The sequence below is a fragment of the Olea europaea genome, unplaced genomic scaffold (genome assembly GCF_002742605.1).
Source record: "Olea europaea var. sylvestris unplaced genomic scaffold, O_europaea_v1 scaffold1477, whole genome shotgun sequence".
Classification (NCBI taxonomy): Eukaryota; Viridiplantae; Streptophyta; class Magnoliopsida; order Lamiales; family Oleaceae; genus Olea; species Olea europaea.
In genome coordinates, this window is record NW_019232329.1 from 95734 (window position 1) to 167822 (window position 72089).

A 72089-nucleotide genomic window follows, 5' to 3' on the forward strand; every position below is an offset into this window, starting at 1 on the left:
AGGGAGTATAAAAGGAAGGAAGGACATAGAGGAAAAGACCGAATAAAAAAACTCTCGAACAGAGAACATGTAATTTTAAATTTCTTAACTTAGATTTAAACACTTCTTTCAGTAACTCGTGTGCTTGCGCCCCTTGGAGGCATTCTATTTTTAATTTCCAATTGTAAAGTCATCGCCAATAAAGAACACCCCTTTTTGGGATTTTGTCTCAAGAGGTTTGTCCCTTACACAATCGTCTGATCCCTTTTAATTGTTAACGACGAACCCGCACGAAACAATTTGGCACGCACAGTGGGACAGTGGTGTTTGGTGTTGAAAATACAAAAGGTGAAACAATATGCCTCAGAGATTCGATAAGGAAGCAGCAAGTCAGGGAGGAATCCAATCTGTGATCGAGCGATATGAGGAGCAGCATGCCTCTCCACGAACAGATGGACAGAATCAGAGCAGTAACAGTCGTTACGAACCAATGTCAGAGTTGAGTCCTCGAACCATGCGTGTATTACTTGGAAAACTCACACAAGATATCGTTGAATAGGTAAATCTTCGAAGTATTCATAATATGGAAATATTTACCAAAAATGGGAATGCACATTATGACAACATGGCCAAACAACTAAACACTTTGAACGAAACAATGAATAAGTTAGTAGACTAAATATGTCAACCGGTTATACCTCTTGCAAATCACTTTCAAATTAGAACAATTGTTGGACATAATCCCTCAGTCCTAAATCTGAATCAAGGGGTAGAACCAATTTTTGATCCCTCTACTTCAAACCAAGGGGGTGGTGCAGTGCCAAATCAGAACAATGGTAGTGGTACGCCTAACTTGGGGGGGTAATCCAAATGTAAGAGATAATGTCCTAAACAATGGACATAATACCCCCACGCGTTAATGAGGGAATAGATGTTCAGGCTAATGGTAATGGCCCTAATCATGGTAACTTTGTTGCCAATCAAGGACCAAACATCAGGCCTCATGCAAATCAACCGGTTAACCAACCTGTAGAAATTCCATATGACCCCAACGTCATGTTGAGGAATCAGATTATGGAAATCGTATAGGATCAGATGGCTTTTGGGGTGCGTCCTGTCATTAGGTCGACTTACACAAAGTCATATCCTGATTGGGTAGACCAAGCATATCTATGGCCTAGAGGGTATAAAGTACCAGAATTCTCACTGTTTACCGGTTTAGGAGAGGTGTCTATTCTAAAATATATAGGGCGATTCACATTGCAAAGTGGTGATGTAATTGATTACCATAAAATGAAGCTTTTCCCTAGTTCATTAACAGGAGTAGTTTTTTCCTGGTTCATCAACTTGCTAGCGAACTCTGTTCAAACATGGCAACAATTGGAACAATTATTCCACGCTCAGTTTTATAAAACTGAGTCTGAAGTCACTTTGGCTAATTTGGCGAATCTACGTCAAATGCCAAACGAATGGGCAGAAAGTTTTCTCCAAAGGTTTAAGACAGCAAAAAGTAAGTATTTTATACCTCTGCCCAAAAAAGAATTTATCAAAATCGCTCAAGGTTGTTTGAGCTTTGATTTAAAAAAGAAATTCCAGGACAAGGAATTTCCTGACCTTTTCCAGTTGAGTGCGAATGTGATTAGGTATGAACGACTGATAAGAGAGGAAGAGCAGATGAAAAATTCTAGTAAAGGGACTTATTACAAAGACCCAAATTTTGACGTTCATACCATCAGCGACGAGTCATACGATCAGGCTGAAATGTGTTTGGCCGAATTGGTCAAAGGAGATACGTATACTTGTCCTATAATGGTTAAGCCTAGACCATCGGGCAAAGATGAGCCCATAAAAGTTGGAAACATAAATGTTAGAATGTTCTCGTTCGATGTAACCAAAGCTGACCTTATATTTGATAAATTATATAGGGATAAGCAGATAAAGCTGAGCGATAAGCATAAATTGCCAAACCCTGAACAAATTAAGGGTAAAAAATATTGTAAGTGGCATAATGCATGGTCACATTTGACTAATAATTGCTTAGTTTTTCGCCATGTATTGCAGGATGCCATTGAATCAGGACGAATTACGTTCGATGATAAGAAGAAGATGGCAGTGGATGAAAATCCTTTTCCACAGTCACTTGGAGTGAACATGGTGACGTCTGGTTTCAAAAACAAGTTGCCAAAATTCAAGTTGGTCATAGATGATGGAGAAGAGGACCCTAGACCACATCCCAGTGTCTTTGAATGAATTAAGGGGAAAGAACCAAAAAAGGACGAAGACGTCCTGTGTGCAAGATGTAAAAGAGAAGTGAGTGGGAACATGGAGAAACCAGGGATATGGCAGCATCCCCATTGCCCTACTTTCTTCCCAAACACTCAGCCTGGTAGAGGACGAGGTACATCATTTTATAGAGGACCGCCTTTTGAGAGGTAGTTCAGGCCAGCAGATAATGGGAGAACATTCAGGCCGCAACCTCACAGGCCAAATGTATGGCATTCGTTCAAGTATAATGCAGGAAGGGCAATACCCTTCGATGAGATGACTAGAACCCAACAAAGGCGTTTCCAACGAAACTATGGACGAATGATGAGGCAGCAACAGGGAGTGCCACATCCTAAAGCGCCTAAACTACTCAAGATAGCCAATCAAAATGTTCTCAAGAATAGTGAAGAAATCGGTACAGATGAATCAATGAAAGAGCTGCCAGAAACTTCTTCTGGGAGATCAAAGTTTGAGCAGGACAGAAGGGATGGAGAAGTTCCAGATCAGCCCCTTACTATCCAGTTCGGTACGTTACCTCCTGTCGTGGCCAATAATTACTTACTGGCCAATGAATTCAAGAATAAAGAAAAAGAAGAAGAAGAAAGGGAGGACAACGAAAGAGAGGCTTGCGTGCTGGAATGTGAAGAAGGCCAGACTTCTAGAGAGGCCTACAACGATGAAGAAGACGATGGGATGACAGATATTGAAGAAGAAATTGACCTAGAAGCAGAAGGAAGAAGGAGAGGAGTATCACGCAATACTCTGTTGAAGCAACTACATCGGGAGGGAGTTCACGAAGTAGACTTGTTGGGAGAACCATCTGGGCGTCCTTTCGATTTCTACGTACTGTACGGGACACCCAAAAGGAAGAAGAGAGTGCCTCGCTCTGAAAAATATGGATCACCTCCAAGAATAATGCTCCCTCCCACAAGTTGGGTAACTGATGAGGAAGCATTAGAAAACAGTAAGAAGGAAATTCAGGAGACAGAGGCTCAGCGCGATATGCTGCACGTCAACTTATCACAGGGGGATAATTCGACAGAAAACAAGCAGGAAGTAGAAATAGAGGCTGTCGAAAAGGTTATTTTTAAACGGCCAGCCATGAAATTGACTAAACACTTGAGGCCGTTGTACGTTAAAGCTCTAGTTAACGACATTCCTGTGGCAAAATTGCTTGTCGACAATGGAGCAGCTATAAACACCATTCCATCTAGGATGATGAGGAAATTTGCAAAGACAGAGGGTGACATGATTCCAACAGAAGTTATCCTTACGAGTTTCAACGGAGGAGCAACTTCAGCTAAGGGAGTTATGCCATTGGACATAACTATAGGGACGACTACCAGGACCACAGTCTTTTTTGTAATAGATGGTCCTACTAGTTACAATGTGTTACTAGGAAGAGATTGGATACACGGAAGTCACTGTATACCCTCATCGCTCCATCAATGCCTGATTTTTTGGAATAACAAGGGCGAAGCAGAGATGGTACAGGCCGATCATAGGCCTTTTATCGCAAAAGCAAACTCGGTGGGAAAATTCATGTACAAAGGAACCTATGGACCCGTCAGGGTAGTACAAGATGGGGAAGAAACTCAAGTTGTCGCGCAAAGCGAAGAGCCATTTTCAGTGGACGCACTCACTGAAATATTAAGACAGATGAGGCCAAATAGAGTGGCCTTAGAAGAGCCAGTAATTGGCAAAAGAATAATTAAGGAGTCTTGAATGAGTTCTAAGCAACAAGAGCAAACGGCCGATATTCAGGCTTTCAAAGCCAAATTAATGGCTTTCAATAAGGAATGCAATGACAAAGCTAAAGAAGAGACAGCCCTGAAAGTGCTGAAAGACAAATTAGCAGTATTCGAGTTAGAACAAAGCATTGGCCGAAAAGTCAACAAGGTGGACTATTTAGAAGAAGAAGTACTTACAAGAGAACTGGACGACGAAGTGATGTGGATCATCAAACCTGGATACGTTCAAGCACAAGACCCTCTGATCAAAGTAAATATTGGCAATAAAGGAGAAGATCATCCAACATTTATCAGCCAGATGCTCGATCAAGAGATTAGTGATAAATTAATCGCTTTGTTAAAGAAGTATAAAGATTGTTTTGTTTGGGAATATGAACAAATGCTTGGTTTAGATAGAGACTTGGTGGAACATAGATTACCAACTAAGCCTAATTTTAAACCTCATAGGCAGCCTCCTAGACGTTTTGCTCCTAATGTACTCCCTGAGATTAAGAAAGAGATAGAGCGATTATTGAAAGCAGGCTTTATTAGAACAGTCAGGTATGTCAAATGGTTGTCCAATATCGTACCAGTATTAAAAAAGAATGATAAACTAAGGGTGTGCATAGACTTTAGGAATTTAAACATAACTACACCCAAAGATGAGTATCCAATGCCCATGGTGGATTCTTTAGTAGACTCAACTGCCGGACACGTCATGTATTCTTTCATGGATGGATATTCAGGATACATTCAAATTTATGTAGCTGAAGAAGACACACACAAAACTGCCTTTAGATGCCCTGGGTCTCTAGGATGTTTTGAATGGGTGGTCATGCCTTTCGGCCTAAAAAATGTATGAGCAACTTATCAAAGGGCAATGAATTTAATCTTTCATGATATGATAGACAAGTTTGTTGAAGTGTATGTAGATGACATAGTAGTCAAATCCATTAAAGAAGAGGACCATTTCGAACAGTTAAGATGTTCGTTTGAGTGAATGAAGCAATATAAGCTAAAGTTGAAACCCTTGAAATATGCATTTGGTGTTAATGCAGGGAATTTTCTTGGTTTCTTGGTACATAAAAGAGGGATTGAACTTGATAAAAATAAAGCGAAGGCCATTTTAGAGGCCAAACCACCTAACAACAAAAAAGAATTGCAAAGGTTTCTAGGCCAAGTAAACTTTTTAAGACGCTTTATTTCTAACTGTGCAGGGCGAACTAAAGTCTTTTCGTCGCTCTTAAAGTTGAAAAATCAGGACGAATTCGTCTGGAAAGAAGAATATCAAAAGGCTTTTGAAAGCCTGAAGACATATTTATCAAGTCCACCAGTGTTGGTGTCACCAATCCGAGGACGGTCAATGAAAGTGTATGTATCGGCTGAAAAAGAATCAATAGCTGGAATGGTCGCACAGGAAGACCAATTTGGTGAAGAAAGGGCAATTTACTACTTAAGTAGACGGTTTACAAAATGTGAATGTAATTACTCCACTATCGAAAAATTATGTCTTGCATTGTATTTCACATGTACAAAATTAAGGGCTTATTTACGGCCCGTAACCGTTTATTTAATTTCTAAAGTAAATTTAGTTAAGTATATGTTCTCGTGCTCTATTTTACACCAAAGGGTAGGCCTTTGGACATTAGCTTTATTAGAATTCGAGATACAATATCTACCTCAAAAGGCAGTCAAAAATCAAGCTTTGGCTAACTTTCTAGCCGATCATCCATGCTTTGACATGCCTGAAGAAATTGAATTAGAAATCAATTCGTTCGGGCTGAAACTTTGGGTGTTGTATTTCTATGGGTCAAAAACCTCTAAAGGTGCAGGAGTAGGAGTAGCATTGATTAATCCTTTAGGGATTTGCTACAAGTTCGCATTCACTTTAGACAGAATGTGCACCAACAATCAGGCCGAATATGAAGCCTTAATCGTAGGCCTAGAGCTAATGATAGATATGGGAGTAAAAAATGTGATCGTTAGGGGCGATTTTCAATTGGTAATTCACCAATTGATTGGTGATTTTAAATGCCAAAGTGATTCCATTATAAGTCAATATGAGATCGCCCAAGAATTGTTAGAAGAATTCGACCAAGTAAAACTTCAATGCGTTAATAGGATATACGACAACGTGGCAAATGAGTTAGCCCAAATGGCCTCAGGGTACTCAAAGGTTTTGAATTGGAAGTCTATTTGTGAGTATGGAACCATATTGCCCGTGACTCAAAGAAGGGCGAGAAAGATTGAACTTCGCTGCATACAAGATGGAGATGCAATGGATTGGAGAACAGAGATTAAAATGTTCTTTAAAGAACCTAATGGAGGGATTAGTAGGAAAATGAAGCTGTGTTTGCTGAACTATATACTAATAGATGAAGAATTGTTTAAGAAACGCTTTGATGGTATATTGTTAAAGTGTGTAAGTTTGCAAGAAGCCAGGACGATCATGGCTGAGGTGCACGAAGGGATATGTGGAGCTCATCAAGCTGGCCAAAGGATGAGATGGTTAATTATTAGGAGTGGATATTTTTGGCCAAAGATGGGAGAATTATGCGTTCAGTATGCAAAGAGTTGTTTAGCATGCCAAAAGCATGGTCCAATACAAAGGGCGCCAGCACGAGAGATGACACCTATTATTAAACCTTGGCCGTTCAAGGGTTGGGCGATAGACCTGATAGGAAAGATTTATCCCCCATCGTCCAAGCAACATACTTTTGTTATAGTTGCAACCGACTATTTTACCAAGGGGGTAGAGGCGGTACCTTTGAAAGAGATCACCCAAAAGATTGTCATAGAGTTTATCCGTGATCACATCATTTATAGGTTTGGAATTCCACAAACGTTGATGGTAGATCACGGAACATCTTTGAATGGGGATCAAGTGAACAAGTTTTTGAGCGAGTTTGGGGTTAAATTAGTAAACTCCACACCATATTACGCTCAATCCAACGGACAAGCAGAATCTTCTAATAAGATTCAAAAAAATATTATCAGAAAGATGATAGATGAGAATGTCTGAATAAGGCCTTATGGGCTTATAGAATATCACCTCGGTCAAGTATCAAAATTACTCCTTTCCAACTTACTTATGGACAAGAGGCCGTTTTGCCTATGGAAATCAACGTGTAATCGATTAGAGTATGCTTACAACACAAGTTAAATGACGATGAGTATACCGAATCACTAGTTCAAAATTTATTGGGGTTAGACGAATTAAAGTTGGACATCCTAGATAGATTACAAGTTCAAAAACAAAGAATGGCTAAGTTTTATAATAAAAAAGTCATAGCCAAGTCGTTCAGCTTGGGTGAACTAGTTTGGAAGACGATACTCTCTTTGGATAGCAAGGATCCAAAGTACGAGAAGTGGTCGCCCAATTGGAAATGATCATACAAAATAAACAGTGTGTTGCCCAATGGAGCGTATCATTTGGAAGATTTAGATGGCACCAAGCACGTGAGATTCATTAACGGCAAATATTTGAAAAAATATGTTCCTTCTTTATGGGAATGTGAACAGATAAAAGCATAATCAAAACATGTTGAACGACTAAGGATAACAAGGTCAGAGCGAAATACGTTCAAATAAAGTCCTTTATTATCAAACGTTCATTACAAAGATGCGAAAATACAAATAATGGATGCTTTACAAACTACAATTAAAAGTAAGCTAATCTTCCGGTCGATCGCCGAGTAAGAGGGTGGACTGGCCTCGCACTGCCTTCCTAAATGCATCGCTGCAATGGCGGGCAAAGAGGTTGAGAAGCACTCTCAGTAAGCAAGGTGGCCCGCAAGCATCCCAAAAATTACCTTCTATCATCGAACTCCTTGTAAAGGACAAAGAGACGATGGGAAGAACTTTTATGGGAAAAACTTTGCTGCTGGCCAAAAAATATTTCCTATACCTCCCATACCAAAGGTGACATCAAGGCAAATAGTAAAATGGGAGGACCAAACAATCCATTTTAATAGAAGACGAAGGTTTTGGATTGATTGTTAGAATGTCAAATAATGGCAGCAAATTGGTTTCGAAGAAGAAAATGAAAATGAAGATGGAAGATGGAAAGTGCGAAGCATACGTACATTTATAGGGGGTGGAGATGAAGAGACAGAATACGAGCAGCCACATTCTGCCTAGTAAATGGAATTAAGTAGCCCAAAGTCTTGGGAAAAGAGGTGGAAATATCAAGAGAAAATGTGCAAGATTTTTAGCACAAAACAGTTAAATGCTTGAAAAATTGGCAATTAAAAGACAAACGTCAAATAAATGTACAAGAAATTAACATATATGTTCATTAATGATGAACAAGGTTACAAAGGGAAAGTCAAATGCGAAATTGCAAAAAGAAAAGTTAAGGCGTCATATGTCTTAATTACAATCCACCCCATACTGAACGAATTCGTTCCCTAAGTTTCTCCCAATCCTCGTTCTGCCAAGAGGAAGTGATGTTCAATTCGGCCACGACATCATCATCAACTTCCAACTTCTTGTATTTCTCGACCAAAGACTTAGTTCGTTCAATTCCCTGGGAGGTGTTACGCTTTTTAGCAGCCATTCTCGCCTTGCAGTCGTCCATTTTGGCTTAAAGTTCCTTCATCTGAGCAGCCAAACTAACCATCAAAGAGTCTTCAATCAGGACTTCGGAAGAGATTTCTTTCAACTCGTCCTCATCCTTATTGATCTCCAGACGCAAAGACCCTTTTTCAAATACGGCGCAAAGATATTGAGTACTTTTGGCCTTCAGTTCAGTATTCTTGGCCAGCAAGGAGAGGACCTCGGAATGGATAACTTTCAACGTCGCTTTAAAATCGGCAGAAAGATTGAGCGACGGAAGTGTCAGTGCTTGATCCAACTTCGCATTCAAATGCTCAAGCTTATCCTTGTGTCTAGCAGCACCTTACCAATGTCCATATTCATGAAGGACATGTACTCAAATATCGACTGCTTGAGAAACTTCAAATCTTCCTCTGAAGAAGTAGCAGGACGACCAAATGGAGCAGAGCGAGATGTCTTGACTTGCCCCCAGGAAGCGAACAAGTCTTGGATGGAACGCACAATCTTGTCAGCATCCTGCAAAGAAAATTGCCAATATTGAAGATTCTCACTACAACGAACAAGATGGAAATAAAAGTGAAGCAAAGATTACCTCATCAATAATTGCGGAAGATGGCATATCCTCAGCCAAGTCTACCACCTGTGACTCCACCATTCGTGAGGACTTCCCCTTGTCTTAGCGAGAAGATGTTGCCACAATGGGCAAACTCATAGGAGCATCTGCAGAACTCAAAAGCAACGAATCAGAAACCAATAGCACAAGCAAAGGTAAAGCATCAAAAAACTAAATTACCTTCTGCTGCGATGTTTGGGGGGTCGACGCCCTGGGAAGAAGGTGGCTCATCCATTGGTTGTGATGAGGATTCTGGGATTGAAGATATCTCTTTAAGGGTAGTCCCTTCATCATCTGGTTTGGATGAAGCAGCCTCTGTGGAGGATGATGGAGTAGGAGCTGCCGTTACCAAAGCCTTTAAAGGAGAGGCTGAACTTTTCTGAGAAGTCCAAATAAATCATCAGCACACAGAAAAGTTTCAAGTATGGAAAAGTATGCTTGTGAGTAAACCAATTTAATTATTTTCCTCCTGATGATAAGAGGGGTATCATCATCATCATCAACATCATCCTCCAGAATGGGAGATGCTGAGGCTGACCGTTTACGGCTTGGGGCACTTTTGGCTGCAGTAGGCTTGGCAGGGAGAGAAGAAGATGGACGAGCAGACTGTTTAGCGCGACGAGGAGGAAAAGGACTCCGGATGGACAAAGGAGTGACTAAAACAGGAGGAGGGGAAGAAATGCTCGGCTGGTCCAGTGAATAAAAGGCACGATTGGCATTAGTCGCAAACAATCTGCACTTCACTGACGGCCAGAGCTGTTCAAAAAGGGGAAGGATGATATGGCTAAAATTGAAAGGGGCTAATGAAAAATAGCTTGTTAAAAGAAGATTGCGAGCATTTATAACCTCTGCCTCCGCCTTATTAATAATATGAAAGCGGTCAATCAAGTTCCTTGAATAGCAAGGAGGAACAAGCCAAGTTTGGCCGAAACCAAGTTGGCGAGCAAAAAATTGGGGAGTATATATTTCTACCCCTACCTTGGCATTGGTCCCAGTTAAAATATCATGAAATAACTCCCTTCCGATTAAAAATTGGATCCAAATGAGCAGAGAGGTGCTCGCGCTGTCTATAGTGGAGGACGGATGCACATAGTTTGGAGTCAAAAAGGGAGGAAAAGGAAAGAAGGAAGGGATTGAATCCAAAGAATAAAAGAATGAAAAAATGTCCCTTCTAGACATATTTACAGGAGCCAAGGGCTCAATGGCTAGCTATAGCAACTAGCAGAAGAACGAGAAATTGATGGAGCACCAAGCAATGGAAAATAGGATCTCAACCACATTTGAGTGAACCAAAGAGGTCCACTACCAGTGGGAGATGCACTATTCTTCAATTGAGTTTGAAGAGAAGCCATGCCTCTATAAAGGACAGCCAAAAAGAAAGAACATAAATTCAAAGGCCTGCCACGCGCCAATTCGTGCGCTATGGGTAAATAACTCAGGAAGGGCTTTTTACTTGGCACACACAAAACATATTTACAAAGTCAAACCAGAAGAAAGGCCACTCGCTCAGTATGGGAAGGCTCAGCGCTCGAATGGTTATGAAGGGTTTGCAGGCTTGAATAAGACTCAGTAAGGTTTCTACCAAACTTTGGGGTGCCACCAGAAACCAAGATACCAGGAAAAATGGTATCGCCTAAAGGTGGCAGATTCACTAGGGCCCCAACATCCCTTAAAGTAATAGACATGGGGCCAAAAGGAAAAATAAAGGTATTATACTCAGAAGACCAAAAACTCAAAGCGATCGAAAAAAGTGCTGAATCAAAAGTAGGGGGTTAAAGAGAGATTTCTAACAAATTAAAAATCCTAGCATTATCAAAAAGTGCCTTAGTAGGACCATGGTCTACAAGGCGAGCATGCCACCTATGAAAAACTACATCAGATTTAGGCCAAGTGCGAATACCTCTTTCGCGAAGTGGCCCCAGCGGCAGAGAGTTTAGAAATGGAGGGCCTTGAGTACAAGGAAACAGCTGGCCCACCGTCGCCTGTTCGATTGCCTCTGTATTGTTGAAGAAAGGACCTAGGTAGAACTCATTGAGTTCGACATTGACAGGCGCGAGAAAGTTCGAAGTTATGTATGGACGACTCAAAACTTTCTGAAAGTCATCAAAACTAAAGGAGTCACCAGATTGAGATTTTGAAGTAGCCATTAGGGATGAAACAGAGTTTTTTTAGAGTTATGTAGCAGGGAAGCAAAAAGATGAACAGTAAATCGTGGGAGAGAAAAGCGAAAAAGTGAGGCATGATTTAATGGTGCAGTGAAATGGTGTGTTTGAGGGTTATAAGAGTTTGCAAAACGTCGCACCTTTTCAAGCTATGGAAGAAAACAATGATTGAAATTCTTGAAAATTTCGAATGTTGCTGGAAACACAAAGTGAATATGGCAAAATTTAATAATTGGTATTAATTCTGCCATATTGGGGGGTAATTGTTGACACATAAAAATTCAGCCCAAATCGAACGGCCCAAGGAATGAAGCCCAATTGGAAGATCCCCAAATCAGATAGCCCAAATAACGAAGCCCAATCAAACAATTCAAGATGAAGACCCAAATAGGGAGGCCCAAGAACGCGGTAACACCATCGCCCAAGTTTGCAAGTCGCCCAGAATCTGAGCGAATGGAGTGCCATGCAGTCGCCCAGAGCTGTTACTCTATTCTCGCCCAAACCTTCGAGTCGTCGAAGGTCTTAGCAAATATGAAGTGTTGTGGTTATCAAGAAGTGCAGTTATCAAAGCAGTTATTAAAGCAGCCCTATCACGTTCCACGATTCAAGGAACTTAATTGAAGATGGTTGAACGACAAAGAGTAATGGCGACAGTTAGAAAAGGTAGTTCCATGACAAGTTGGCCATTACGAGAAAAGTGGGCAGTTATAGAACGATCCAGCAGTTTTAGGACGGTTAATCACAAAGAGATCATCCAGGGAGTATAAAAGGAAGGAAGGATATAGAGCAAAAGACCAAATCAAAAAACTCTCGAACAGAGTACATGTAATTTTAAATTTCTTAGCTTAGATTTAAACACTTCTTTTAGTAACTCGTGTGCTTGCGCCCCTTGGAGGCATTCTGTTTTTAATTTCCAATTGTAAAGTCATCGCCAATAAAGAACACACCTTTTTGGGACTTTGTCTCAAGAGGTTTGTCTCTTACACAATCGTCTAATCTCTTTTAATTGTTAGCGATGAACCCGTGCGAAACAATAATAAATATTTTCTAAAAAAAATTATGTTAAAAGACTATCATATCTCAATGGGGCCAATGACCCTACTGGACCAACCTTCCACAGATATATCGCCACACGATCCATTTTCTATGAAATGAAGGAAGGGCAACAAGCATAAGCATTATCGAAGGATATGTCTTTGCTCTTCCTATACTAGAGAGGGTAGCAAATGAGCTCGAGCTTCATATTCTTTAAAACATGATGTAGTGCAAGCAAAAGGGTCACGGAAAATTTCGATCATTATTCCTATGAGTTCACGACGCAAGAAATGGAGAATACAATCATTGAATCTAAAAGACGTGTCTAGTATGTGAAGGCATGAATGAGAAGAACAAATAAAATATAACAAACCAGTAGATCATTACCTGCACCATTTGCCAGGACTAGTTAAAGAAAGAGTTGATATTGTCAACTCAACAGATCATTAGGAGTTGTTCAACGAAGCTTTTGATAAATCAAGGCCAAAATCATGGCAGGGCCAAATTTCTGGCTTTAGGACCACAGTTCGTAAAGGGTATAAAAGCAAGCCAATCTCACATTGGATACTTTTAGCTCTAGCTCTAGTTAGTGCAATGCAGTGCTGCAATTCTTCGTTCCCTGCTTCTTCTATGTTGTCCCGCATTTATTTTTCTGAGCAAAAGGATAATTCCTTGGTTGGCCTATTACATCATTGGTTTTCATTCCAACTTACGCTGTCTGGTTTAAATTCGCTGCATCTTTTGCTGTCTTGGGTATTTTGAGTTCTGTTGATTACCTCATGGATATATGGATGTAATTGACATCATTGTCATTTTTGCTATCATATTTTGTAGCAATTATATGTATTATAATCAGTTGTAATGTTTATTTTTGGTGATTAAAATGACTCTCACAGCATGGTTTATTCTGTCAACAGGTAAGGTTGTAGTTGGTAGGAAGTTATTGACTAGAAGCAAGGTAGTAAGCTTTTGTATTATATATATAATGTTAGCAGGTCATGGGGCTTAATGTATTGTAATGTCCCAAAATTTCATAGATTAGAATTTAATTTAGGTGTGCTATATTTTAATATCTTGGAAGTTTAGGGACTAAAATATATATAAAGTAAATTTCAATATTATTGGATGTTAAAATGTAGATGTTGATGGAGTGACAATAAGTATATCAATATTGTACTCATTGGATAGATTGTAATAAATCATGTATATTAGCTCGAGAAAAAGTTAATTTGAATTAGTGGAGCCTAAATCATCGAGATCAAAAGATATAGCTTTACAATTATATTTTAATCGATTATTTAATGAATTTAATTTCTCTCAAGTTACATGTGAAACGAAGGAAGAATCTTTGTTAGGTTAGGATTGAATATTTTAATAATAAAAATATATATATAAGAAGAGAGAGAGAGAGAGAGAGAGAGAGAGAGAGAGATACTTACTTTATTGATTTTAGTTTCAATTTGTTGGCCACGAGTATGGTAATAAATTGATTGTTGAAAGGTATGGTTAGTTGATAAGATTTGGTCTAATATTTTGATTACACATACGGTTTCCTCAACTTTATCCCATTTACCCACTATCTTCACACGTTTCCACCATCCTATAATTCTACTTGCACCAAAACTCATCACACACACACATATATACATACTCACGTGCATTAAAAATTTAAAAAGGGTATTTATTTCCAGCATAAATAAAGCACAGAAAGAGTTCCATAAAATTTACCACAAACATCCATACATAAGCAGTCGGCAGAAGACAGTCTCAATTTTTTTTTAAAAGGCTGCCAAGAAAATTAGAAGATTCGAAACGAAATTTTTGGATTTCATCTTTCAAGAATTTATTCAACCTTAGAAGGTAGGATATTGAGTTGCAGTCTATTTTTTTTAAATCTCCATTTAAATATTTTTTTTCATGCTGATGAATTTTATACTCATGAAAGTTAAAGTTATGGTATAATATGCTATGATGTGAATGATATGGTCATTTCGGTATAACAATATAATATGATATGATATGAGCTCTTACCGAATTTTAAAGATATGAGACGGTATGATTTTCTGATGCATGTTTTAAAATTTTTATACAGGATCACACCATTAATTTTATATCCTACTGAGTATTTTCATGTGCTCACCCTTTTCCCTACTCCTCACAGATTAGAACGGGTCATTGGTTGGCGGACGATGTGGTGGAGTTGTGATGCAAGAAATTATGGAATTCAAGATAAATAAATTCTAAGTAACATGATTAGGAAGTTTTATTTATTTATTTTTCTTTACTTTATTTCAGTTTTATCTTCATGTTAAAATTGAAATTTAATATTTGGAACATGGTTCAGTTAATTATGTTTTCCATAGACTTTATTTATTTTATAAATGGAACTAGAAAGATTTTCATGTAGAATGTTTGACAGAATTTATTTAATTATGAAATAAATGTTTTAGTAACGATTTTAAATCTTTAAATTTTGGATCGTTACATGTACTGATATTTGTTCCCAGAAAATTCTTTCTCTTCCTCTTTGCTTTACAAAACCATCAGTGGTATCAGAGCAAAAGGATCTTAGCGTAAAAGGAAAGGTTGTGAGACAGAAAAAGAGAGAAAACAAGTGAGGAACTTCTACCAAAACCTTCTCCATATCAATTGGAAAAATCAGACATGAAAGGGATAGCTTCAAGTGGTTTTTCAGCTCCATTACCTTCTGTGTTTACAGGTGAAATTTATGATTTTTGGGCAAAAATTAAGGCTTACCTGAAAGCATACGACCTGTGGGAAATAACAGAGACATGAAGTGATCCACCACCTCTTAGAGCAAGTCCTACTATTGCTCAATTGAAGCAACATAGTGAGGAGGTTGCAAAAAAGTTTAAGGCTTTGTCTTGCATCCTATTTGTCGTGTCTGATGCAATATTCACTAGGATTATGACTTGTGAAACAGCAAAGGATGACTGGGATAGATTGCAAGAAGAGTTTAGAGGCAATTCAAGAACAAGGCAAATGCAAGTTTTAAATTTAAGAAAGGAGTATGAAACCTTGAAGATGAAAGACTCGGAATCTGTCAAAGAATATTCTGATAGGCTAATGAAAGTTGTGAATCAAATAAGGCTGTTGGGAGATGACTTACCTGACAGGAGAGTTGTGGAGAAGGTGCTTATCAGTTTGCTAGAAAAATTTGAGGCAAAAATATCTTCTCTTGAAGACTCTAGAGATCTGTCTTCTATAATCTTGTTTGAGTTGGTTAATGCCTTGCAAGCTATTGAGCAAAGGAGGCTAATGAGACAGGAAGAACAAGTAGAAAGGGCCTTGTTTGTTAAAGGAAAATATAAAACTCAAACAAGTTTTGGTGTAAGAAAGCACCGAGATGAAAAGAAGAAGGTGGAAAACAATAAGACTGCTGGAAAAAGTGGAGTTTATATTCCATGTGTTCGTTGCAAAAAATCAGGACACTCTCCAAGATGGTGTTGGTATCGACCTAATGTTCAATGTCGAAATTGTAAGCAATTTGGACATGTTCAAAAAGTGTGTAAAAATTTGAAGGAGAAGCAAACAAAGCCTCAAGCACATATGGCTGAAAATCAGCAACAACATCAGGAAGAGCATCTATTTTCAGCTATCAATTTAAGGCCTGCAGTAGTGTTGAAACTTGGTTACTGGATAGTAGATGCGCTCATCACATGACTTCAAATTCCAGTATCTTTGTTGAACTAAATGATGCATACAGATCAAGTGTTAAAGTTGGTAATAGAGAGCATGTGGAAGTGAAAGGAGTTGGGATGATTGTTGTTCAAAATCCATCAGGTACCAAATACATAACTGATGTTCTTTATGTTCCTGATATTGATCAAAACTTGATTAGTGTGGGCCAATTGATTGAGAAATGTTACACTTTGATATTCAAAGACAAATGTTGTACTATATGGGACACACATAATCAAGAATTGATGACCGTTGATATGAAACACAGAAGTTTTCCTTTTCAATGGAAAAATGTAACCAATCAGGCACTGGTTAGTTTAGTGATTGATTCTCGCTTTGGCATAAACGGTTTGGTTCACTTCACTCAAGCAATTAAACAAGTTGGAGCTAGTTGAAAACATGTCAGATATATGTGATAATGGCTATGTTTGTAATATATGTTAACTTGGAAAACAAACCAGACTTCCATTTCCAAAAAACTAGTCAAGAAGATCCACAAAAAAGCTGGAATTAATCCACTCTGACGTGTGTGGTCTAATGAGAACTCCAACGCTCAATGGCAACAAATATTTTGTGCTTTTTATAGATGATTTGACAAGAATGTATTGAGTGTATTTTTTGAAAATAAAATCAGAGGTTGCAGATGTGTTCCAGAAATTTAAGAACCTTGTGGAAAATGAAAGTGACTGTAAAATCAAGGCTATCAGATCAGACAATGGTACCGAATATTGCTGTAACCAATTTCACAGATTTTGTGATGATATGGAAATTAAACACCAGTTGACTGTACCTTATTCTCCTCAGCAAAATGGTGTTTGTGAAAGGAAAAACAGGACAGTAATGGAGATGGCTAGGTGTTTGATGCTTGAGAAGAATGTACCAAAGGAATTTTGGGCTGAAGCTGTAAACACAGCTGTGTATCTACTCAATAGATTACCTACAAAAGCCTTGGATAAAAAGACACCCTTTGAAGCATGGTATGGAGTAAAACTTGATGTTGCTCATTTGAAAGTATTTGGCAGCATATGTTTCACTCATATTCCAAATGTAGAGAGGCATAAGCTGAGTCAAAAGGCAGAGATTGGTATTTTGGTTGGACATTGTGGCAATGCAAAGGGGTTTAGAGTATACAATCCACAAACCAAGAAAATCATATCCAGCAGGGATATTAAAGTGGATGAATAATCTTCATGGAATTGGGAAGCAAGTACCATGGATAAAATTCAAATTCCAAGGTTGGTAACTCAAGAAAATGAAGACACCATCAATGAGGACGAACCTGAACATGATAGTGATTCTGACTCAAAAAATGAAGTGCTAAGAACCAGGCCTCTTGCTGATGTATATGCCAGATGTAATTCAGCCGTGATGGAACCTTCACACTTCCATGAAGCTATAAATTCAAAAGGGTGGATGAATGCAATGAAGGAGGAGCTGAATATGATTGAAAAGAATGAGACTTGGGTGCTTGTTGATAGACCAAAGGATAAGAATGTGATAGGAGTTAAATGAGTGTTCAAAACTAAATTAAATCCTGATGGTTCGATTAACAAGCTGAAAGCCATATTAGTTGTAAAGGGTTATGCTCAGCAATATGGTGTTGATTACACGGACATATTTGCTCTGGTGGCAAGGCAAACCATCAGATTGTTGCTGGCCATTGCTGCTCAAAGAATCTGGAAAATCCATCAATTAGATGTTAAGTCAGCTTTCTTAAATGGATGGTTAAATGAGGAAATTTATGTTGATCAACGAGATGGTTTTCAAGTGGTTGGAGAAGAAGACAATGTGTATCTATTGAAGAAAGCCTTGTATGGTTTGAAGCAAGCTCCAAGAGCTTGGTACAACCTGATTGATGAACATTTGAGCTGCCTGGGGTTTGTAAGAAATGTTAATGAGCAAACCTTGTACATAAAGAAGTTGGAGGAGGAGTCAATCATCATTTCCCTGTATGTAGATGACCTTCTAATAACCGGTAGTAGCAGGGTCTTAATTGATAAAGCAAAGGCTGAAATGATGAAGGCATTTGAAATGACATATTTAGGGGAGATGAAATATTTTCTGGGAATGGAAATAAAGCAGTCACAAGATGGTATTTTTATCTGTCAAAGGAAGTATGCCAAGGAAGTTTTGAAGATATTTAGCATGGAAAATTGCAAACCAGTAAGTACTCCTCTAGTTCAAAACTTAAAGCTGGTAAAGGATGATGGAAACAAGAAGACCGATGAAAAGGTTTATAGAAGTTTGGTTGGACGCCTAATGTATTTGACAATCACAAGACCAGACATCACTTTTGCTATAAATTTGCTTTCCAGATTTAGGCAAGAACCAAGTGAGTTACATTTTCAAGCTGCAAAGAGGGTCCTGAGATACATCAAAGGGAATGCTAAAATGGGAATCTGGTTTAGAAAGTCAGAAATCATGGATTTAGTTGGTTATACTGACAGTGATTGGGTCGAATCTTTAGATGATATGAAGAGCACCTCTGGATATGCTTTTTATCTGGGATCAAATCTAGTTTACTGGAACACAATGAAGCAAAAAATGGTAGCTCAATCAATAGCAGAAGCAGAGTATATAGTTGTATCAGGGGCCACTAATCAAGCTATTTGGTTGAGGAAAATGCTGGAGGATTTGGATGCTAAACAAACTGATGCAACTGTCATTTTTTGTGATAATCAATCAGCTGTAGCCATGGTAAAAAAATCCGGTGTTCCATGGAAGAACAAAACACATTAAGATCAGGTATTATGCAATCAGGGAAGCACAAGAAAATCATGAAGTGAAGCTGGTGCACTGCAAAGCTGAAGACCAATATGCTGACATACTTACCAAGTCCTTGTCCGAAGGAAGGTTTGAAACATTAAGGAAAAGCCATGGTGTTTCCAGCAAAAATGTCAAGGAGGAGTATTAACATCTATTGTCATTTTTGCTATCATATTTTGTAGCAATTATATGTATTATAATTAGTTGTAATGTTTATTTGTGGTGATTAAAACGACTATCACAACATGATTTATTTTGTCAACAGGTAAGGTTGTAGTTGATAGGAAGTTGTTGACTAGAATCAAGGTAGTAAGCTTTTGTAATATATATATAATGGCAGCAGGTCATGGGGCTTAATATACTGATATTTGTTCCCAGAAAATTCTGTCTTTTTCTTCCTCTTTGCTTTACAAAACCATCAGAAGTGCATATGCCCATCTGCCTCTCATTTGGATATTTTTTGCTCTATTTGGATAACTTGAAGAAGAACAAAATCTACGGTTTGACTATTAATGCCATTGTCATCACTCATCATTAATATTAATGCCATTGTCATATGGCTATCGTTGTACTGGATTCAGATTTGAATTCAAATGGATACAAAAGTGCCCGCCTAGGGCCAGCCTTGAGAAATATGAGACCCTAGACAACAAATTGTTTTGAAACTTTTAAATATAAATAAAATGAAGACTTTTAAAATAAATAACGTATTTTTAGCTTTCATAAAAATTAATTTATAAATTTTAAAGGAACTTTATAAGCTTAGCGAAAAATTTTATGGAAGATTTCCTTAATTTTTTTTGGATTTATTTTTTCTTGTTTCTAGATTTTGGTAGGCATGACGACAACAACAACAACAACAAAAATGATAGAACTAAGTAATAGTTTAAGTGAAAATTACATAATCCCAGGTCCTTAAAGAGTACAATTCAAAAATCAGGTATCAAGTTTGATTATTCACAAATCAATTGGGGTTTCTTGGAGGGGCCACTAATGGTAGATATGTGTGTGAATTGCAAAATATAATTTGAACAACTTAACTATACTAAATCAAAATAACTACTTACTTGGAATTGCAAAGGAAAAATGCAGAAATGAAAAATAGTGAATGAGATTGTTAACCGAGGCTAGTGTTTAACATTGTGTTTTTAAGACGAATTTGCCTTATCAAGGTGCTCATGGATACTTTGCAATCATCTTCCAAGATATAACGGTTCCCTCCTTGCAATATAAGGATTTCAAACTCCAAGGAATCAACAAACTCAAAAATGTAAAGAACTCTCTACTTTTGAAAGATTTTAATGCAAGAAAACAACGGTTTTAGAGTGTTTTTGATGCAATGTAATCAAAGCATATGAATTGGAATGATTTTAAACTAACAAGGATGTCCAATTTATAGAGGTTAAGTAGTTGTGATCCGAGAGACATGCCCAAAATTCATTATATTTTACAAAAAGACATAGCTCTTCAAGCCGCTCACTAACCGTCCGAAATGCGGATCAAGCGCTAAAAGTAGTGAATCTGCCACTAGTTGTGTGCTAGGCTACTATTCGAGCAGCGCCTAACTTTGGAAATTTATCCGAAATTGATTTTGAGATTTCAAATATACTAAGATCATCTACTCGACGAGTAGAATAACTTATTATACATTTACGTGATTTGACTGTCGAAATCTGTCAGAATACTTGACCAAAGTTAATACAAAGTCAACTTTTATTAACCAAATTCCAACGACCACAATGCTCTTCCTTGCATCCACCATCTTAGCCGGTGTACTTAATAAGGATACCTCCTACGAGCATTGCAGCTATAATATATTGTTGAATGATCCAATAAGCGGTTTCAAGATTTTTCCTCTAATTATCACATTCTGGGATTTGCTTCACAGCCAAATCAACATGACCAGATCTTATGTACACCGTAATTATTTCAGTCAACATGAAGAGATCTTTCACAGGCATATCTTGATATCTAAGCATAAACTAAAGATGTATACTAAGATGTGGAGACAAAAATAAAAATAAAAATTTCCTCGGTCAGTTCTTTACCTCTAGACAAAGAGATCCTACTTTTTCTCTCTCTTAAAAAGATTATTTGAAATACTTTTCTGGAAAGGATCAAATGCAATATCAAAAAAAAAAAAAAAAAAAAAAAAAAAAAAGAAGGTTGAACCCCAATCTTGAGGGCCCTTACCGCCCCGTTCCTAAAGCTTTGCGAGGGATTAAATGCAATAGCTATTACAAAAGTGGTGGAGCTACAAGGGGAAGGGGTGGCCACCACTTTGCCAAAACTTAGAAATTTTCTCTCTATATAGAAAATTTCAATTTGTTTTTAATATGTACATCATACATGAATGTTTTTCAATTTTAACATTTTCCCCAACCATCCACACACACATTTTGAGAATTCATGCTAGAAAAACAACATCAGTTACCCTTTTTTACCCTACCAGTGCTACTTTTTTAATTCTTATAGGTCATTTAATTATTTTTCTTATAAGATTATTTTTAGAATAATTTATTATCGTTAATGGAAAGTTACTGTTTGAAAAACAGAAAAATCTATGCAACTCTACGCAGATTTCAGAAGGAACTCAAAATAATGATTTTATACGATTTCCAGATTGTTCATATCTCCTTATGCAAAACTCTATAATTAATTACTTCTTATTTGAAAATTCTTGAGATAATTGAGAATACAAATCTAAAAGAGCTAAAGACGTTAGCAAATTAAATGCTACAAAAACATATTAATTTGTTCATCCATCAAACTGTACTGATTATGCTTATCATGTACTTATCTTCTTTCCCATAAACACCTCGGTTAATTTTTCTCGTTTGTAGGCAAGAAAAAGCAGAGGGGAAGGGAATTGCAAATAAGCAAAAGCAATGTTCAGAAACTTCTGTATATAAACCCCTAAAATATAGGCAATATCCTTTAAAATACTAGTACAAGCGTACAACGTGAGACTGCAATTTCAGCTGCTACCTTAGTGACACGACCCGTCCGAAATCACCCTAGCGGACTCGAAATATGACGTGTGCCGATAATAGGAGCCGACTAGATGTCAAATCTATCACCAAAACTGACTATGAGTTACAAAAAAGAATGCATCAAAATCTAATTCTTATATAAAATATAATACGTGGGCCCAAATTATTTACTTCGTGTTTCATCAATATGAATTATAACACTCAACATGTCGTGTGGCTCTCATTCCGAAATCATTACTCTTCCAACTAAAAAGAATTAATTTCCACTTGTAGGAAAATTACGGGAAAATATATGAGTTGATAGTTCAGTGAGTGGAGAAATTCGAAAATAATTGTACTTTTCATTTTTACATTTTTATCGAAAATCGAGTTTATATCATTGATAACTCGAAAGATAACATCATATAATTATAGCCAAAATATGAGACATTCACATAACGCGGTAAAAATCATCTCAAGTCATGATATAAACATAAGCTGGTAATCATGCTATAATCTCATAACATCAAATGTACTGAAAAATCTACCAAAAATGTACCCTCTGACTAAAATATGTAATCTGCCCCTTGAGATAAAAACTTTCACCACGGGCCTTTGGTCCCTCCCTGAACGAAAACTGGTCTCAAAGACCTCTCATAATCAATTCTAGAACATGACCAAGGCCCCTCAACGAACTATATGTACACGGTCGAGACCCTTTCATCCCCGGTCCAAGACCCTTCAGTGTAGTATAGAACACGATCAAGGTCCCTCAGTGAACTAAAAGAAATATATAATCACAGTACTTTTCTGTTCGATCTCAAAATAATATTTCATATTCCAATTCACAATGTACCGTACACAATCTTTAAAATCCCACATGTAAAATAATAAAAGATAATTCCATAATAATCATATAATTCAAACACATAATTGCACATACTTTAACAACATACTTAATTTATAAATATTTTAAAAATATTTATATTTTTCCATTTACAGTAGTACTATGTTCGCAAAATGAACCTGGTTGATAAGTTGTCCTGATATCCGTACCGCCGCCTGAAATATGATATAATTTTTAAATTAACGATTAACTATTTAAAGTAATCTCAATAATTAAATAGGCGATACCCAAACTTAATCGTTTCACGTTTAAGCGATTTCTAAAGTCTCTTTAATTACTAAAACTAATTTTTCTTTCATTTTACTCAATTTCATAGCTTATTATACTTAATCCCTTCAATAAATTTTATTTTAGCCTAACAATCTAATAATTAGGGCTGAGCAAATCTCCCGAACCGAACCGATCGAACCGACCCCGAACCGAACCGAACCGAACCCGACGGTTCTTGTCAAATTAAATACCCGAACGGGTATCTGAATTGAGAACCGACGGGTACGGTTCGGTTCTCGGTTCTAGACCAAGAATCGAAGAACCGAATAAGAACCGAATATTTCTAATTTTTTTTATATTGAGTAAATCAAATTATTTTAATTTTAATTTTTTCTAAACAAATTAACAATTTCTAAATTCAAATTTTTGGCCAAATAATTTGTTTCATTTCTAATTTTTTAATTTTTGGCCCAATTACCCATTTTATTGTTTCATTTCTTAGCCAAACAAGATCAAATCCACTAAATAACCCTAAACACCAACACTAAAGTGCATAACGTTGTCTTAACTCTCGCACTCACTCTCGCAGCCTCGCTAATATTCCAAAACCTATACAATCATCGGCCGACACTGTGACCTCCGATCGAAACTGTGACTTTCGCCAACCGAAGCTTTGATCGTAGCGATCATTTGAATAGGGTAGTTTACCAGTCTCTGACATTCCAAAATCATTGAATGTATCATTAGTTGTATTTATATAATGTTGTTATAAATGTTAAAAAAATTTAATTATAGTACAGAACCGAACGGACCCGAACCGGACCGAACCGAACCGAACAGAACCGAACCCGAACGGTTCCATAATTATATTTGGACCCGACGGTTCCATTTACTAGATACCCGAAAAGTTCGGTTCGGTTCGGTTCTCTTTAGAACCGAACCGAACCGAACCGATCCGCGCCCACCCCTACTAATAATTATAAAATTAGACATAATTTGACAATAAGTAACTTTTTACTTACCTTTCAAAATTGAGGAATTCAAGTCTAATAGTATAAACCACTTATTTTCAAACACGTTGGCGAAATTTTTCTATTTTTTTCTTTCTTCTTCCTCTTCTTTCTTTCTTTTTTTTTTTCCCCTCTTTTTTCTTCTTTTTTTCTCTTTGCTCTCGTTTTCTCTCAGTTGTGGGTGTAAAAAATGGATTTTTGTGTGTTTTGTAATGATTTTGGATTGGATTGATATATCAGTCCTCCACCGCCTTAACCTTTTACTTTTGTCTCTTTTTTCATTTTTTGTTTTTTTTTGTTTTTATATAATAGTATGGCATATTTGACTTTTCATTTTGTTTTTTTATTTTTTACTAAATTAAGGTATTACACTTAGTGACACCATTTATATATAATAACCCAAAACTAGGGTTTGTTGAGCCAAAATTAGGGTTTCCATGAAGCTACTGGAGTCTGATCACATTTCAATCACCAAAACCTTCCGATTATGCAGCCGAAGCGTAGTCATAGTCACCATCATCATCATCATCATCATCATCATCATCATCATCATCATCTCCATCCCCATCTTCAGCTTTTAATAGCTGCATATTATGCAAATGACTATAAAGAACACTGCTATCTCCATGAAGACCGTGGAGCAGTTTGTACTTGAAGCCAATAATCTCTAATAAAGAATTATTATGCAATTATAATTCTATCAAAATTAAGGCAAAAGGAAAATTTGGACACCCTTCTTTGGGAAGAAAATTAAAGGTGTATGTATAGAGAGTAAAGGGGAGGTGTAAAGTTATATATAGAGGGGCTTTGCTGTAATGCAGCAGCCATTAAAGGCTGACTCGTGGAGAAGGTGTGCTAAAGTGGCTTAGAAGTGTGCATTCAACGTGGAAATATGTGTCATATTGGTGTCTAGTTGCCAGGTTCTTGTGAACACGTGCATTCTAGTGCAACACATTCGATTCTTATGACATGTACTTCGAATTTCGAGTCAAACAAGATTAAGTCCCTGTTTAAATGAGATTTTTTTTAGAATAGATTTTATGAAAAGTGAGTTTGTTTTAGAAACGTGATTATGAAATATGAAAAAGTTACAAATCCACTACAAAAATACTTTATGAGTAGATTTTGTGGTTTAAAATGAGTTTTAAAAAATTTGGGTCAAATCGTAATTAATGTGCATAACTTGAATCTTATTTTACATCCAATCTTCAGCCTGAATTTTTCTTTTTGGGGCTCTATCACTTTTGGTACTGTCCAAAAAAGCTTGCTTGCTTCATATCTATTAATAATTGAACATGCTATGTCTATTAGATGTTGAATTGAAGAGTAATTAGTTTGAGCATTAGATATTGTTGACGATAAAAATACTAATTGATCAAAATAGGCAAATTAGGCAAGCATATCTAAGACCTGAATGTCACATATTGTTTTACATTTTAATATTAAAAAATATATAATTTATTATTTTAGGGATATGAAAGGTTGGGGAGTTACATTTTATTATATTATCTTGGAGTTGAGGTCGTTAAGTAGAATTATGGTGATTATGTTTTTCATGTGTATGGTTTGAAGGAGTTTATGGGTTATAACTTATAAGGGGTTATGGGATTTAATTTTTATATAATCCTATTGCAGTAAAACCTCAATAATATTCGATATCCTGTAGATTAATGACATCAATTTAAATAATAATTTTGGCTGGTCCCGAATTGGGAATAATTTGTCAAATTAATAATTTGCAAAATTTATAGGATAATAGATTATAAAAAATTCATATATATCTGATATAATAAATAAATGAATACTTTCCTAGAATATAATGCTTTTGATTCGACTATTATAAGACCTTCCTATAATATTACTCAATTATTGTTGATTTCTTTATACTTTTGAGATGAGAAGTCATTGTTGTATATATGATATATTTAGTGTTATCATTGTTTTTGTTTATTTAAATAGAGGTTTTGCTTGATTAAATTTCATGAAAAGGGAAAATGTAGTATCAATGTAGAATCTACTTTTGGAAAAAATAAATAGATTCATAAATATTACTTGGTTAAAAATACATGAAATTTTTAGAGCATCTTCAATGATGGTTTACAATTGAGTGTAAATTGATGTCTCTAAAATTACTTTTGCATTATCATTTACATCCCAATGGATTAAAATCCAAATTTTGCTCCAGGAAAAAGATGTAAATATACATTTTATTTTTATTTTTTACCTCTTGTGGATATTAAAAAGATGTAAATATACATTTTTTTTTGTCTGCCAAAAAATGCAATTAGCATTCTTTTGCATATCTCCATTAGAGAGGTTTTCTACCACTCTGGACATCTAAATCACCATTTAAATCTATTTTATAATACCATTAGAGATGCATACAATATATTTTAAGTAAATATGGAAAGTCTTGATAAATTAATAAGTTATTAATTAATTTATAGATTACTTAATATTCGCTAAATTGATAGATTTTTTTCTTGGTCACAACACTATTAATTAATTTCTAGATGTTTAATGGTATCTTTCTTGCACCTATATATAACATTTATATTCTACTAATTTTCTTACACATATGATATAATTAACTTCATATTATTTTTCTGAAATAGTTGAAATATGTGGATCAAAAGAAAATTGATATTTTTGTAGAGCTTTGAGTTCATCCTCCACAGCAAGAAGGATTGAATTTAACATAGTTTTAGTTGGGCTATTGCATACCGAAGGGACAAGTCAAGAGGATAAATCTTGCACTGAGAACTGTCAACATTGTGGAGAACTTAAATTTCCTTAAAGATAGTGAAATACTCACTCCTCAACAGTATTGATTGTTGTATCACTAAAATTTCGATATTTCATTCGGAATTTTTTTTAACAGAGATACAACTCAACAAATAATCCAGTCGGGACAATATGTCTAAATTCAATATATGCATACCCTATATTAAGTAAGAAATTAAATAATATGTTTGTACAGTTTGACTATAGCTAACAAATGTATCTCGGATTCTGTTTTCTAGCAAGTTTTCACACTATCTCACTCAAAAGTAATTGAGTAATTAACACTAATGCTGATTGAACAGGGTCATTGACGGCGGCTCCCCAGCCCCTCTCAAAATTCCTGTCAAGAGCTCCTGTTTGAGTAGCAGAGCTCAATAATTAATCAGTTAAAAAACACGCACGTGTTCTAATTCTCTTAACTAATTATTTTCTGCAAAACTACAGGCTACAAGCCTGCTCGTGATGTAATAATTAACACTTCATCAAGTTACACATCTTATGCTGTCTTGAGATTCTTGAGTGCTGCTGACTACCTCGTGTATGCATATGCATACGCCCATCTGCCACCATCGATCGACTGCCTCTCTTTTGGATATTTTCTACACTAGTTATATATCTTCTTCAAGAACAAAATCAACGGTTGGCTATCAAATCACTGAAACTGGATTCGGATATGGATAGATACTCGCGAACAGACCGTAATACGCTCTTGGTTTTTGTATGGGACATATTAGCGTCTGCAATGCATGTACGGTCTTCTTTTCGCTCTATCTGAATTAGTTTTCGACAAGTTAGCGGGATGGAGATTATTCCATGTAGTTCTTGAGGAGCAAGTAATGGTTTCGCTATTTGCATTCATCTTCACTATAATTGGCGTCGTCAATGACACCCAATGGATGGCGACTGAGGCAAGAACATTTTAAGGTGGTCGAAGTTCATTACTCTCAGTTCTCAGTTGGGGAGTCGTTATTTTCCAGCTGGGGTATTATGGAGGCAAAAACCTATAATTAATTACTTCTTATTTGAAAATTCTTGAGGCAAATCAAATGCTACATAAACATATTGATTTGTTCATCCATCAAACTTGTAGATTATGCATATCGGGTTAGGTTTTCGTTGTTTAAAAGCAAGAAAAAGCAGAAGGGAAAGGAAATGCAAATAAGAAAAAGAGACGCTCGGAAACTTATTTATGTAATCCTCTAATATATTAAAATAGCACTACAAGTACATTAGACTACAAATTCATAAACTACCTTACTGACATCATTTATATATAATAACACAGAACTAGGGTTTTTTCTGACCAAAACTAGGGTTTAGATGAAACCACCTAAGATTTTATTTAGGCGACTGGGATCAGACCATTTTTTCCATCACCAAAACCTTCCGATTATGCAGCCGGAGCGTAGTCATAGTCACCATCATCATCATCATCGTCATCGTCATCGTCATCGTCATCATCATCTCCATTGATGAGTTTGTTTCACTCATGATTTTCGCACAATTTTAGTTTGATTAAATGCTAGATTTTATGAGTATAGAACGTTTTTGATGTGTTTGTTAGTGTTGTTTTGAAGATAAGGAGAAGCGATGTGAAAAGAAGTATTAAAGTGGACGAAGAGGCTAAAAACACGAAATTGGGGCAGAAAGACGGCGCTTAGACGCTGCACTCATAGCGCCTAGGCGCTACGAAACGAAAAAAAGATGAAATTTGGACCTAAGAGGTAGCGCCACAACCAAAGCGCCTAAGAGCTACCAGCGTAGCGCCTAGGCGCTGAAGAGACAGCCCCCAGGCTCTATAGCTAGCGCTTAAGCGCTGTCTTATAGCGCCTAGGAGTTGCGATTGACGATTTAGGGCGCGTTTTTGGGCCGTTTTTAAATTCATAAAAACCCTACTTCTACATAAAAACGGAGGGGCACCTATAAATACATCTTCCTCATACTTTTGAAAGGTTCTTGACATATTGGAGAGAAAACAACAAGAAGGGAGATTCAAAGGAGAAATTCAAGAAGATTAACACCAAGAATTGAAGATTGGAAGCATTCATTGGAAGAAGAAGGAGATCTTGGTGTAAGAATTTCACTTTTTCTTCTACATCTTTATTTCAAACTCGGTGATGTATTCTAAGACAAATTCCTTCTTTTCTTCTTGTATTATGAGTAACTAAATTCATTGTTAGGGGGAATAATGTAACCAATTGGGATCTTTTGCATTTTCTTATTAAGACTTTCAGTTTTTAATTCTTCCATGCGTTGATTTTGCTATGAGTTGAATGCATTAAATTACCTGATCAATAATTTGATGATTTTTGTGAATTCTTTACAAATAGAGATATGAGTATAGAATTTAGACCATGTAGAAAATCCAATACATTGGTATAACGAGTAGAGATACCTATACCATTTATTGCGGTCATAATTGAATTCCTAAAACATAGAACTCGTTTAACTAAGTTGAATTTGCATAGAGATATGAAATTTAATTAGTTAAATAGGCTCAATGAGAACTCGAGAGGGGTAAATTGAATACAATAGAAGAATTCGACCGAGTACTACATTAGAATTGAGTTTTAATTTGAGATGTAAATGTGATCAATTGGTGAAGTTGTTCTACCCTAACATCCATTCATTATTTGATTCTCCAACAAATTGTGTGAACATTCATTTATTTTCTAAAATTTAGATTAAAGCCTAGATATTATAACCTTTGATTTATATTCGTCAAATAGTAGTTAAAGAAACATTAAATTAAGCGCTAGAAAATAGTCCTTGTGGAATCAATAACCTGACTCTTAGGTCCACTATTACTTATTACGGGTCGTACACTTGCGAAACAAAATTATACAACAAGTTTTTGTCTCCATCCCCATCGTCAGTTTTTAATATTGGCATATTATGAAGATGACTATGAAGAATACTGCTATCTCCATGAAGATCGTGGAGCAACTTGTACTTGAAGCTAATAATCTCTAAGAAAGAAATCATTTTCGCTTCTAACAAAATTGAGGCAAAGGGAATATTTAGACACGCTGTAATGGGAAGAAAATTAAAGGTGGGTGTATAGAGAGTAAAGGAGAGGTGTAAAGTTATATATAGAGGGGTTTTCGCCCGAATGCAGCAGTCTAAAATGTTAGCCCGTGGTGAAGGTGTGGTGAAGTGACGTAGGAGTGTGCATCTAACGTGGAAATCTGTGTCAAATTTGTGTTTTTGCCAGGTTGTTATAAACACATGTACATTCTTGGAAACACAAATTCGATTCTCATAATACGTACAACGAGTTTCTAGTAACACAAGATTAGAGATTTTTAAGAATATACTTTGTTAAACATGAAACTCTCTATCTCTCCTCTCTCTCTCTCTTTTTTTTTTTTTTTTTAATGAATGTGTTGTTAAGAAATATGAAAAAGCTATGTATCCATGTTCACAATTAATTATTTGAAAGAATGTGTCATTGAGAATAAATTTGAAGCAAATTGAGTACTTAAAAATGAGGTCAAATATAACTTGAGTCTTATTTTATTGAGTAATGTTATTCGTAGTTGCTAACTACGGCAGTCACCCCACATGGCATACAGATAGCAGGTTGTTATTTGATGTATTAATATGATAGTTTTTACATCAAATAACCACCTATCATGTGTATATTATATAGGGCGATTGTCGTAGTAAGTGAATGTGAATAATATTATTCTATTTTATATCCAATCTTTATCTTCAATATTTCTTTTTGGGATTTTTTGGGAAATATAACTTTTGGTACTGTCTAAAAAAGTTTGCTTCTTCTGCAAAAGAAGTAAAGCCAAACATGTGTGCTTATATCAATTAATAATTAAATATGTTTGGCTAAACTTGATACTTTTCAAATAATGTACTTATAAGCACCTTATTAAGTTTTGCCAAATATGCTATGTCTATTAGATTCGAAAAGTAATTAGTTAGAGCATTAGATACCGTAGGCCATAAAAATTACTAGTAGAGTTAACGTGTACACAAATTTGCATTCATTGAAGCTCCTGCAAACCCCCTTAAAATCTTGAAATTTTGAAATTTGACTAGTTATTGGATTGTGTTGGACTGACTTGAAATGGCCATGGATCCTATGAGAATTGGAATGGACATGTGTGTGATCACTTGGCTGGTGGACTTGCTTATCGTCCACAGTGGGACATGACACAAGTAGAACACCGAGCTTGTGTCATATACATGTTGAAACATTAATAACAACAAGAAAAATGTACGTTGTCGAAGAATCGTTAATGTTTTGCAATGCAAGTTTTCATTATTGTTTTAACATCATGCATGACAACATGCTTTGTAATCTTTAGCAACATGCATTGTATGTTGTCATATTCATCTACTCTGCAACAACATTAAAAATAGCAATGTACGTACAAGTTCACGTTGTCAAAGACTTATGACAACGCAAGTTGCCTGTTGCGAAATAATCTTTATAATAGGCAAATTTGGAAGCACATCTAAGATTTATATGCCACATATTGTTATAAATTTTAATATTAAAATATTCATTATTTTTTATTGTGGAGATGCGAAAGGTTGTGGAGTTGCACTATGTTATAACGTTTCGGAGTTATGGTGTAGAATTATGGTATTTATGATTTTATAAGTGCATGGTTAATATTATATTAAAGGGGATTTTTTTTTTTTTTTTTTTACGGGGAACCTAGAGCCGTTACTATTTGAGTGCGTACTGGATAAATTCTCGAACTGACGTAATAGCCTGCATAAAGGGGATTGTTATTATGAGACTCCATGGTCATAAGTTATAAGAGGTTATGGGATTTAATTTCCTATTAATCCTATCATATTAATTTTAGCACCTATATATACCAAGTGTATCTATTAATTTTCTTAGACTTATGATACTAGTCACAGAAGAATTAATTTGCACTGTTTTGAGAAAAATGTTAAATCTGAAAACAAATGTTAATTATTATATATGCTCGTAAATAGTGGAGTGCATAATTGAATGTTAAATGCATATGAAAAATGAAAAGTAAGGTTTTATTGAAAATAATTTATATGCAAGTGATTTTGAAAATGAATTTAGACAAAAGGGTGTGTATGTGAACCTGAGGAATAAATTTATATCACAGATTCAATGAATAATTTTGAGAATAAATAAGTTTACATGAACATAAAATAATTTATGTACTCCTAAAATAATTTTATAGACAAGTACCCTTTTGATATAAATATGAGAGAAATGCAAACCCCTAAAAATAAATGTTAATTGTTATACATGAATATAAATACAAAAATGCATACTTGAACGTTAAATACATATTGAAAAATAAAAAAATAAAGTATCATTTAAATAATTAAATTGCAGTAGGGCTAGATTTGTGCAAAAAATAATTCTCACTTGATGCGATATTTTATATATTATAAATAACTTTAAATTCCTTAGAATATATATCGGCCTAAGGAAAGATGTTACTTTTGTGGAGCTTTCAGTTTATATTCTAGTGCAAAAATGATTGAATTGTAGGAAAATAAATATTTTAAATTTTAAATTTTCAAATTAATACATTTTAATTTGTTCTTTCTATTTTAGTTTCAATTTAGTACAAAATTATATTAATAATATTATAGTGTACTCCCTATTCATTTTATGTCCATATACTTTTGATAACTCGATAAATATTCATTCACTTATCTCTCTATAGTCGTACCTATACAAGGAGAACCAGTTGTGAGAAATATAAATTTTATTTTAGAACCGTGTAGTGTCAAAAAGAATTCGCAAGAAAGAGAGGCAACACGACTTTAGGACAACGTTCTTATTGTGACTCACTAAGGCTTGTATTTCTAGCTCTTCTTTTTTTTATGTTTACATTGTTGTTGAATTATGTTTATGTTATAAAATTGATTATGTTACTTAGTAAATATTTACATACTAATCACCCATTTTTCACGACAATCTAAAGTCGCGTTGAGTGATTTGTTGGTAAATGATTCTTTCTCATGGATTGTTTGATATGATTTTTGAAACTATAAGTGGGCAATTTTGGGTTTGAACATCTTAGCAATATCTTATACTAAGGTGATCCTTTTATTTGCAATCTTCAAGCGGTAAAGTTATTTGCCATTTTTTGATGCTAAATTAATTTGTCTATATTCTAGTAAAATTTAATGGAAAACAAAATATAAAATAGTATTGGATTGAAATGAAAAGTTATTTTTGCTGATTTTATATTTTCTTTAGTGATTTAGTTACATGATTATAACTAAAATCACCATCATTATATTTTCATTAGAGATCTACTTTTAAATTTAAGTTTTATTGTCCAAATTGCAGCCATTAGCATAAACCATTAACAAAACATGGCAAGCATTTTAGAACCTTAAGTATTTTTCAGAATTGATTTAGAACCATTTAAATCGGTCTATAGCCTAGGACTTCTAATTGATAAAGACTACGTATGCACTATGCTACTTGTGGTAAATTTTAAACAACTACATACAGTGTCTTATGAATGTCCCAGTGACTTCTCAAAGAGAAAAGTTTCCTTGTTAAATAAGAAGAAGAAAAGCTAGTCAAAATAAGTTATGAAAATTTATTTTCATTTAACCAGTGAACCCGACTTGTATGCCTTAATTTAGTGAAGTGGTTTTGTCTACTTATTAAGAATGTTCATTGATGACTTTCATAACTCTCAAGTTCTATACCTCTTTGCATATATTTGTAGAATTGTATTATGTCTACTTATCCTTCATATATTGCTTTTAACATGACTCATATGAAATAATCTATTTTAGTTTTATATTTGTAAAATAACATAACTAGTTTGCATTTAAATTTTTGATGTGACCCTGTTGAAAAATTACTCTCTGTAATTTGATGGTTAGGTGTTGGGAATATAAACCATTTAGTATAAGGTAATAGTTACAAGTATTTAATAGAGAAAAAATTGACATTTATTTTATACAATTTATATTTGTAACTCATATATATTGTTATTAATATATGCTATACATCTTATACTATTATGATGCTAATTTCTATTCACTTACTTGATGACATCCACTAAAGGAACAAATATTTTCCAAGCTATGGTGCTTAAGTTGAATGTTAGATTATGTGATTTTTATATAGTCATTAATATTTGTGTATATACATGAATTTTGCAATTGTTTTTGTCAATGACTATGTAAGTAATTGGTGATGATATAAGTTGCTAATGATATTCTGAAATCACCTACGTCCATATACGTGGGAATAGAAACTTCTTAAACAAATTATGCTAAAACATAATTATTATTCATTTCAAAATTTATTTGTTTAATTTTGACATATTCGTAATAAAAGATATGAGTAACTATTTCAAAGGGAAGTTTTATAATTTAAATAGAATAAAATGTCGTAATCAATTGTATAAAATGACGTAACTAACACTAAAAATAATTGAGGTTATAATATTGTATACTATATGTTGGAGAATTTTATTTTTTATTTTTTAAATTTCATCTCCTTTTCATTAATAGGCTTTACAAGTAATTGTTGCAAAATGAATATTAGTAACTAAAGGAAAAAAGTGGAGTGATATATTGTTGATTATATATGTGTAACATGCAAAGGGGTAAATTTAACTCCCTCTCAAGAATTCCCAATGAAGAAATATACTAAGATGTGATCCCTATTGCACATGTAATCAAAGTGTCGAAATTGGCATATATTTTTACTTTGGTCATAAGTGCAATGAATGAATACTTGAAGTTACAAGAAGAGTTAATAGTGTCTCTTAGCATATTCACCTTTATTGACCTAAAGCATTAGGTGTGGACTTTTGAGGTTTTACTTTATTTTGGAAAAGAGACAATTGATGATGCTTAGGTTGTTAATCGTTTTTTTAGTATGTGATATTTATGAAATTTTGAAGGAAGAAGAAAACTTATTGAAAATCATAGATGAGTTATTGTCCTGAATATTGTATATACACCTATAAGCTTTAAATTCCAGAAATAGAGGTAATTTTTTTTCTCTATTTTTATTATCTTTTGAATACATGATTAAAAAATCATAATTATATTGTAAACTATATTTTAATGGTCAAAATGTTTCTTTTCCCAGACTTATTGAAAATCATAGATGAGTTATTGTCCTGAATATTGTAATATAAACCTATAAGCTTTAAATTACAGAAATAGAGGTAACTTTAACTTTTCAGTTTTCTATTTTAATTATCTTTTTAATACATAATTAAAACTCATAATTTATATTGTTACCTATATTTCAATGGCCTAAATGTTTCTTTTCCTCCAAGACACAGTGCAAATGTCTTAAATTTAGGAGACAAAATGTGATGAGAATATGAATTTGATTTATGGTATTGCTTTAATCTCATTTATAATTAGTAGTACTCATATTTCGGCAAGTATTCTAAATATAATCAATTATTTGGTTATTATTTATTGTTACAGTATTTTGCTAATGTGTTAAATAAAAATTTGTGGATTAAAATCATGAAAGTGTTGAAAACATTTGCACTAATCATCTCTACACAATGTTGGATCTTATCAACAAAAATAAGGTGTAAGAACATATATTCACTCTATTCAAATTGGATGTTTTTGGAATGTGGGGGTGTTTAAAATTTCAAATAGATGCACTTACATACTTTGTTGTAAAACTTACTTTGAGAAGTGTTGAAATAAAATTCTAGACATGCAAGTGAAATGCAAAAGTTCAATGGATGCATTAGCTCAAACATATTACTAGAAGTTAATTTCTAAATGTATGTGATATTGATATTTTAGAAATTTTAAGAAAACTTTACAGGTATGCAAATTGTCAGTGGAGAATAAGACTTATAAATATTAAGGTATCAATTTATTATCTAAGAAGGATGTGAATAAATATAGTTCGAGATGGACATATATAAATTATCGAGGGGATGTGCTTAAACCTTTAAGGAAGTCACATCTAGAAGTAACCCAACTTTGAAGAAGGTTTAATATGGTAGAAACAACCCGAACCACGTGACTTGTAATAGCACTATTTTTATTTATGCTCATCCCTATGGTGATAGTGCTACTAAATGTGATGTTAGAAAGGGTTTAATCCTGAATGAGTATCGATGCGAGAATTCTAGCGAGATGTGAGTTACAGGCACCCTTGAAGGACTCGCTTAAGCAAGAATTGCCATGGGACCGTGGCTATGGGATTGAATTATTGCCTATAGACTCTTACTAGAATCAAGATTAGAGCGCATGGCCATTAAAAGCACTATCCACTATGAATTAGAGCCTAAATCGATACTGTGTGGAACAATTGAAATTTGACCAAAGGGACCTAATTCAAGGTTTAGTCTATTATGGCTCCCTCAAATGGAAATTATTAGTACTATGTGAGGTTCAAATCTAAAAGACACCTACACACACACACACACACACACACACATATATATATATATAAATTTGTTGTTTCTATTTTAATTTCATCAAAATTAAATTAATAATATTAAAGTGTAACATACATATTATAACTTATGTTTTAATAATATAAATGTGGGGGTGGAAAATTTACCTATAAAAGTTTATTAGAGTTCATTATTGTATATAGCTTAAAACCAATTGAAATTATTCCCTATAATTTTATGTTTATATACATTTGACAACTCGATAAATGTTCGTTCACTTATCTCCTTATGATCGTGCCAATAGAAGGAGAACCAGTTGTGAGCAATATAGGTTTTATCTTGGAGTTGTGTAGTGCCAAAAGAACCCACACTAAGGAGAGACAACACGATTTTAGGACAACGTTCTTGACGAGACTCCTTAAGGCTAGCATTTATAACTCTTCTCTTTTTATGTTTACATTAATGTTGAATTATGTTTATGTTATTTAATTGATTATATTAATTGGTAAATATTTACAAACTAATCACCCATTTTTCACAACATGAACTAAACAACATTGTAGTTGGACTATTCTATCCTGAATGGACAAGCCAAGAAGATAACTTTTGCATCGGTAATTGAGGACTTCCAATGCCGAGAGAAAATAAATTTCCTTTAAACTTGCGAGTTTGCTTCCCAATTAGTAAATTTTAATTTACAATTATAATTTCAATAACACAAATACTATTCGATAAATTGAGTTCGGTAAGGCAGGTACCTAATATTGAAGTGCACTCGCACTATCCCTCTTTTTGGAATGCATCTAAGTAAAGATTTGACACTTCGTGACAAAAATTTAATGTTAGGACAGTTGAAAAATTATCAAGTTCGGACAACATGCTGAGCTCGATGCTATATGTATACCCTAATTAGCGATGAAATTAAATAATTATATTTTAATAATAATTTTTTTATGAGGGAATTCTTCTTCAAGTATAACTTAAATGACTAAAATAGCCTCTGAAAAGCAATGAACTCGGGACTAAATGGTAATCTAGAATCCGGACATTAATTCCGGGTTTGGATTTTTATTTGAATTTCTGTAGGACAGTTTTGACTTCTGTTGACTCTGGTCTGGCTGTGATTTTTACATAAATACCCCAAGAAGAGCTAAATCCAATCCATAATAGAATCAAATTGGGATAATGGGCATAAGAGGCAATTTCATTTTGGCACGCAAAACGAATATGTATTTCGGGTTTGGATCTTGTAAAGGGGTCCAGAGGATAGGAAAGAGGGATATTTGATTAAGCCATCATTAAATTTCATTATATTACATTCCATTTTTCTCTCTCCTATTTTCAACCATACAATTTTTCATAAAATAATATTATACGTAAATCGAAAACTTTTTATTTTTTTTTCAACCACTCATTTTTCCAAAAAAAAAAATAAACTATTCCACCGATTTTCATTTTTAGAAAATGGGGGTCAAACGAGGCTTAAGGTGCAGGGGCATTTTGGGTGTGGTTGACTATTACTGACTAGGGTCAAGTGGGTTTGATTGGGTGGTAAGTAACGCCGTTAATTTATCGGTAATTGTAGTTTCGTGGGGAGAGAAATTAGTTTGATTTGACCCAATTTTAGTGTTGAAGTGCCCGTTTTCTTGTTACTTTAGCCATAAATATCGACAAAAATTAATAAGATATATAGTAAAAAATTTGATATAAAAAATTTATGTGTCTTAGGATTGAATTTAAGTAAAAATGAATTTTTTTAAAAAAAAAATTAAAGCAAAATACGGGCTAAGAACTATGCTTTATTTTTTACTTTAATTCGGACAACGACGTTTTCTTTGTTTTCATAATAATAAAAATTGGCGCACCATTACGAGATTAAAATTGTTTAATTATTTATATTAGCTAAACTATTGGCATGCACAATTGAAGATCGAATGCGCTGACACGAAAAATAGGAGAATGAATGCACGTACAAATTGTGAATTAATATGAGCGGTTAGAGTTGTATGGCATGAAAATATCTCATTTATGCATTTAATATATTTTATGTATAACAAGTTTTTCCTCATATCCGTTATGATAATTTCTTATCCTCTTTGTTTCTATTTTTCTTGTATATGAAAAGTTTCTTTTGTAGTATAAGAAATTGTTACGAATGATTCAAATTAGGAGTTGTAGTAGTATAATTAAAAGTGAGATGATGGGGAGTTTTAGCGGAAATTACATGTCTTACCCCATGTTATTTACTAATTCAAATTTTACATTTTCACATTTTTTTATCCTATAAATAATGTATTTTAGTAAGGAAAAGTGAAATGTCATAAACAACTTTACTCCTACAATTAATTAGTTAACTAGCTTATATCACTCCTACAAATACGCCAAATCAAATACACCAAATTACCATACAAAATTCTCAAATTAACATGGAACCATCCGAACTTTCTCAAATCATAGTACCCCGCCCCGCCCCGTTCAAAATCAAAATCAAAACTATGATAACCCAAAAAATTTCAAAACAGCCCAAAGATTTCTCATCTTCTTATCTCAAACACTTTTACTCCTAATTTTGAGTATCAATTCCAATATCTTCTCTCTACAATTCAAAGATTATAGTATTTTTTATTCAAATATAAAATTCGATAGGAGTCTTAGAATACGACGATTGACATGACAAAATATGGTACATATAAGTTGTCAAAGTACCAAATGTAACATATTTCAGTATACAATACAATTTCACAAAACGTGACAAAAAAATACAATATGTAATCTACCATATATATCATTAATTTGACACACCATCGTAACAAAATATGATTGATTGCTGTAACAAAATGGTGATTGATTGATGTAACAAAATGTTGTATATGCAACCACTAATTATTCAAGATTCACATAAGAACATATCGTGATTCACAACATTCCATTTTTCGTAAATTACATAATATTGCTTCTTTAGACATGCCATAATTGCTATATATAGAATATACAATATGATACGAAAATAAGCATTATATTGTGCGCGTAACAATAGTATATTTAAAAATGTTAAGACAATATACGTTATATTATAGCAACACAACGTCTTACAATTTCAAAATAATAAAAAAGGATTTTGGAATTATACCTCCAAATACAAATGATGTTATTTAATAATCCAATTGTTTCTAGAATAAAATCCCTACATTTTAGGAGCTATTTAATGACTTGGAGATAAATATGCATCTTGATTGCAATCGATTACCTATATTTGTGTTTAATTGGGTTGTTTAGTAATTCAAAAATTTATGGCACAAGATATAGTATTTTAGGATTAAAAAACTGTGTTAGTGTTTCTGGTATTATCTTTCTATATAGGGTTATACGTGAAAATTTCGGTGATTTTTATTGTCAAGTGGAAAACAGTCCAGAGCATCCGTTAAAGTCTCTAAAGATCACTCAATTGTTAAAAGAGGTAGGGATTGCATGCAGGGGCGTAGGGAGGGGAGGGGGCATGGCTGCCCCAAGCCCATTTACTTTTGTGGTCTAAAAAAACTTTCTTTGGAAAAATTAGTTTTTCTATGCACAATTCCAGTAGATTTTTTAATATTTTATTTATTTATTTTTATTTTTTCCCCTCCTGACTCCGCCTCTCTGTGCATGGATAGTCGGGAGAAAATTTTTATATTTAGAAGAAAAACAACTCCTAATATAGTTAAGAAAGTGAACTTCTTCACCCTCGGGGCATAACTTAGTGGAGCAAAAAACAGGAGTAAGGTAATCTCAGTCTTGCTGATAGTCGCAGTGTGAGGGTTCCATTCTTGAGATATAGAATTGAACTCTTTGTGAGCACCAGTGTACGGTTAAGCTCTTGTTCCTTGATCTGTTGGGACACATCTCGCAATTTACCTCCTTCACGACACTCCAGAGACGGGACGGTGAGGGCCCTCAAGATTGGGGTTCAACCTTTAAGAAAGTGAACGTCTTGTACAATTAGGAAGAGGACTTCTAATATTACAACTGGATGACTTTGGCAAGGAATTCATATATAATCCTATATGCACGTCATAAGGAAATAGTTTCACATTGTCAAGCGTTAGCGTGCAAGAACAAATTTGAAAAGGATACATCAGTTATGTGTGTTTAAATGAGATTCAAGCTTCTACTTTTAAAATGAAATTTAAATATCACTTGGATGGATGCTAGCATTGATGGTGCTAGATAATATTAATCACATATTGCTGTAGATTTTGTACATGTTTGATAAAGTTTAAATTATAATTAATGTCGATCACACATAATTTTTTTCTCAAATTTTTATGATTCACTACTATTATTCACTTATTATTATGTATCTATAGGAACCACAATTTATATTCCATACATGTTTGGCAAATTTTAAATTATAATTAATGTAATTTAGATAGTCAATACTTAAATACAAGGAAGGAACCAATTTTTGACATTTACAAAGTGGCTCACATAATTTTTAGTACATAATTTTAGCCCATAATTTTTACATAATTCTATCTCGTCCCCATTGAATTATGTTCTTGGATCCGCCCCTACTTAAAAATGGGCTCCAAAGGAGTCTATATTTTAACTTTTTAAATAAAGATTGAATTTGACTCTTCAAATTTGGCAAGCTAAATTCACTCTCTATTTTTAATGTACATTAATTGCATAGAATGAATGACATATTTTAGTACTTTACTTTTTAAACTATTCAATTCACATTTAAATTGATAGGTCACTCGACATATAAAAAAATCATGTTAAATAAAATATGAAGATAAATGAATAAATTTTTTTGAGAAAAGCAAAATGAAAAATCAAAATAAAGAGTTTGTTTGAGTGTATAAAAATTGACTCTCTAAATTTAAAGATACTCTTTACAAATAAAGAGTATTTTTGTTAGTCAGGAACTGTCTTTACTTGATAATTGGATATAAATATAACAGTCGCAAGTCTAAGGAAGAAGAACATACTTGAATATAAGTTAGCCCCTGTTTGATCCCCGTTCTTTTAAAAAAAACTACATTCTTAAACAATGTTTTGACATCATTTCAATCGCACATTTTTCAATGCCCAATCCGCATCTGAATAGCCAAGCAGTGTAGGAGAGGAGTTACAATATAATTGAAGTCTATAGTGAATCACGCCTTTAACATAATGCAAAAATGATCTTTAGTTGGAACATGCATAAATTGGCAAATAGAATTCACAATACATGAGAGATCTATGCTAATTATAGTCAAATATTGAAGATCGCCGACAAGTGAGGGAAAAAGAATTGGATCGAGATTAGCTTCCCTTCAATAGACAAATGATGACCAACCACAAATAGAGTGGAGATAGACTTGGCATCAACCAAGTCTACACATTGTAGAAGATTAAGTACATATTTTGTTTGACTCAGAAACATACCCTGATCATTGGGGAGAACTTCAACTCCAAGGAAATAGTGAGTAGTGCCCAAATCTTTCATGGAAAATTCTTGAAAAAGCCGTGTAATAAGAGACTCCACCAAAGAAGGATTATTGCCAGTGATGACCATATCATTAACATATAGCAATAAATAAACTATGGTAGTCAAAGAGTGATATAAGAGCAAAGACAAATCCACCTGACTAGAAGAAAACCTAGATTTAACAAAAAAAGAGCTAAAAAGTGTTGAAACTAAGCAGGTGGGGCTTGTTTCAGATCATATAAGATGCGCTTCAAACGTCAAACATGTCGAGGAAGCTATGAATCAGTATAACCAAGGGATTGTTACGTCTAAACCTCTTCAAAGAAATAGCCATGAAGAAAGACATTTTTGACATCTAATTGATGGAGACGCCATTTAGAAAAGGTGGCCAAGGTGAGAATAATCCAAACCGTAGCAGGACGTACCACAAGAATGAAAGTGTCCTCAAAATCAAGTCCATATATCTGAGAAAACCCTTGAGCCACAAGGAGAGCCTTATGCCATTCAATAGATCCGTCAACATGAAGTTTGGTTTTAAAGATCCATTTACACCCAACAATGTTGTGTTAACATGATTGGGAACAAGATCCCAAGTTTCATTCTTCTTCAAATCTTGTATTTCATTATTCATAGTCGAGCACCATTCAGGATGTTTCACAGCAGACTTGAAACCTCAGGCTCATGAACGACAATGAGAGCTTGAAAAAACTGTAAAGAAGGCACAAGTGTTAGAGCATGACAGGCCTTAGGTTTAAAAATACATGCTTTTTCTCTAGTAAGCATCTAGTGGCTTGTTGGAGTTGGCGACGTTATTAAGAGATGAAGGATTGACAAGGGGATGAAGATAGTCTGTAGGCACTAGATCAAGTGCATAAGTATCTGACCTTGACTGATCAGATGGAGAAAACACAGGGATAGTGTCATTGCAAGGTAAACAAGTGAGATCCAAAGGAAGAAAATATGATAAAGGATCCTAAAAACAGCTAGACAAAGGGAAGTCACAACCCATACTTTCACGAAATTGAGTATAAGAATCTGAGTTAGGAAAACAGGTTTCATGAAATTGTCTGTAACGAGAAATATAAACTTGATGTGTTTTTGGATCCAAACAATGAAAACTTTTTTGAAGGGTACTATAACCTAAGAAGACACGTGGAGTAGATTTAGGGGATAATTTATGAGGGCCATAATCACTCAAATAAGGAAAGAAAAGGCAACCATATGTACGAAGTATGGAGTAATGGAGTTGCTTACCATAGAGAAGCTCATAAGAAGTCTTGCCACCGAGATTTGGTGATGGTAGTCAATTTTTGAGAAATGTGGCAGTAGACAATGCTTGGACTCAAAGAGACAAAGGCACATAAGCAAGAAACATAAAGGTGAGACCAGTTTCAGTGACATGTCGTGTTTTCATTCAACAATATTGTTTTGACTAAGGGTATAAAGACACGAAAAATGAAGAACAAAACCACAAAAAGTGAGATGTATACAGAATCGATTGTTAGTAAACTCAGTATCGCCATCATAATGAAAAGACTATCTTAATAGAAAATTGAGTTTCAATGTAGCGTTGAAAATTGATGAATGTACGAAAGAAATCAGATTTGTTTTTTAATGGAAATATCCAACCAATCGAGTGCAATCATCAATAAACACAACATAATATCTATATCCAGCAGTTGAAGGAATAGGCGAGGGACACTGTAAATCACAATGTAAGCGCTCAAAGGGTAAATCACAATGATTATCATTAAGAGAAAATGGTAAACGATGACTTTTGCCAAGTTTGCAGCCAATATATAATTTGGAATCAATGTCCACCAATACACTACTACAAGAAATAGATCTTAATGTTGAAAGAGAATAAACAATAAGAAATTAGGATAACTAATATGAGCATGCAATAGTTGAACTGAAGCTCATGGTTTATTAGAAGAAATGGTTGAGAAGAAAGCACGGTGAGCTCAATCTACAACGTACATTCCATGCTTATATATTCCGACTCCTAATGTTGCATTGGTGACCAGATCCTGTATGGTAAAATTAGAAAAGGATAAGGTAACACAACAATTATTATCTTTGGTAAGTTGATTGATAGAAAGAAGATTTTTCTTAATACCAGGAACGACCAAGACATTGGAGAAAATAAAAGAACTATTAGGGATAAGAGATTTAACGAAACCAGTATGTGTGATTGATAATGACTGACCATTTCCAACCATAACCCGTTCATTACCATAGTAGGTAAGGCACATCCACACCTTTAAAATCACTCTTCATATATGAGAAGTAGCGCCAGAATTGGGAATCTTATGAATCATTGGAGTCTTGAATTAAACAGGCCGCAAAGGCTTTAGCAAGATAGGTTGACTGCTTATTTTTTAGATTCAAAAAGGTCCAACACTATTTGGACAAATGTCCATCCATTTCGCTTAGTTGACAAAACCTGGAAGTGAAGAGGAATTCAAAGCAGTAGAAGAGGAAGACTTCGGCTTGCTCTTCTTATGGGCCTTCGATGTGGAGGAGTTCTGCGTATAAAAGGCAAAGTTTGAGGATTAGTGAGAAGTCGACCTTTCTAAGACATCATGGCTCAAGGCATTTGAAAATGAATTTGAAATAGATGGTAACGGAAGCTGTGAGAAGATAGTGGTATAGTATATTTTGTAGTCGGGACCCAACGCTTGCAAAAACCAATGAATTTTATCCATGTAGTCAATGGGATGACCAATGGCGGCCAGTTAGTCACAAAGACCCTTGAACGTTTGAGAAAATTCAGTAGTAGATTTAGATCCATGCTACATAAGCTAAAGCTTATCCTTGAGTTGAAGTTTCCAAGTTTTAGATCTTTGAGGAAATAAAGCTTCAAGGGCAACCCGGCTTCATGAGAGTGTGCTTACCAAGAACTTCTCTCATAGATTCCTAAGTGAGAAAGGAGTAAGGCAAACTCAGTAGTATCTAATGTGTGCGTAACTAGGAAGTGTAGCATTGTGGCTCTTGGTGCCATCAGAAGTGGTAACCCTGGAAGAGGGAGCAACAATGCTGCCGTTCAAATAGCCAAATAGATCTTGACTAGTTTAAGAGAGGCACAAACTGATTTCTCCAGAGCAAGTAATTGTTGGAGGTCAGTTTAATGGTGAGCATCTGCACTATGGTGTTGAGTGGAAGTAATGATGAGGAATACACATTTGCAGCCATAAGATCAAAGAAAAGAAAAATAAGAAACCTAAAGGCTCTGATACCACAAATAGGTTTAAGAAACCAAAGATATGGCTGGAATCCTCAATGATAATTGAGGGGAATACTTCTCATTATGTATACAATGTGTACAAATGTGTAAGCCTATAAATGGGAAAGAGTAATGTGTACAATGATGTAATCATATAAATAATAAAACAACATCATTGACAATAATAAGATCATCTACAATCCAGGACAGAATTAGAGTAGATACTTCTTCCTTATCACAAATCTACCAAGTTTACTCATAACAAATATATGTTTGTTTTGAAAAAAAAAATGGTTAAAAAATACTTCTTTTCTTTTACCTTATCTCCTAAATAATATGATTACCTTTTCTTTGTCCATAACACATAAGTAGCATCCAACCCAAGCAACAGCATCAATAAGATTTATTTACTGTATAAAAACCAAGGAAAGAATATACCCATAAGTCTTACTACTTTTTTTTTACAGAGCGTTTGATCCTTCACTGACCTGAAAGGAGCTCAACCAGAACTCCTAGTTTGAATCACTTTCCATCGGGCATGAAAATCAATAAACTTTTCTTGGCAACCATATGTCAGATTTAATTTGATACAAGTGTCAGAGATCAGGTTGTCTAAGGTGTTACACATTGAGTCCTAAATGTCACTCATGATCTTCCTATTTCACCATTACCCAAACTAAGGACCTTAAAAAAAATGGACCTCATGTCCAAGCTTGGGCTGTTCAGACCACCTGACACCAACCCCTTGCCAACTGCCAAAATCTCAATTTCTCCATTCTTGATATTATTATCGCTTGGTGGTGCTTGATGTTGATTCTTTAACAAGGAAGCATCAAGAACTTAATTTCCTGCAATAATAGAGAACAAAATTATTACGCAAAATCCGATGCAATTAAAGCCAAAAACAAGAAAACATTTCGTTTAAATTTACTAACTGGAGCATGTTAGCATGTGTAAAAATCTACTCTATGATGCCCTATTAGGAACCGAATATCATAGGTTTTGAAACAGTTTCACATGAAAAGGAAAAGAAAGTTTGAGAGGGAGGGAGATCATGAAGAAAATATGAAGGAAAGAAAGGTTGCCTCTATTTTCGGGCTTTTCTATTCCAAGTCGAGAAATGCTAGGAAAAAACTAAAAACTTGGAGTCCAACAAACGAAGACATAAATGAATAACCAAAAACTATATTTGTATCTCTGAAGCTGGCTTACAAGTCAATTGGCTGCGTCAAAACATTTAGTATCAAGATACAAACTGATGAAGAAAGCATGAAACAGACGGCGCATGCATGAGGATGACCATCGAAATCTAAATTATATAGAATCTATGTTCTCCAAACAACATGATTCCAAATGAAATGTTCACTGACAAAGAAGGTCTATGTACAATTTTCCAGACAAAAGGTATTGAAAATATCTAAAGACCCAAAAAAAAAAAAAAAAAAAAAAAAAAAAAAAAAAAAAAAAAGGATAGAACTAGGTAATAGTTTAAGTGGAAATTACATAATTCCAGGTCCTTAAAGAGTACAATTCAAAAATCAGGTATCAAATTTGATTATTCACAAATCAGATTTAATATAATATCTCAATCCAATTCAATTCCAGACCCTATTCATTTCACCCACCCACTGCAGAACATTTCACCATCACCGTCTCTCCCTTCTCTCTTTGACATCGGCGATAAAACATTTCACCATCATCGTCTCTCCCTTCTCTCTTCGAAACCTGCAATCCAGTTAAACTCAACAATTGGCGACGAAGGAGGATGTGCTGGCTGACGTTGCTGACATCGGGGACTGCTGAGAGTTCTCTGCAGCTTAGCAGGGTGAAGTCGATTCCAACGACATCGCCTACTGCGAACGTTACAAATGGCGACTGGATATCCAGCTTTTCTCTGTCCGACATCTCTTTCTCTTCACTCTCTCCTCTTCCATGCTCCCTGCAAATCCACTTCTTCTCTAACGAGTGCATGGTTGGCGGCGCTGCAACGTTACATAAGCGATGATGTAGCTGCCAAGGCCGAGGACAATTGCAATTGTTACTGGTTCTGACCCATTTTGCTACTTCAGCCTGTGTTATTGATGTGGGTGGTGTTGGTGAAGTTGTGGAGTGGTGTATTGTTGTGTGTTTTTAGTGGTGATTTCTAGGTGTGGTTATGGTCTTTGTGTCTATGATAGTTTCCTGTGATGGTCGTGTTGGCGATGGAGATGTTGATTATGTTGGTGAGGTGGTGGGTTGGGTGTTGTTAGTGTGTTTGGTAGTGGTAGTCGTGGTGGTTTCTAACAGCGGTGGAGGTGTTCGTGTTGGCAGTGGTGATGTGGGTGGTGTTGGTGGTGGTGATGTTGTGGTGTTGATGGTGGTGTTATAACAGGGTGAGGTGGTTGCAAGTGGTTGTTGTGGTAGTGACGGTGCGATAGTGTTGGTGATGGTGGTATGTGACCCACCATTTGACATATTTGACCATCTATTTAGTTATCTATGACATATAATTTGATTGTGACCTAAAATTTTGATAACCTATTGTTAATTAATTTGAAAATCGGTGATCCACAAATAAATTGTGATCTATAAGTTTTTTGATTTGTGACCAATAAATAATCTGTGATCAATACCTATACATATGTGACCATTAATTGCAAAATTATGACGTTGTGACCTATATCTATGCATCTGTGACTAATATCTTTGATCGAAAAATAAAATATGACTTATAAGTTTTTTGATTTATGACCGATAAATAACTTGTGACCAATACCTATACATATATGACCATTAATTACAAAATTGTGACATTGTGATCTATACCTATGCATTTGTGACCTTTAATTGGAAAATTGTGACCTTATCACATTTAATTAATTAAATATTTTAATTAATTAATGAATACTTGAGTTTTGCATTTTTTAAACTTTGAACCCAAAAATTGAATTGTACATAATGCTTTAGTTTTGATTTTTTCCCATTGTTTAATTGCAGATCCATTTTATTCATTAAACAAGAATGCAAGGCAAGTGCAAAAATATTTTGGGCCTCTTATTTAGTCCCATTTTCTTGTTTTGTTGTTGTTTTTTAAATGATAACAAGGCCCAACTCAAAAAAATAAAGGGAAATTTTTGTTAGACTTCTGGGATTTAAATATTTTTGAGACCCTTTATACCTTGAGGCCCAAAGGCAATGGTCTAGTTTGCCTTGGGCCATGACCGGGCCGGTGACCGTCAATATGCCTTCGATTTTACATGGCACATATTGCATCTATACTAGACTTATGGTCTTATTTTTGCTCTATCTGACATAGTTTTCGACAAGTTAGTGGGACGAAGATCTTTCCACGCAGTTCTTGAACAGCAAGTAATTGTTATCTGCTTTCATCTTCACTACAATTAGTGTCCTCATGAACATTGACTTCCAATGGATGGCGATCGAGGGAATAACAATCTAAGGTGGTTGAAGTTTGTATCTCTCCGTTCTCATTTGGGGAGTCGTTACTTTCCAGATAGGGTTTCTTGGAGGGCCCACCAATGGTGGATATGTGTGTGAATTGCAAATTATAATTTGAATGACTTAACTATGCTAAATAAAAATATGAAACTTTACATAAATGTCACTAAAATTGAAAATACATAAAAAATATTTCATTTACACTATTTTCTTCCAAAAATATCACTTTTTTATGCAAAATGTCCACTTTACTCTTTATGAAACCTTTTTAGGAGTAATAAATACTTGATTTAAATGCAATTAATGGTGTGTTGTGATGATTTATTTTATATATCTTAAACATTTAAGATATAATTATTATATTGTAAAATATGAATTTTTGTTAAAAAAATGGGTGAAAACTCACAAACATGTATGAACACAAATCCTACCCGGTGATTTTTATTGTCAAGTGGAAAACAGTCCAGAGCATCCGTTAAAGTCTCTAAAGATCACTCAATTGTTAAAAGAGGTAGGGATTGCATGCAGGGGCGTAGGGAGGGGAGGGGGCATGGCTGCCCCAAGCCCATTTACTTTTGTGGTCTAAAAAAACTTTCTTTGGAAAAATTAGTTTTTCTATGCACAATTCCAGTAGATTTTTTAATATTTTATTTATTTATTTTTATTTTTTCCCCTCCTGACTCCGCCTCTCTGTGCATGGATAGTCGGGAGAAAATTTTTATATTTAGAAGAAAAACAACTCCTAATATAGTTAAGAAAGTGAACTTCTTCACCCTCGGGGCATAACTTAGTGGAGCAAAAAACAGGAGTAAGGTAATCTCAGTCTTGCTGATAGTCGCAGTGTGAGGGTTCCATTCTTGAGATATAGAATTGAACTCTTTGTGAGCACCAGTGTACGGTTAAGCTCTTGTTCCTTGATCTGTTGGGACACATCTCGCAATTTACCTCCTTCACGACACTCCAGAGACGGGACGGTGAGGGCCCTCAAGATTGGGGTTCAACCTTTAAGAAAGTGAACGTCTTGTACAATTAGGAAGAGGACTTCTAATATTACAACTGGATGACTTTGGCAAGGAATTCATATATAATCCTATATGCACGTCATAAGGAAATAGTTTCACATTGTCAAGCGTTAGCGTGCAAGAACAAATTTGAAAAGGATACATCAGTTATGTGTGTTTAAATGAGATTCAAGCTTCTACTTTTAAAATGAAATTTAAATATCACTTGGATGGATGCTAGCATTGATGGTGCTAGATAATATTAATCACATATTGCTGTAGCTTTTGTACATGTTTGACAAAGTTTATATTATAATTAATGTCGATCATACATAAATTTTTTCTCACAGTTTTACAATTCACTACTATTATTCACTTATTATTATGTATCTATAGGAACCACAATTTATATTCCATACATGTTTGGCAAATTTTAAATTATAATTAATGTAATTTAGATAGTCAATACTTAAATACAAGGAAGGAACCAATTTTTGACATTTACAAAGTGGCTCACATAATTTTTAGTACATAATTTTAGCCCATAATTTTTACATAATTCTATCTCGTCCCCATTGAATTATGTTCTTGGATCCGCCCCTACTTAAAAATGGGCTCCAAAGGAGTCTATATTTTAACTTTTTAAATAAAGATTGAATTTGACTCTTCAAATTTGGCAAGCTAAATTCACTCTCTATTTTTAATGTACATTAATTGCATAGAATGAATGACATATTTTAGTACTTTACTTTTTAAACTATTCAATTCACATTTAAATTGATAGGTCACTCGACATATAAAAAAATCATGTTAAATAAAATATGAAGATAAATGAATAAATTTTTTTGAGAAAAGCAAAATGAAAAATCAAAATAAAGAGTTTGTTTGAGTGTATAAAAATTGACTCTCTAAATTTAAAGATACTCTTTACAAATAAAGAGTATTTTTGTTAGTCAGGAACTGTCTTTACTTGATAATTGGATATAAATATAACAGTCGCAAGTCTAAGGAAGAAGAACATACTTGAATATAAGTTAGCCCCTGTTTGATCCCCGTTCTTTTAAAAAAAACTACATTCTTAAACAATGTTTTGACATCATTTCAATCGCACATTTTTCAAACCCAAGCAACAGCATCAATAAGATTTATTTACTGTATAAAAACCAAGGAAAGAATATACCCATAAGTCTTACTACTTTTTTTTTACAGAGCGTTTGATCCTTCACTGACCTGAAAGGAGCTCAACCAGAACTCCTAGTTTGAATCACTTTCCATCGGGCATGAAAATCAATAAACTTTTCTTGGCAACCATATGTCAGATTTAATTTGATACAAGTGTCAGAGATCAGGTTGTCTAAGGTGTTACACATTGAGTCCTAAATGTCACTCATGATCTTCCTATTTCACCATTACCCAAACTAAGGACCTTAAAAAAAATGGACCTCATGTCCAAGCTTGGGCTGTTCAGACCACCTGACACCAACCCCTTGCCAACTGCCAAAATCTCAATTTCTCCATTCTTGATATTATTATCGCTTGGTGGTGCTTGATGTTGATTCTTTAACAAGGAAGCATCAAGAACTTAATTTCCTGCAATAATAGAGAACAAAATTATTACGCAAAATCCGATGCAATTAAAGCCAAAAACAAGAAAACATTTCGTTTAAATTTACTAACTGGAGCATGTTAGCATGTGTAAAAATCTACTCTATGATGCCCTATTAGGAACCGAATATCATAGGTTTTGAAACAGTTTCACATGAAAAGGAAAAGAAAGTTTGAGAGGGAGGGAGATCATGAAGAAAATATGAAGGAAAGAAAGGTTGCCTCTATTTTCGGGCTTTTCTATTCCAAGTCGAGAAATGCTAGGAAAAAACTAAAAACTTGGAGTCCAACAAACGAAGACATAAATGAATAACCAAAAACTATATTTGTATCTCTGAAGCTGGCTTACAAGTCAATTGGCTGCGTCAAAACATTTAGTATCAAGATACAAACTGATGAAGAAAGCATGAAACAGACGGCGCATGCATGAGGATGACCATCGAAATCTAAATTATATAGAATCTATGTTCTCCAAACAACATGATTCCAAATGAAATGTTCACTGACAAAGAAGGTCTATGTACAATTTTCCAGACAAAAGGTATTGAAAATATCTAAAGACCCAAAAAAAAAAAAAAAAAAAAAAAAAAAAAAAAAAAAAAAAAGGATAGAACTAGGTAATAGTTTAAGTGGAAATTACATAATTCCAGGTCCTTAAAGAGTACAATTCAAAAATCAGGTATCAAATTTGATTATTCACAAATCAGATTTAATATAATATCTCAATCCAATTCAATTCCAGACCCTATTCATTTCACCCACCCACTGCAGAACATTTCACCATCACCGTCTCTCCCTTCTCTCTTTGACATCGGCGATAAAACATTTCACCATCATCGTCTCTCCCTTCTCTCTTCGAAACCTGCAATCCAGTTAAACTCAACAATTGGCGACGAAGGAGGATGTGCTGGCTGACGTTGCTGACATCGGGGACTGCTGAGAGTTCTCTGCAGCTTAGCAGGGTGAAGTCGATTCCAACGACATCGCCTACTGCGAACGTTACAAATGGCGACTGGATATCCAGCTTTTCTCTGTCCGACATCTCTTTCTCTTCACTCTCTCCTCTTCCATGCTCCCTGCAAATCCACTTCTTCTCTAACGAGTGCATGGTTGGCGGCGCTGCAACGTTACATAAGCGATGATGTAGCTGCCAAGGCCGAGGACAATTGCAATTGTTACTGGTTCTGACCCATTTTGCTACTTCAGCCTGTGTTATTGATGTGGGTGGTGTTGGTGAAGTTGTGGAGTGGTGTATTGTTGTGTGTTTTTAGTGGTGATTTCTAGGTGTGGTTATGGTCTTTGTGTCTATGATAGTTTCCTGTGATGGTCGTGTTGGCGATGGAGATGTTGATTATGTTGGTGAGGTGGTGGGTTGGGTGTTGTTAGTGTGTTTGGTAGTGGTAGTCGTGGTGGTTTCTAACAGCGGTGGAGGTGTTCGTGTTGGCAGTGGTGATGTGGGTGGTGTTGGTGGTGGTGATGTTGTGGTGTTGATGGTGGTGTTATAACAGGGTGAGGTGGTTGCAAGTGGTTGTTGTGGTAGTGACGGTGCGATAGTGTTGGTGATGGTGGTATGTGACCCACCATTTGACATATTTGACCATCTATTTAGTTATCTATGACATATAATTTGATTGTGACCTAAAATTTTGATAACCTATTGTTAATTAATTTGAAAATCGGTGATCCACAAATAAATTGTGATCTATAAGTTTTTTGATTTGTGACCAATAAATAATCTGTGATCAATACCTATACATATGTGACCATTAATTGCAAAATTATGACGTTGTGACCTATATCTATGCATCTGTGACTAATATCTTTGATCGAAAAATAAAATATGACTTATAAGTTTTTTGATTTATGACCGATAAATAACTTGTGACCAATACCTATACATATATGACCATTAATTACAAAATTGTGACATTGTGATCTATACCTATGCATTTGTGACCTTTAATTGGAAAATTGTGACCTTATCACATTTAATTAATTAAATATTTTAATTAATTAATGAATACTTGAGTTTTGCATTTTTTAAACTTTGAACCCAAAAATTGAATTGTACATAATGCTTTAGTTTTGATTTTTTCCCATTGTTTAATTGCAGATCCATTTTATTCATTAAACAAGAATGCAAGGCAAGTGCAAAAATATTTTGGGCCTATTATTTAGTCCCATTTTCTTGTTTTGTTGTTGTTTTTTAAATGATAACAAGGCCCAACTCAAAAAAATAAAGGGAAATTTTTGTTAGACTTCTGGGATTTAAATATTTTTGAGACCCTTTATACCTTGAGGCCCAAAGGCAATGGTCTAGTTTGCCTTGGGCCATGACCGGGCCGGTGACCGTCAATATGCCTTCGATTTTACATGGCACATATTGCATCTATACTAGACTTATGGTCTTATTTTTGCTCTATCTGACATAGTTTTCGACAAGTTAGTGGGACGAAGATCTTTCCACGCAGTTCTTGAACAGCAAGTAATTGTTATCTGCTTTCATCTTCACTACAATTAGTGTCCTCATGAACATTGACTTCCAATGGATGGCGATCGAGGGAATAACAATCTAAGGTGGTTGAAGTTTGTATCTCTCCGTTCTCATTTGGGGAGTCGTTACTTTCCAGATAGGGTTTCTTGGAGGGCCCACCAATGGTGGATATGTGTGTGAATTGCAAATTATAATTTGAATGACTTAACTATGCTAAATAAAAATATGAAACTTTACATAAATGTCACTAAAATTGAAAATACATAAAAAATATTTCATTTACACTATTTTCTTCCAAAAATATCACTTTTTTATGCAAAATGTCCACTTTACTCTTTATGAAACCTTTTTAGGAGTAATAAATACTTGATTTAAATGCAATTAATGGTGTGTTGTGATGATTTATTTTATATATCTTAAACATTTAAGATATAATTATTATATTGTAAAATATGAATTTTTGTTAAAAAAATGGGTGAAAACTCACAAACATGTATGAACACAAATCCTACCTTCTTCATCTTCATTTCACTATCAACAAGGGAAAGCTATTGATCAATTTCAAATGTGAGCTACTAGAAATTGTTTATATTTTCATCTCATAGTTTACTATTTTAGATGTTTAATTTAACATGGTTATATTTAATTGAACTTTTTGAAACTCTTATTCATTAATGTGTTTTATTTTTCATATATTTTTCAAAGGAAAATATACCAACATCCTCTAGAAAAATGTAAAATATTTCATATTTAATGAAGCATTGAGTCATTCCTTATTTATTTATTTGTAGGAAGATATTGTGATGTTGTAGTTGAGAATTGATTATCATCATTAATATTTTCAATAATTTCTTTCAAAGAATTAAATACATGGTTTTCAAGCTTCCTTGAAATTTATGGTAGGTCAACTGTCGAGTAGTGTCATCAAAACCCTCGGGTTAGAGATTTGAACTGTCGAACTCGACATTTACTCACTGTCAGAATAAACAATTTAACTATCGACTTCGACACTTGAAAACTGTTGAAACCCTTTATTTTCCTTTTTGCTATTATATGGATCTAAATATTCGAAAGCTCCAATTTGATAGTATTAAATGTAGATATATGGAATGTGTAAAATTCTCATCTTAACATTTCAGGTATGAGTCGTCACTTGAGAATCATCGTGTCGTATCGGGAAAAGTTTGTTCAACCCCCAATGTAATACAAGTTTTTTAAACAACCGCTCAATGTCGTTGTTGTTGTTGATGTTGTATGTCCAATGTTCCCCCTACTACGTTGTACATTATCAAGTTATATTATAATTTTGTTATCATTATCGTTTGCGAACATTATTGCTCCTTATGTTGTCATTATCGAACTTTACTACTATTGAAAATAATTCAACCACACCATTCAAAAACTGCTATTACAATTCACTTAAAAATTTAATTTTAATCCTCACAAAACACATTATTTGTAAGTTGTAAATAGTGGACTCTAACACATAAATGATAAACATCACTAATGTTAAATCGTATTACTATGGAGAAAAGGAGGAGGACAATTACAAAATTGGATTGAATTATTTACTACAATATTATAGGTGAGGTGCTTTTGTACTTTAAAAAAAAATCAACAATTTAACGTTTTTGTTATCTTTATTCTTTTTATCATGTTTATAATCTATTGATTTCAAAAACTGCTATTACAATTCACTTAAAAATTTAATTTTAATCCTCACAAAACACATTATTTGTAAGTTGTAAATAGTGGACTCTAACACATAAATGATAAACATCACTAATGTTAAATCGTATTACTATGGAGAAAAGGAGGAGGACAATTACAAAATTGGATTGAATTATTTACTACAATATTATAGGTGAGGTGCTTTTGTACTTTAAAAAAAAATCAACAATTTAACGTTTTTGTTATCTTTATTCTTTTTATCATGTTTATAATCTATTGATTTCAATGATGTGTAGATATCTTGCATAAAGGTATTTTCAACTTACGGTGTTCCCCAACATATTCTCAACTTACATTACTCTCTTCAACTTACATCGTCATTATCATTCCTACATCATTCACAGACAGTCAAATATATGTTCAATTTCACAAGTAAAATACAGATCTATAGACAATATATTGCATGATAGCCCGACAGTTCATCTGCTGTTCCTGGCGAATTGTTTATGTCATCCTCGACACTTGGTCATGACAAATTGTATGAATAATTTTCAACAGTTCATTACAATTGAGTAAAGTACACTAAAAATTTCAACGTAACAAATATTCGAATACACAACATTGTGTACATACATTATCACGTGAATCTCTAACAGAAACTAGAGACCATAAATATAGCCTACACATAAGCGTAATAGTTGCAAAATTAACAAATTCAGCCTTGTTACCATTGAATTTCACCTAGGAGCAGACAACATTTAAGCAACGGTTATAGCAAACTAAAATATTTTTGCGCATTACTAATAGAAACTATAAAACATTTTAAAGTAAAAAGCTACACAAAAGTACTATCACGATATGTTTCTATTATGAAATAAAGACATCAAAAAGTACTATCATGTCATTAATTACTTAAAACAACTGTTATGTTATCCTTGAGAATATGTGACTATTTCCTGGTTAACTCCTACAATGTATTTGATATATTGCTTGATTTAACGTTGGTTGATTTTCTATCTGCTCCCCCTCGCGAATAGAGTCCTAGTCAATGCAGCAGGCACTCGAACACATGTCGATCATTGCATATTTGCGTTAATATCATCGTCACCTTGAATGGGCATGATTGATGCCAATGGTACATCAGTGTATACTCCTATGCAAAAGTGGTTTGAGTTGTATTAGGTACCAAAATTTAATAAAGAAAGAAAATAACAGATTCTACCAAAATTTGAAGTATAACATCAAAATGATACGTTTATCTTCAACTAAACATATTTAACGTAAAACATACGAATTTGACATTGTATAACTACCCAACTACGAAACTTATCGTCTGCCACAAGTATAGGAAATTTTGTTACTGTCCGGTCATGTACCTTTTGGTTCGACACCGTCATACGAAATAATCAAGTTTTAAATGCCAAGGTTAAGAAATCAAAACATTCTAATTTTTGTTTTTTAAAACTGAAAGTAGTAACACATACTAATTGCCTCTTTTACCCATCTAGTCAATGGACCTTTCGGTAGTTTGGGCTACTAACTTCAGGTCAGTATCTTTATACAAAACAACAATGTTTGAAATCATGAAGATAAAAACTTCAAACAGTGGGACAAATGTTTTTTTAAATTTAAGTGATAATACATACCAATCCCCTCATCTACCTAGCTAGTCGATGGACCCTCTGGTAGTCCAGGCAAACACCTTCTGGGTCGATGACTTCTCTATCTAGAATGATAGTTTATCTCTACAGATGGATCCATAACTATTATGTCTATAATTCATGAAGTAATAATGGTGCTCAAATGATATGTTATACATTTCAACCCCTAAAATCACACGTAAAAGAGAAACTTAACAAAATTTGGCTTTTGCAATCAACTGTCGAGAATTTCAAAGCCTAACCGTCGAGACCGACAGTTCATCTATAGACAGATGATTTCATTAACGTCAGAATGGACATTACATTTCACATTCATATTGGTTTTTCGAGATATGAAGGGCCAAATTATGACAAACATGATATGTGTTATATTTATAGCTTCCAATAGCAAAACTTTTTATATACTTAGCAATAAGTTTTATATATAATGGAAAGACATTATCAAGAATGAAAATAGAATGATCCAACACTTCAAACAACATTCAAATAAATAAATTTTATAAGTCATAATTTGCAAATTAATTTATCATAAAAAATAAAATTTATAGGTCACAATTTATTTATCTTTAACAAATTATCAAATTAATTGATCACACATTATTTCTTGATCAATCATAAATTTTATAGGCACAGCTTATTTTAGATCATAAATTATCAAATTCATTAGTCACACTTAACAAATTTTGAGTCACAATTATAAATGTAATTGCAACTTCACATTTTTTTAGGCCATATTATTTATTGGTCACAACTTTGTCTCATAGTATTTGTTGATCATATATTAATTATTTTATTAGTCACAATCATTCAAATAATTGGTCACAAAATTTTTTTATTCGACCTACCCCTCGACACGTTACTATTACCACTACTGCAACTTTACCACTACTACCAGCACCACCACTAATTGCACCTCTATCGCCAGCACCACCTCCACCTAACCATTATCGTTGGTACCACCACTTCTACAGTTGCCGTCAGCACCAACACCACCTTCAAAGGCATCGAAAAAATCCACCACCACACCTCTACAAATGAAATAAGCGAGAAGAACTAAATCATTGCCACCACCTCCTCGTCCACAGCCAAACCACCACCATCTTCACCAAGAAGTATCCTGAGTCGAACCCAAATCAATTTAAAACCGCATATCCAAAATTAAAAGTAAAACCATTGATTCTTCGGTGGAATCATTGGCATCATTGCCAACAAATCCAAAATCAAAAGTAAAACCATAGAGGAGACTCGGATTTAAAACGCCAGATTCAAAATCGAAAGTAAAACCACTGGCATCATGGCCAGCAATGAGCGATTTAGTACGACGATTCTTCGATAGAATCAAAGTAGCTAAGTTGGGAGACGGTGATGATGCTACTGTAGTAGCATCATACATGCTGCTGCAACAACTACAAGTGTTGGGTGAGCTTCGAACATGTAGATGATACCGTCGCTACTGCATCATGATGCCATCATCGTAGCAGCTTGTGTTGTGCTGTGGTTGCACTGACAACATTTATCTTGGTGCTCGCCTTCGGTGATGGTTGTGTATGGCAAAGAAAGAGGAGAGATGTAAATATAAGGGAGAGATGGAAATAATTAGGGTTTGATAATGAAATTTTATGAGGGTGGATGAAAGTAGGGTGGGTATATAGATTAATTTAATTTTAAAATATATTATCAATATTAAAATGTGAAATTATCATATGTTTTTTCGTATAAACAAATAAACAAACCTTAAACTTGATTTTTGAATTTGGAACTTAAAAAGTAGAGTTTGGAGTAATTTTCATTAAAATTAATTATTGACTTTGATCTAAATTAAAAATCTAGAATTTAATTTGGGCAACTTACAAAAACACCCCTAAAATTGCGGACCTATTGAAAAATCATATGAAAAATATTTTGAAAATAAAAAGTATTGTGTAAATTTAAGTGACAAAAAAAGTGACATTGTCACTTTCTAAAGTTAAGTGTCATTTTTTAATAAAAAGTGAGATTAAAATATTTTTTTTTATTAAAAAGTGATGTTTTTCCAAAAAAAAATAATAAAATCAAGAAAGTGATAGAAAAAAATGACAAACAATCTAAAAAATCAAATACTAAAAAAAGTGAAAGAAATTTAAAAAGTGAAAAAACAATAATCAAAACCATGGAGACAGTTCAATAAAGTGACAGAAATTTAAAAAGTGATATAAAATAAAATAAAAAAAGTGACAACACTAAAAAAAATAAAAATGACAAAACATCAATCAGAGTCTTGGAATCAATTCAATTAAACAACATAGATTAGAAAAGTGTTATAAACTTAAAAAAAAAAAACAAAAAAGGTTACAACACTAAAAAAAGTGACAAGCATTCAAAAAAGTGGCAGAACACCAATTAAGACCTTGGAATCAATTCAATAAACGACAAAACTCAAAAAAGTTACAACTTTCTTCATGTAGCAATCTAAGAAGAAGAAGAACTCTTCCTTTCACAGTGAGGGATGGAGACTAACAAACTTATTAATCAATACAATATTAAAGGAGTTGACATTCATTCAATAGAAAATTGTATCTACTCGAACAATTTAGTTGCAAAATCATCGTAAACGTATTTCTATTCTTCTGTGTAGGACTGGACAAAACTCCTGAACCAAACCGACCGAACATGCCCAATCCGAAATGAATTGAGGTAAACGACTTTTTAAGTTAAATACTCGAATGAGTACCCGAAACGGGAACCGATGGGTTCGGTTAGATTCTCGATTTAGATCAAGAACCGAAAAATTGAATAAGAACCGAATCTCAATAATTTTTTTAAATTTATTTATTTTAAATAAGTGAAATTATATCATTTTTCCTAAATAAATTTGCTAACTAATTAATTTAGCTATAACCTAAAAATATGATTTTCTTATTTCAATTTTCAGTTCAAGCCCATTTTATTCAAATTGACTTAAGTTTTATCCAAATCTGTTATTCCATCGTAGTACCGTTTTACCATTATGGAGAAATCGAATTGAAGCTCGACATCAGATCTCTTAATTATTGTAAACTCGCTATTTTCCTCTTCTGGTGATTTTTAACAATCAAATCTATGAAAAACCCAGCAAAAAGAGACGTAAAGACACATATAATTGGACTACGTTATTTTCTAAGAACTAAGATTGAATATGATATTAGTCAAGTTATTGTAACTTTGTAAATATTAAGAAATTTAATTATAGTACAAAACTTGGAAACCGAATGGAACTGAACCGAACGAATCGTACCTGAACTAAATAAAATGAAATGGAATGGTTCCATAATTAAATTTGGACCGAGGTTCCACTTACTAAATATCCAAAAATTTCGATTCCAATTTGGCTCTAGTTAGAACCGAACCGAACCGAATCGGACCATGTCTAGCCCTGCTTCTGCTTCCTTCAACCATTTTATACAGGGTTCCAATGTCTTCAAAAAACTTTGTTTGTGTAACAATGTAAGATAAAAATAATTAGGTTGAGGGTTGGTGCACATATCATGCACAACAGATTCAAGTGATGGATAATGATTTTATTATTTTCCATTTTTCATTAACTGATAGAGGATTCAAATTTCTCTGATTGATGATTAGAAATTAACTTACTCCATCCTAAGAAAAACAATTCATGTAATTTTTATAAAATGATGGCCTGTTCAGATGTCTGAAATTTATGGCAGCTAACTGCAACCATGACATAAGAAATGAGTTTCAAATTGTGAATTTTGTGAGACATAGCAATTTTTCATTCTCATTTGGACAAGCTAAAGATTCTCAGGGAGATCAAACCAAATAGCAGAGCATAAGAAAAATGATTTTTGCGTATAATGCATCCTGTGCCATTACTGTTTGAAAGGAATTAAGTACATTCATCTATCAGAGAATATTCTTTTACGGGTAAAAAGAACATACTAAATATTAAATATTATTATCCAATGAGTATCTCGTATGTAGAAAAGGGCATTTAGAAAGGTAAAAGTGTATTAAATAAGATACAAGAATTTCAATTTAGTTTCCCAACTTGAAATGCACACAAGAAAGAATATCATATCAAAAAGTATTCATTATGCATACAAACATATTAACCTTGAAATGCACACAAGAAAGAATATCATATCAAAAAGTATTCATTATGCATACAAACATATTAACCTTGAAATGCACACAAGAAAGAATATCATATCAAAAAGTATTCATTATGCATACAAACATATTAACCTTGAAATGCACACAAGAAAGAATATCATATCAAAAAGTATTCATTATGCATACAAACATATTAACCTTGAAATGCACACAAGAAAGAATATCATATCAAAAAGTATTCATTATGCATACAAACATATTAACCTTGCAAGAAGAGTGTAGAACAACTTCTTGGTCAATTCATTACATCACAAAGAAAGTTCCTGACAAGGTTCCATTGCCTTGTCAAGGTATTTGATGGAATTTTTGCCATTAACGGACACCATATTCAATACCTTACAACTGAGACTGTACCATCGGTTTTTCCCAAACCTCTTTGTCGCCATTTTGGGATCCATTTCACTGAGACTGAGACTGTACCATCGGTTGTATGCATATGTGTGTATGTATATCAGCTTTGTTGTTCATATGAATTCAAGTGAGGTTCCAACTTAATGACTGAAAATATTTTAAATCAAATCCCTACCCTACATTTTTTCTGACAAAAAGTTTCGGTGTGAGTTGATGGCCTTTTTTTCGCATTGTACCTATGCAAGGCATTTTCACCACATCCCACGCCTAGGGATACCTTTTCGAAGACTAAGCCCCATGTTTGCCGTCCATTTTTCAAAAATCTTTTTACTTTTTTTCTTTTTAAATTCATTTTTAATTATACATTCACAAAATAAAATATTCTACATGTAAATCCAAATAATTCACAAGAACATTTCAAGCACATATTTTGTCATTCCACATGATTCACAAGAACAAAATGAAAATGGGAAGTTATCAAAGAGGAGTGAATCATAAATTTTGGGCTTTCGAGACGAGGAATTCAGAATGAGACCCTTCCCAAGACGACTTGTTCGTCCTTCCAAGAGAGATGAAGCAAAGCAAAAACTTAGTTACTGAAACATTCAAATTAAACAAGTTTAGAAACCAAAGATATTGATGAAATCCTCAATGATAATTGAGGAAAATACTTCGCATTATATACACAATGTGTACAGACGTGTAAGCCTATAAAATAAGAGAGAATAATGTATACAATGATGAAATCCTATAAAGAAGGAAATAATAATATTGACAATAATAGAATTAGCTATAATCAAGGATAGAATTAGTAGATAATTCTTCCTTATCATCCTGTTAAGATGAGCGTAAGAGAAGGGATAACGTGAAGCTTGTTCCGAAAAATAGGAATTGCGGTTTGGGGACACCTTTGGTGAGAGAATCCACTGGTTGAAGGTTGGGAGGAATGAAACTAAGATCTAAATTGCCATTATCAACTAATTCATGGACAAAATGATAATTAATGGTAATATGCTTAGATCGAGGCCGAATAACTGGATTGAGAGCCATAAAGATGGCACTTTGATTGTCACAAAGAATTTTTGGTGTTGAAGGCAATTTGACAAAATGATCCCGAAGTAGTTGGACAATCTACGAAATTTCAACAGTGGCTACGACTAGGGCTCGATATTTTGCCTCGTCACTAAATGTCACATGGTAACTTGTTTCCTGGAACACCATGAGATTAAGTTAGTTCCAAAAAAGATGATGGCCTGTAGTAGACCAAGGGCAGCTTGCCCAATCCGCATCTGAATAGCCAAGCAGTGTAGGAGAGGAGTTACAATATAATTGAAGTCTATAGTGAATCACGCCTTTAACATAATGCAAAAATGATCTTTAGTTGGAACATGCATAAATTGGCAAATAGAATTCACAATACATGAGAGATCTATGCTAATTATAGTCAAATATTGAAGATCGCCGACAAGTGAGGGAAAAAGAATTGGATCGAGATTAGCTTCCCTTCAATAGACAAATGATGACCAACCACAAATAGAGTGGAGATAGACTTGGCATCAACCAAGTCTACACATTGTAGAAGATTAAGTACATATTTTGTTTGACTCAGAAACATACCCTGATCATTGGGGAGAACTTCAACTCCAAGGAAATAGTGAGTAGTGCCCAAATCTTTCATGGAAAATTCTTGAAAAAGCCGTGTAATAAGAGACTCCACCAAAGAAGGATTATTGCCAGTGATGACCATATCATTAACATATAGCAATAAATAAACTATGGTAGTCAAAGAGTGATATAAGAGCAAAGACAAATCCACCTGACTAGAAGAAAACCTAGATTTAACAAAAAAAGAGCTAAAAAGTGTTGAAACTAAGCAGGTGGGGCTTGTTTCAGATCATATAAGATGCGCTTCAAACGTCAAACATGTCGAGGAAGCTATGAATCAGTATAACCAAGGGATTGTTACGTCTAAACCTCTTCAAAGAAATAGCCATGAAGAAAGACATTTTTGACATCTAATTGATGGAGACGCCATTTAGAAAAGGTGGCCAAGGTGAGAATAATCCAAACCGTAGCAGGACGTACCACAAGAATGAAAGTGTCCTCAAAATCAAGTCCATATATCTGAGAAAACCCTTGAGCCACAAGGAGAGCCTTATGCCATTCAATAGATCCGTCAACATGAAGTTTGGTTTTAAAGATCCATTTACACCCAACAATGTTGTGTTAACATGATTGGGAACAAGATCCCAAGTTTCATTCTTCTTCAAATCTTGTATTTCATTATTCATAGTCGAGCACCATTCAGGATGTTTCACAGCAGACTTGAAACCTCAGGCTCATGAACGACAATGAGAGCTTGAAAAAACTGTAAAGAAGGCACAAGTGTTAGAGCATGACAGGCCTTAGGTTTAAAAATACATGCTTTTTCTCTAGTAAGCATCTAGTGGCTTGTTGGAGTTGGCGACGTTATTAAGAGATGAAGGATTGACAAGGGGATGAAGATAGTCTGTAGGCACTAGATCAAGTGCATAAGTATCTGACCTTGACTGATCAGATGGAGAAAACACAGGGATAGTGTCATTGCAAGGTAAACAAGTGAGATCCAAAGGAAGAAAATATGATAAAGGATCCTAAAAACAGCTAGACAAAGGGAAGTCACAACCCATACTTTCACGAAATTGAGTATAAGAATCTGAGTTAGGAAAACAGGTTTCATGAAATTGTCTGTAACGAGAAATATAAACTTGATGTGTTTTTGGATCCAAACAATGAAAACTTTTTTGAAGGGTACTATAACCTAAGAAGACACGTGGAGTAGATTTAGGGGATAATTTATGAGGGCCATAATCACTCAAATAAGGAAAGAAAAGGCAACCATATGTACGAAGTATGGAGTAATGGAGTTGCTTACCATAGAGAAGCTCATAAGAAGTCTTGCCACCGAGATTTGGTGATGGTAGTCAATTTTTGAGAAATGTGGCAGTAGACAATGCTTGGACTCAAAGAGACAAAGGCACATAAGCAAGAAACATAAAGGTGAGACCAGTTTCAGTGACATGTCGTGTTTTCATTCAACAATATTGTTTTGACTAAGGGTATAAAGACACGAAAAATGAAGAACAAAACCACAAAAAGTGAGATGTATACAGAATCGATTGTTAGTAAACTCAGTATCGCCATCATAATGAAAAGACTATCTTAATAGAAAATTGAGTTTCAATGTAGCGTTGAAAATTGATGAATGTACGAAAGAAATCAGATTTGTTTTTTAATGGAAATATCCAACCAATCGAGTGCAATCATCAATAAACACAACATAATATCTATATCCAGCAGTTGAAGGAATAGGCGAGGGACACTGTAAATCACAATGTAAGCGCTCAAAGGGTAAATCACAATGATTATCATTAAGAGAAAATGGTAAACGATGACTTTTGCCAAGTTTGCAGCCAATATATAATTTGGAATCAATGTCCACCAATACACTACTACAAGAAATAGATCTTAATGTTGAAAGAGAATAAACAATAAGAAATTAGGATAACTAATATGAGCATGCAATAGTTGAACTGAAGCTCATGGTTTATTAGAAGAAATGGTTGAGAAGAAAGCACGGTGAGCTCAATCTACAACGTACATTCCATGCTTATATATTCCGACTCCTAATGTTGCATTGGTGACCAGATCCTGTATGGTAAAATTAGAAAAGGATAAGGTAACACAACAATTATTATCTTTGGTAAGTTGATTGATAGAAAGAAGATTTTTCTTAATACCAGGAACGACCAAGACATTGGAGAAAATAAAAGAACTATTAGGGATAAGAGATTTAACGAAACCAGTATGTGTGATTGATAATGACTGACCATTTCCAACCATAACCCGTTCATTACCATAGTAGGTAAGGCACATCCACACCTTTAAAATCACTCTTCATATATGAGAAGTAGCGCCAGAATTGGGAATCTTATGAATCATTGGAGTCTTGAATTAAACAGGCCGCAAAGGCTTTAGCAAGATAGGTTGACTGCTTATTTTTTAGATTCAAAAAGGTCCAACACTATTTGGACAAATGTCCATCCATTTCGCTTAGTTGACAAAACCTGGAAGTGAAGAGGAATTCAAAGCAGTAGAAGAGGAAGACTTCGGCTTGCTCTTCTTATGGGCCTTCGATGTGGAGGAGTTCTGCGTATAAAAGGCAAAGTTTGAGGATTAGTGAGAAGTCGACCTTTCTAAGACATCATGGCTCAAGGCATTTGAAAATGAATTTGAAATAGATGGTAACGGAAGCTGTGAGAAGATAGTGGTATAGTATATTTTGTAGTCGGGACCCAACGCTTGCAAAAACCAATGAATTTTATCCATGTAGTCAATGGGATGACCAATGGCGGCCAGTTAGTCACAAAGACCCTTGAACGTTTGAGAAAATTCAGTAGTAGATTTAGATCCATGCTACATAAGCTAAAGCTTATCCTTGAGTTGAAGTTTCCAAGTTTTAGATCTTTGAGGAAATAAAGCTTCAAGGGCAACCCGGCTTCATGAGAGTGTGCTTACCAAGAACTTCTCTCATAGATTCCTAAGTGAGAAAGGAGTAAGGCAAACTCAGTAGTATCTAATGTGTGCGTAACTAGGAAGTGTAGCATTGTGGCTCTTGGTGCCATCAGAAGTGGTAACCCTGGAAGAGGGAGCAACAATGCTGCCGTTCAAATAGCCAAATAGATCTTGACTAGTTTAAGAGAGGCACAAACTGATTTCTCCAGAGCAAGTAATTGTTGGAGGTCAGTTTAATGGTGAGCATCTGCACTATGGTGTTGAGTGGAAGTAATGATGAGGAATACACATTTGCAGCCATAAGATCAAAGAAAAGAAAAATAAGAAACCTAAAGGCTCTGATACCACAAATAGGTTTAAGAAACCAAAGATATGGCTGGAATCCTCAATGATAATTGAGGGGAATACTTCTCATTATGTATACAATGTGTACAAATGTGTAAGCCTATAAATGGGAAAGAGTAATGTGTACAATGATGTAATCATATAAATAATAAAACAACATCATTGACAATAATAAGATCATCTACAATCCAGGACAGAATTAGAGTAGATACTTCTTCCTTATCACAAATCTACCAAGTTTACTCATAACAAATATATGTTTGTTTTGAAAAAAAAAATGGTTAAAAAATACTTCTTTTCTTTTACCTTATCTCCTAAATAATATGATTACCTTTTCTTTGTCCATAACACATAAGTAGCATCCAACCCAAGCAACAGCATCAATAAGATTTATTTACTGTATAAAAACCAAGGAAAGAATATACCCATAAGTCTTACTACTTTTTTTTTACAGAGCGTTTGATCCTTCACTGACCTGAAAGGAGCTCAACCAGAACTCCTAGTTTGAATCACTTTCCATCGGGCATGAAAATCAATAAACTTTTCTTGGCAACCATATGTCAGATTTAATTTGATACAAGTGTCAGAGATCAGGTTGTCTAAGGTGTTACACATTGAGTCCTAAATGTCACTCATGATCTTCCTATTTCACCATTACCCAAACTAAGGACCTTAAAAAAAATGGACCTCATGTCCAAGCTTGGGCTGTTCAGACCACCTGACACCAACCCCTTGCCAACTGCCAAAATCTCAATTTCTCCATTCTTGATATTATTATCGCTTGGTGGTGCTTGATGTTGATTCTTTAACAAGGAAGCATCAAGAACTTAATTTCCTGCAATAATAGAGAACAAAATTATTACGCAAAATCCGATGCAATTAAAGCCAAAAACAAGAAAACATTTCGTTTAAATTTACTAACTGGAGCATGTTAGCATGTGTAAAAATCTACTCTATGATGCCCTATTAGGAACCGAATATCATAGGTTTTGAAACAGTTTCACATGAAAAGGAAAAGAAAGTTTGAGAGGGAGGGAGATCATGAAGAAAATATGAAGGAAAGAAAGGTTGCCTCTATTTTCGGGCTTTTCTATTCCAAGTCGAGAAATGCTAGGAAAAAACTAAAAACTTGGAGTCCAACAAACGAAGACATAAATGAATAACCAAAAACTATATTTGTATCTCTGAAGCTGGCTTACAAGTCAATTGGCTGCGTCAAAACATTTAGTATCAAGATACAAACTGATGAAGAAAGCATGAAACAGACGGCGCATGCATGAGGATGACCATCGAAATCTAAATTATATAGAATCTATGTTCTCCAAACAACATGATTCCAAATGAAATGTTCACTGACAAAGAAGGTCTATGTACAATTTTCCAGACAAAAGGTATTGAAAATATCTAAAGACCCAAAAAAAAAAAAAAAAAAAAAAAAAAAAAAAAAAAAAAAAAGGATAGAACTAGGTAATAGTTTAAGTGGAAATTACATAATTCCAGGTCCTTAAAGAGTACAATTCAAAAATCAGGTATCAAATTTGATTATTCACAAATCAGATTTAATATAATATCTCAATCCAATTCAATTCCAGACCCTATTCATTTCACCCACCCACTGCAGAACATTTCACCATCACCGTCTCTCCCTTCTCTCTTTGACATCGGCGATAAAACATTTCACCATCATCGTCTCTCCCTTCTCTCTTCGAAACCTGCAATCCAGTTAAACTCAACAATTGGCGACGAAGGAGGATGTGCTGGCTGACGTTGCTGACATCGGGGACTGCTGAGAGTTCTCTGCAGCTTAGCAGGGTGAAGTCGATTCCAACGACATCGCCTACTGCGAACGTTACAAATGGCGACTGGATATCCAGCTTTTCTCTGTCCGACATCTCTTTCTCTTCACTCTCTCCTCTTCCATGCTCCCTGCAAATCCACTTCTTCTCTAACGAGTGCATGGTTGGCGGCGCTGCAACGTTACATAAGCGATGATGTAGCTGCCAAGGCCGAGGACAATTGCAATTGTTACTGGTTCTGACCCATTTTGCTACTTCAGCCTGTGTTATTGATGTGGGTGGTGTTGGTGAAGTTGTGGAGTGGTGTATTGTTGTGTGTTTTTAGTGGTGATTTCTAGGTGTGGTTATGGTCTTTGTGTCTATGATAGTTTCCTGTGATGGTCGTGTTGGCGATGGAGATGTTGATTATGTTGGTGAGGTGGTGGGTTGGGTGTTGTTAGTGTGTTTGGTAGTGGTAGTCGTGGTGGTTTCTAACAGCGGTGGAGGTGTTCGTGTTGGCAGTGGTGATGTGGGTGGTGTTGGTGGTGGTGATGTTGTGGTGTTGATGGTGGTGTTATAACAGGGTGAGGTGGTTGCAAGTGGTTGTTGTGGTAGTGACGGTGCGATAGTGTTGGTGATGGTGGTATGTGACCCACCATTTGACATATTTGACCATCTATTTAGTTATCTATGACATATAATTTGATTGTGACCTAAAATTTTGATAACCTATTGTTAATTAATTTGAAAATCGGTGATCCACAAATAAATTGTGATCTATAAGTTTTTTGATTTGTGACCAATAAATAATCTGTGATCAATACCTATACATATGTGACCATTAATTGCAAAATTATGACGTTGTGACCTATATCTATGCATCTGTGACTAATATCTTTGATCGAAAAATAAAATATGACTTATAAGTTTTTTGATTTATGACCGATAAATAACTTGTGACCAATACCTATACATATATGACCATTAATTACAAAATTGTGACATTGTGATCTATACCTATGCATTTGTGACCTTTAATTGGAAAATTGTGACCTTATCACATTTAATTAATTAAATATTTTAATTAATTAATGAATACTTGAGTTTTGCATTTTTTAAACTTTGAACCCAAAAATTGAATTGTACATAATGCTTTAGTTTTGATTTTTTCCCATTGTTTAATTGCAGATCCATTTTATTCATTAAACAAGAATGCAAGGCAAGTGCAAAAATATTTTGGGCCTCTTATTTAGTCCCATTTTCTTGTTTTGTTGTTGTTTTTTAAATGATAACAAGGCCCAACTCAAAAAAATAAAGGGAAATTTTTGTTAGACTTCTGGGATTTAAATATTTTTGAGACCCTTTATACCTTGAGGCCCAAAGGCAATGGTCTAGTTTGCCTTGGGCCATGACCGGGCCGGTGACCGTCAATATGCCTTTGATTTTACATGGCACATATTGCATCTATACTAGACTTATGGTCTTATTTTTGCTCTATCTGACATAGTTTTCGACAAGTTAGTGGGACGAAGATCTTTCCACGCAGTTCTTGAACAGTAAGTAATTGTTATCTGCTTTCATCTTCACTACAATTAGTGTCCTCATGAACATTGACTTCCAATGGATGGCGATCGAGGGAATAACAATCTAAGGTGGTTGAAGTTTGTATCTCTCCGTTCTCATTTGGGGAGTCGTTACTTTCCAGATAGGGTTTCTTGGAGGGCCCACCAATGGTGGATATGTGTGTGAATTGCAAATTATAATTTGAATGACTTAACTATGCTAAATAAAAATATGAAACTTTACATAAATGTCACTAAAATTGAAAATACATAAAAAATATTTCATTTACACTATTTTCTTCCAAAAATATCACTTTTTTATGCAAAATGTCCACTTTACTCTTTATGAAACCTTTTTAGGAGTAATAAATACTTGATTTAAATGCAATTAATGGTGTGTTGTGATGATTTATTTTATATATCTTAAACATTTAAGATATAATTATTATATTGTAAAATATGAATTTTTGTTAAAAAAATGGGTGAAAACTCACAAACATGTATGAACACAAATCCTACCTTCTTCATCTTCATTTCACTATCAACAAGGGAAAGCTATTGATCAATTTCAAATGTGAGCTACTAGAAATTGTTTATATTTTCATCTCATAGTTTACTATTTTAGATGTTTAATTTAACATGGTTATATTTAATTGAACTTTTTGAAACTCTTATTCATTAATGTGTTTTATTTTTCATATATTTTTCAAAGGAAAATATACCAACATCCTCTAGAAAAATGTAAAATATTTCATATTTAATGAAGCATTGAGTCATTCCTTATTTATTTATTTGTAGGAAGATATTGTGATGTTGTAGTTGAGAATTGATTATCATCATTAATATTTTCAATAATTTCTTTCAAAGAATTAAATACATGGTTTTCAAGCTTCCTTGAAATTTATGGTAGGTCAACTGTCGAGTAGTGTCATCAAAACCCTCGGGTTAGAGATTTGAACTGTCGAACTCGACATTTACTCACTGTCAGAATAAACAATTTAACTATCGACTTCGACACTTGAAAACTGTTGAAACCCTTTATTTTCCTTTTTGCTATTATATGGATCTAAATATTCGAAAGCTCCAATTTGATAGTATTAAATGTAGATATATGGAATGTGTAAAATTCTCATCTTAACATTTCAGGTATGAGTCGTCACTTGAGAATCATCGTGTCGTATCGGGAAAAGTTTGTTCAACCCCCAATGTAATACAAGTTTTTTAAACAACCGCTCAATGTCGTTGTTGTTGTTGATGTTGTATGTCCAATGTTCCCCCTACTACGTTGTACATTATCAAGTTATATTATAATTTTGTTATCATTATCGTTTGCGAACATTATTGCTCCTTATGTTGTCATTATCGAACTTTACTACTATTGAAAATAATTCAACCACACCATTCAAAAACTGCTATTACAATTCACTTAAAAATTTAATTTTAATCCTCACAAAACACATTATTTGTAAGTTGTAAATAGTGGACTCTAACACATAAATGATAAACATCACTAATGTTAAATCGTATTACTATGGAGAAAAGGAGGAGGACAATTACAAAATTGGATTGAATTATTTACTACAATATTATAGGTGAGGTGCTTTTGTACTTTAAAAAAAAATCAACAATTTAACGTTTTTGTTATCTTTATTCTTTTTATCATGTTTATAATCTATTGATTTCATTGAAGTGTACATATCTTGCATAAAGGTATTTTCAACTTACGGTGTTCCCCAACATATTCTCAACTTACATTACTCTCTTCAACTTACATCGTCATTATCATTCCTACATCATTCACAGACAGTCAAATATATGTTCAATTTCACAAGTAAAATACAGATCTATAGACAATATATTGCATGATAGCCCGACAGTTCATCTGCTGTTCCTGGCGAATTGTTTATGTCATCCTCGACACTTGGTCATGACAAATTGTATGAATAATTTTCAACAGTTCATTACAATTGAGTAAAGTACACTAAAAATTTCAACGTAACAAATATTCGAATACACAACATTGTGTACATACATTATCACGTGAATCTCTAACAGAAACTAGAGACCATAAATATAGCCTACACATAAGCGTAATAGTTGCAAAATTAACAAATTCAGCCTTGTTACCATTGAATTTCACCTAGGAGCAGACAACATTTAAGCAACGGTTATAGCAAACTAAAATATTTTTGCGCATTACTAATAGAAACTATAAAACATTTTAAAGTAAAAAGCTACACAAAAGTACTATCACGATATGTTTCTATTATGAAATAAAGACATCAAAAAGTACTATCATGTCATTAATTACTTAAAACAACTGTTATGTTATCCTTGAGAATATGTGACTATTTCCTGGTTAACTCCTACAATGTATTTGATATATTGCTTGATTTAACGTTGGTTGATTTTCTATCTGCTCCCCCTCGCGAATAGAGTCCTAGTCAATGCAGCAGGCACTCGAACACATGTCGATCATTGCATATTTGCGTTAATATCATCGTCACCTTGAATGGGCATGATTGATGCCAATGGTACATCAGTGTATACTCCTATGCAAAAGTGGTTTGAGTTGTATTAGGTACCAAAATTTAATAAAGAAAGAAAATAACAGATTCTACCAAAATTTGAAGTATAACATCAAAATGATACGTTTATCTTCAACTAAACATATTTAACGTAAAACATACGAATTTGACATTGTATAACTACCCAACTACGAAACTTATCGTC

At 34.3% G+C, this 72089-nt stretch overlaps 1 protein-coding gene across 1 annotated transcript; it reads left to right on the forward strand.

The window, feature by feature from the left end:
- Window positions 1–13128: 13128 nt before the first annotated feature.
- LOC111376239 lies at window positions 13129–16025 on the forward strand. Its single transcript, XM_022999191.1, has 4 exons — window positions 13129–13134; window positions 13238–13258; window positions 14849–14955; window positions 15140–16025. The coding sequence occupies exons 1-4, from the start codon at window positions 13129–13131 to the stop codon at window positions 16023–16025; spliced, it is 1020 nt and encodes a 339-aa protein (XP_022854959.1).
- Window positions 16026–72089: the final 56064 nt, after the last annotated feature.

Bases quoted from the DNA above. Each gene is read 5' to 3' on its own strand.
- LOC111376239 (XM_022999191.1), top strand. The intron at 13,259-14,848 runs GTAAGGTTGTAG...ATTTGTTCCCAG, and splicing joins ATGGTTTATTCTGTCAACAG to AAAATTCTTTCTCTTCCTCT. The intron at 14,956-15,139 runs GTGAGGAACTTC...AGAGACATGAAG, and splicing joins CAGAAAAAGAGAGAAAACAA to TGATCCACCACCTCTTAGAG.